This window comes from Phragmites australis, chromosome 16 (genome assembly GCF_958298935.1).
Source record: "Phragmites australis chromosome 16, lpPhrAust1.1, whole genome shotgun sequence".
NCBI classification, from domain to species: domain Eukaryota; kingdom Viridiplantae; phylum Streptophyta; class Magnoliopsida; order Poales; family Poaceae; genus Phragmites; species Phragmites australis.
Window position 1 is genome coordinate 13,583,041 of NC_084936.1, and position 72,089 is coordinate 13,655,129.

At 42.8% G+C, this 72,089-nt stretch overlaps 3 protein-coding genes across 3 annotated transcripts in view; 2 read left to right on the forward strand and 1 right to left on the reverse strand.

Moving 5' to 3' along the window:
- Positions 1-6,558, reverse strand: part of LOC133895261 (protein RER1A-like) — an 11,442-nt gene extending 4,884 nt beyond the window's left edge. The window contains exon 1 of the mRNA XM_062335423.1: positions 6,051-6,558. Within this exon, the coding sequence (XP_062191407.1) occupies positions 6,051-6,463 (413 nt within the window). The 5' untranslated portion in view covers positions 6,464-6,558. The remainder of the gene's footprint in view (positions 1-6,050) is intronic.
- A 16,546-nt stretch (positions 6,559-23,104) lies between these two features.
- LOC133895070 (uncharacterized) lies at positions 23,105-31,413 on the forward strand. Its single transcript, XM_062335270.1, has 15 exons — positions 23,105-23,263; positions 23,683-23,805; positions 23,901-24,008; positions 24,082-24,260; positions 24,791-24,836; positions 25,833-25,890; positions 26,653-26,752; positions 26,853-26,994; positions 28,636-28,909; positions 29,002-29,098; positions 29,823-29,947; positions 30,037-30,108; positions 30,187-30,319; positions 30,425-30,606; positions 30,723-31,413. The coding sequence occupies exons 1-12, from the start codon at positions 23,105-23,107 to the stop codon at positions 30,072-30,074; spliced, it is 1,449 nt and encodes a 482-aa protein (XP_062191254.1). The 3' UTR covers positions 30,075-30,108; positions 30,187-30,319; positions 30,425-30,606; positions 30,723-31,413.
- A 109-nt stretch (positions 31,414-31,522) lies between these two features.
- LOC133894830 (uncharacterized) lies at positions 31,523-34,161 on the forward strand. The gene is made up of 6 exons (XM_062335001.1): positions 31,523-31,660; positions 32,782-33,055; positions 33,149-33,245; positions 33,409-33,533; positions 33,624-33,695; positions 33,774-34,161. The coding sequence occupies exons 2-6, from the start codon at positions 33,010-33,012 to the stop codon at positions 33,815-33,817; spliced, it is 384 nt and encodes a 127-aa protein (XP_062190985.1). The 5' UTR covers positions 31,523-31,660; positions 32,782-33,009; the 3' UTR covers positions 33,818-34,161.
- Positions 34,162-72,089: the final 37,928 nt, after the last annotated feature.

Here is a 72,089-nt window from a genome sequence, read left to right on the forward strand (position 1 = left end):
GCGACAAGCGACATTACAGGCAGAGGAAACCGATCACGAGAGGGTGGGTCTGTGATGAGCCGAGCAGGATCCTCGACGAGCGTAAACGACAGCGCGATTTCCGCGATGGGCAGGCGCGGGAAGGAGAATCCGCGACAAGGCCGGGCCGAATCCATGACAGCAGACGAAAAACAGCATGACGAGTAGACCAACATTGATGGTGACAATGGCGAACTCCATATGGCGGTGTGGGAAAAAAAAGGACAGGATTGTGGCTATATTAGATTAGTTTAACCCTAACCCTAAACCATGCTCAGATTCCATGTTACCTTGACTGGAATCACGAGAAAAGTCACATAACCATCCATTAGACTTGCTCTCAATATATAGAGTCAGAGATGGGTCAGATATATACTTAACAGATGGGAGATGAAAAGACCAAATTTATCACTACAGTATACGTGGTATAGTACCAAACAATAAAATAATAGGTCTGATTAAACAATTAAGAGAACAAGATAAAAGAATAGAACTTTATATTACTCATATTTATATTCCAAAGAAGTATTTCTATGTATTCGGATATGGATATCCATATCCATTTCTGGGAAAACATATTTGGATATATCCATATTCATATTTGGGAAATGAATTCAAATATATCCATATTCGTATTCGTCTGTCAATCGGGTATGGATTTTCCTTACCACATTTATGTTTGGCCGAATACGGATATCAGATAATACAGATATCTGCTATCCATTTTCCTCCCCTACCAAGTGCTAGTAACACCCATTTTTACAACATACCAGTCAACTCATAATATGCATCAAGGGCCCTCCAATCTCTCATCCTGGCTATGTGCTTTAGTGACAGATCATAATAATCATTTTTTAAAAGACACAAAAGTATTGTCCAACATCTAACAGAAAAATTATCCCAGATGATTATACACATCAGTGTAAATGAGAAGAAAGTATCTACATCATAGATGTATTCATCAACAATATACAGGAAGCAGAACACACTTTAGGGACGATGTTGGAGGGCGGGATCACATGGAGTAAGTAACCGTGATTAGTAGGGCGAGGCGGTGGAGGCTTTTGTCGGCGACGCAATAGTTGCCAGCTGTGAGGAGGTAGAGGGCGATGAAGTGTTCTGGGAGGGAGAGAGAGGGCAGCGATAGGGAGAGAGAGACTAGGTGAACCTCATCTTTCTTCCTTGATTATAATTGGGTACAACTCCTCCCTTTATATAAAGAGGCTTGACACTTCTTAACCCTCATAATTACTTGACCCTTAAGGGGGAATGAATCTTATAGAACGATGTCATCCTTCCTAAAATAAGAAACTATCTTATCGCTAATACTTAATAAAAGATGCCAGCGGGACCGGCCTTGCCAAGGATGGAATGGTGCAGCTGCACCTTATGCTGACTGCCCCTCCTTTGGCGGCATAAATAGGGAGGCGGTAGCCTCAACCCTGGCTGCTGTCGCCTCCGAGTCAGGCTAGCCCATCTGGCCCATGGGTATTAGGCCCATGACATTCCCCGCCCCTTCAACACCTTGGAATGTCCGCTCTAAGTGTCGCATGTGCTGCTATTTGTCACCAAATAGAAATATGGAGTTTGTGAAGAACAGTGTCTGTAAGCAGATTAAGATGGGTCCTATCGAGGAAGAGGTGGAAATTGTAGCAGCGGTCGCCGATGAAGCCACGCATGATGAAGTGATGAGACGTAGACCGAGTCGTATTCGGCTGTACAGTCGGTGTACCCAGGGCATCCACAACAAATGAAGTGACCGGAGGCGGTGCGCAAAAGAGGTGTAGCTGAAGATCCTCCCAAGGCAATAATTACACAACAAATGAGAAGAGGAATATGTTTTTAGGCCTAGGGTGCTTGTCGGAGAGGTTGATGCCATGGCCAAAGAGCACCCTTCTATAATTTTCATCCATGGGAGAGTCACCATGCTAAGTTGGCAGCAAACGCCAAAGGACACACGTCCCACAGTGAGGAACGCATAGCTAGAGTACACGGTGAAGATGGCATTGGTAGCCGATACCGATAATTGTGGCAACTCCTGTAGAAGGACAACAGTACCTAGTAAACAACAAGGTGTGCGTATTACCTTTAGTGTATGAACACCCACCACCAAGTGGCGCATGCCTTTCTCCCCACCCGTTGTCAAGATGGCATTGATGATGCGAGGAAGGAGGGGCGAAGATGCTGGTAAGTAGAGGCATCCGTCAAAAAGGAGTACACCATCAAAGAGCGATTCATGCACGTGCACAGTTTCCTTCCAAGACACGAGCCATGAGTGTTGCCAACTTGGGCTCATGCTGGAATGCACGACACATGTCATCGAAGAAGCTGGTGTTAGAGGGGATGTTGTTGACGTTATTGTGGTCGTTGGCCATGGCAATGGAATGAGGGCGCGACAAACGAAGAAGGCACTCACTATGGAGTTGATGGAGCAAGTGATGGGGAAGCCATCTGGAGCTGGCTGACCGTGCAGAAAACCCATGGTTAGAGTTGAAAAATAACACATGATGGGATGAAAGCTAGCAAGCCAACGCGTTCCAAGGATTACGTTGGTGTTCCCGTCTAACAGCACGGTGTATGCATTGATAGGAAAGAATTCCCACACGATGAGAAGGGGTAGCCCACAACAGATGTTGCAGCTGGTGACATTGGTCCCATTGACGATGGTGATCCCTACACATGTGCGCTTCTTGAGCAAGCCGATGCGCTACGCAAAGTGCTCGGACAATGTTATGTATGGCGCCAATGTTGATGAGGATGAGCATGGTGCGATCTCCCGACAAGCCATCCTCATGGTCAACTGATAGCACCATGAGAGAAGCGTCGACCCTGCTGTCGTCGTTGATGGCATCATTGATCACCTCAATGCAGAAGAGGTGCTTGCACTTATAACTTCTCGTAAACGGTTCATCACAGTTAAAACAGAGGTTCACTTGGCGCCTCTCCGCCATCTCCTCGCTGTTAAGCGTTTGAACACCTATGTGAACTAGGTGTTCCTGGCATGTGTGGTACCCTCCGATGGGTGCCTCTTCTAGAAGGTGCAGTAGTGCCCTCGGCTCCCCGGCAGCCGGGAACGATGAAGTGCTTGAAGTTGAATGAGGTTCGGTATTGGTGACGCCTCCCTGATGAGCCATGTCAACCACCAAGTTAGCACGGCGCTTGTAAGTGCGTGCTAAACTCATAGCCGACTATATCCTGAGGATTGAGCAGTTCGATGTCGGTTTTCAATGGCTCCAAAAGGCTTGCAGTATAGATATTAACTTATTGGAGCTCACCAAGGTTCTCTACACAGGGCCTCTATTGTGATAAAGCTTTTCGTATACTTGTCACTTGTCTCGGTGCGCAGAAACGAAGCCAGCTCCCTAACATATTCCCAAGGGCCAAATCATTCGTTGACCAGCCATGCAAAGTACTTACATGTGACGGAGTGTCTCTCTTTTGCGAGCATCATGTACCATTGTTGGGTAGAGCCCGTCAAGTGGTATGAGACTTTTGTGCCCATGGGAATATGTTGTCCAACAAAAAGCTGCTTACGTCTATTAATTCACAGAAGCATATCTTCCTTGCCATCATTAGTAGGGAAAATAAGTTTGTGGTAGCGAGGGATGGCAAAATTACCGCAGTGCTAAACTGCCAAAAGGGTAAGACAACCGAGCGCCTGAGACATAGGGATAGTCATCATTAACAAAGTGCCAAAGTAAGGCAAGATGGTGGTTCAAGCGACGTGGTTGACGATGGCGGGGATGGCGGGTGGAGGAGCCGTCTGCCCCGCTCGTCAGTTCGTCGAGGACAAAGACCGCCACCTAAGTGGCCGCGCGAAGGGCGTAGTTGTGTCGGGCCACACAAGCGGCATCATTGTCGACAATGTGGTCGTTGAGGCCTCCTCCTGCTTAGCCTTCTCGATGACCGTAATGTGTCCATCTTGAAGTGACATCATGTTGTTCATGGTTTGCATTTGTTGGACTAGCTCTCGTCCATCGGCCGGTGAGGCTCTCCGTGAAGGCGACACACAACTACTAGAAGACTGAAAGACCAGGAACTTCGTTGTTGCCTACCATGGAAGTTGATGGGAGACCTGATCCTGATACCAGGCTGTTAGGGGCGTTGATGGAGGGAGGGATCACACAAAGGAATTAACCGTGATTAGTAGTAGGGCGAGGCAGTGGAGGCTTTTGCTAGCAACCCGGTTTCGCCAGTCGTGAGGAGGTAGGGGGCGATGACGTGCACAAGGAGAGAGAGAGATGAGGTGAATCTTGTCTTTCTTCCTCGATTATAATTGGGTACCACTCCTCTCTTTATATAGAGAGGATTGACACTTCTTGACCCTCAAGCAACTTCATTACTTGACCCCTAAGAATTGAGATCTTATAGAACAATCTCATCCTTCCTAAAACATGAAACAATCTTATCTTTAATACTTAATACAAGATACTCGATGGTGGGACTAGCCTTGCCAAGGATGGAAAAGGTGTAGTTGCACCCTATCTGGCCGCCCTCCTCAGGCTTCGTAGACAGGGAGGCAGCAACCTCAATCCTAGTTGTTGCCTCTAGGTTGGGCTGGCCCGTGGGGATTAGGCCCATCAGAACATATGAAAAAATAATCCAATGTCAAGGAACAAGGAATAGATAGCCCTATTGCAAAAAGCCACGAACCAATTTTGCATATAAGATCATCTGCATTTGTATTTTTAAACTATTGCCTTTTCCACATGTTCTTGATTATATCTTTTACCCATCCATAGGACATAGAAAAGTTATATATATCTCTAAAGTAGGAAATACATTAACGCAAAACATCCCATTAATAAAGCACAAGTATTATGCCCCACAAAGAGCATAAAGAGGGAATTAGATGTTGACGGCAGGTCTGTGTACATTTCATATAAGCCAAAATAAAGAAATTCTAATCACAAAGGTCCAACTAGTTCACTTTTAAAAATTACGGTAATGCCTACCATCAAGTGAAACTTCTAAAAAGAAAACTGCAAGTGGTATTTACCGACTGATTAAAAAAAGTCTTGACTCTATCCAAACGAAAATGCACTCTTGCTAATCCTCCCCCTCTCCTAGATCTCACCATCCCGTTACATGCAAGATGCAACCAAAAAAACAAATGAAAAACATATTTGATTGCCAAGTGTTGCATACCGAGCAATCTCCATAACTAGAAACCACAGACCAATAAGCAACGGATCAAAAAAGCAAAACAGGGATTCATTGAATCAACTAACAAAGGAAAGGCGTGAAATAACACTAGATTATCTTATTTGCAGCCATATCCATTGGTATGGATATGGCTACAAATAATTCGTTTAGTCATTCAAGATATTCATATCCCATTACTATCACTATAGACAACCCCACTTGACAGGAGATGGATGATTGACAATAGTTCGTCAAACAAACAGCAAGTCAACGCATGCACCAAATACAACCATTAATATGTGCCTGAAATGTCCACGCTCACCACATAATAAAACAATTTGGTCCTATCTAACCCGCTGTATTCAGATCTCAATCAACCCAATTAGATAAGGTTTCAAAAGTAACATAAAAAGGTTATGTGTTCCACCCCAAGATCATGTATGCCAAATTCCACATAAATGACACATGACAATAATTCATAAACCATGCAACACCATAATTTGATCTCCCCAAGTCCTAACCCACTCCCTGATCCCTGGACAGATTGCGTCTTCTGAGAAAGCCAGCAAGGCCAGAAGAACAGTTGATTGGACGGTAACCAAGCCAAGAAGTTATACCATCAAATGTTCCTCCCCTCAGCTTCCCCCTCCCCTCCTCTCCCCTCTCAAGATCTAAGTTCACAGCACCGACAGGAGAAGCGTAAAATCCCACAGCATTTACTCTATTCCCTCTTTGATCCGGGGGACACGTCAAGTTCCACCACATCGCTCAAAGATCCCCGCGTTTGAAGCAACCAATGAAACAAGACCCGCGCGCATACATGAATTTTCCTACAGAACATCCCTCAGTTCTACCCCAAACACGCAAGCAAGAACAACAGATCGCACCAGAACTTGAACTCGGGGAGGCGGCGGACGAATGGGCGAAACTCGTCGGAGGCGCGGGTGGGGAGCGCCGGCCCATCGCCGAGAACCTCAGCGACCTCGGGGTCGACCTGCGGGGACAGGAAGGCGATGAGGAGGTTGAGGAGGTAGATGCCGAGGGCGTAGGTGACGATGTAGTAGCCGCCGGCGAGCCACACGCGCAGCGCGTACGCGGCCGCCACCCCGGCGAGGCCCATCCACCGCCGCCCGACGTGCGGCGTCGAGCGGTCCAGTAGGTGCTGGAACCGCCGGGACGCCGTGGCGACCGCCGCCGATATGGCGGCGGCGGGGCCCCCACTGTCGCCGCTAGGGACGGCCGGAGAGGCGGCGGGGACGGGGCCAGGGCCCGGCGCGACGGAGGTGGAGAGATCCATCATGGCGCCGGGTTGCGCGGGGGATCTCGTGCGGCAGTGCCCGGGTATGGGAAAGTCCGTCTACAGCCTGTGATGCGTGGTCCACTGGTGGTATAGTTCCACTCTGCTCGAGGGCCCCCATATTTTGTACGGACCACGGAGGAAGACCGTGTCGCGGACTCGCTCGCTAGGGAGAAAACTAGGGCGCCGAGGGCGGGTTTCATGATACACCGTTGCTTTGGGTTGTACTTAGTAACCATACACGTACAGCACGTACGTATAACTTTTATATAGATAGATGTATGTCATATCTAATATATTGTATGAAAGTTATATATTCTTAAAAATAAAATAATGTATATAAATATTTATTTAACTTCGTAACACGCGTATTGTATTCAGAAAAAAGAATTACGTAATACAATATGCTATCTTAACGAAATTTTTTTACTAAAAGTTTCAATAATTATTCATTTATTTTCTATATGCAAACGCTAGAATTAGCAACTATATAAATGCTAGAATATGCATCAGAAATAGAACAGCAACATAAAATTGTTCATCTCAAATTAGCCATTATGTAGTGCTTATAACCATTTAACATGACAAAATTAGCAATCTCAAGGCAAATAAGAATATGTCCGTTCAGCGATCATAAGACAAAAGAACAATAGACTGCTTTGTATTCATATTCAAATAAAAAAATATGTCCGTTCAGTAATCACAAGGCAAATAGGAATTCAAAGCTTGAAATGTGTATAGGAAGTTGTTATTTTCAGAGCAAAAGAGAGAACAGATGAACGAACATAACTAATAGAATAGTAGATCTGAGGGCATTGAAAACTGAAAGGCAACAAATCAGAAAAAAAAAACCTTTCCTACAAAACCAGTACTCTTTGTAAAAAAAAAAAGAAAGTATCAAACATTAGCAGTTGTGCTTCAAACTTGAGTACTTTGAAAATTATCTTAGTTGAAATGGAAACACAAACTAAATAACATTGCATCGGCAGGACCAGCCACATATGCATATGCATTATCAGAAATCCACAATCTATTTCATCGCTCTACTGATAAAAGTATGACAAGTCACATTGACCAAAATAAACATACCTTCTTTAGTTGTTTATAGTTAAATGTCCATGTGTGCCTACAGACGACAACAAAAATTACATTAACCCAATATGATTTTTGAAAGGACAATAATGTCATATAGAGAAGAGTGAATAGGTGTTTTTTAAAAAATTCGTCCCCTTTAACGTTGACCGAAACTTACAGCGGAATATAAACTAACGAATTTTTCATAAGTGAAAAACCTAAATATGCTAGGCTCAACTAGTGCACAATCACCCTAAAGAAGTGTAAAAGTTACAATTCTAAGGTGACAAAAATTATTCAATTCTAGCAAAAGATATGCAAGAAAATATTAATTGAAAAATGCTAAAAACACTATTCATCGGAGTATCCAGATTAATCCGGATACTCCGAGTTGTACAGTTCCGGAATCTTCGGGTTCTGTACAGAAACGAGCTTGAAACTGAAACTAAACAACGGTTAAAGAGTTCTAGCTCAAATCAAATGAAGTCGTGTGTTCCAAGTGATGATTACAGGTAGATCCACGGAGAACCTACAATCAAAAACACACAAACGAGTAGATCGATCAATATGCACAAATATTGAGCAAGAACTCAAACGTAAACAAACCAAAGTGAAGACACAAGGATTTGTTTCCCGAAGTTCGGATTCACCACCATGAATCCTGTCTCCGTTGAGGAAACCCCGAGCCGGGTCTCTTTCAACCACTTTCCTCGATCCACTAGCTTTATCTCTTCCCTTGCGGAGGCAAGATCGACCTTCATAAACTTTCCCGCGGCTCACCACACGTACGGGAGCTCGTTGGGCAACACCTAGCCAGCTAGGAGGCTTCACCTCCAAGAGTAACAAATGCTTCACAAACTTTTTACCGATGAACTCAAGTGCTTAAGATTGGATTTAGCTCACTTGCATTCAATATTCCAATCTCACAACCCAACTCACTTTTTCTTCTCTCTCACTAAAATGGAATGGGAAGGAATTCTTTTGACTCTAAAAATGTTCTCTTCCGTGCCCTTGCAGCAGCCCCAAAGGATAGGGTGAGGGGGTATGAATAGTCTACCTCAAAAAACTAGCCGTTACAAGCTTTTTCTATACTGACCTGGAGTCTCCGAATCAACCTGGAATATCCGGGTAAGCTAAAGAAGGCAAAACTAAGCACCCAGACTCGGAACCTTACCCGGAGTATCTGGGTCAACCCGGAGTATCCGGGTCAACCCAAAAGGCCCAAACCGAGACCTCTCCCTGGAACCTCACTCGGAGACTCCGGACAACCCGGATAATCCAGGACAACCCGGATAATCCAGGTTAACCCGGAATATCCGGATTCAGCACAACTGACCCTTAAAAAACGGCGATAAATTTTGATCCCGAAGTCCGATTTCGATAATTTTGGACTCTATGTAAAGTTTATTCAGAGGGCTATACATCTCAATTGAATTAATGACCTAAAACATATTGGATCAAATTAGGAATATTTCGAAACCTAATTCGGACACTTCCACACTTTTCACACCGGGATTTCTAAAAGGAGCTCTCACTTGGGTTCGATTAGAAACTCTTGAGCACTGAGACACGACAATTAGCTCTATATTGCATCCCTCTTAATAGAGCAGCATACCTATACTCAAATTCAAATGTAAAACTCGTTTGAACCAATTGGAGCATTTGACTACTTTCAAGTACCGTTTCTTTCATTCAAACCTTGAGGGATGCCAACTTCCATATAATCTTCACTCCATCTCTTCTTGATTCTTCATATGATTGATGCCAAACATTCATAGGTTTCTCTGACCTCATATGGTCCATTGGCGCAAAGCCTTCACTCGCTCTTCACCACTGCCTTGGTCCTTCGACGCCAAGCCATTTGCTTGCCCTTCACCACGAATGGTCCATCGCAGCCAAGTCTTGCTTGCCCTGCACCGTCTTGCCATAGGAAATCACTATGTATTCGACATCTTCAAGGAATTAATTTTATCAAATATGGAGTCCACTCTTGTTCTTCACTGTTGGCATATATGATTTCAATTCAACTGATGCCTTCTTATAGATCCTAACTCCATACCACTTTCAAGCACAAAACACATGTTTTAGTCCATAAAACCTAATTGACTACTTTTGTACCTTAAGTTACTTGATCTCCACACGTAATTTATTAGCCTTCATGCATATTGTCAATCTTCATATAGAATCTAAACCCACTCATTTTCAAGCACATAGCACACATGTTAGTCCATAAAACTCTATTGACAATGTCATACATTTAGTTACTTGATCTCCATAAGTAACTTAATATTCAAGTTTATTGTCAATCTTATTAAGCTATTCCTTCTCTTTATGAGCATCACTAGGAGCTCAATGACAACGATGCATTTCTTTTGTTCTTATGGCATTTCTCAGGAAATCTATGATTCATCACTTATGCGTCTCCTATGAAATAACCTAAAGCTCATTTATCTTGATGCATTTTCAATCTCCCTATTCACTTATAGCTCATGCATATCTCAATGCATTATCAATGGAACAACCTACTAACAAACTCAACACCATTATTAGTCCATGGGTATTGTCATTAATTACCAAAACCACACATAAGGGTTAGATGCACTTTCAGTTTCATAAGAATTTTATGAGCATGATGGATTTTCAGTTAAATGCACGTGCATAAATTAGATTGGATTTAACTCTGATATAGTTGATTCATAGCGTACACGTGACGGATCATCCCAAAACAGAACTAAAATATTGACTAAATACAGGTAGCTTATGAACAAACCTAGGAGTCATAATGTTTGTTAGATAGATATATATATACCATATATTGTGATAGATGTATATACTAAATATAGGTAGCTTATGAAAGATAATTGTGATCTTACGGATTGCCATCCATAGTTTATATTTGTAGTAGCAATATATCCTAGATTTGAAATAGTTTATCAATGTATAGACGAATGCATTTTGATTCAAAATCACATACATTGCAAGATAGTGCAAATAATAACAATACTAAAAAATTGTTTCACCAATTTTGGATGTGGGATGATTTAATTATGATTTAATAAAATATCAGTACATTTAATCAATTTCAAGCAATTAAGTAGCTATTTCATGGGTTCCAGTATTTTTAACATGTAGAGAATGTCATAATTTTTTTTAAAAAAAAATGGTTTCACAATTTTTGGAGCTATATTTATATTTCTATCGATTTTACAAGTTTCAAAAGATGAACAATCTAACATTAAATCATTTCTCATTTTTCATGGATTTTTGAATTAACTTAAATCTCTAATATTTTTTATGCCTGGAGTTACCTAGCCTTTCTTTGGATTTGTTGGTCCGGAGTAAGAGGACTGAGCTAAGGGTTGACTTTTGTTCAACCATGGTCGGGAGCTTGCCGACAACTCCACCAACGGCAGTTGGCCTTGGAGCTTCAGCGCAACACGTGGAGTCCATTTAAGGCACATGCACACGACAACAAAGATTGTTGTGAGCACGACGCTAATAATGGCGGGTAGTAGTGTTCGGTCCACGACAATGGTGGATGTAGAGCAAAGAAGAAGGGATCGAGGAGAGGGGCGCACGGGACTCACCGAGCGTAGGTGAGCTCGCGGTGCAGTGGACTGGGTCGGAGGAGCGTCAAGGTGGTCAGAGAGCTCGATGGCGCGGTGGTCGATGACTAGGAAGATGATAGTACGTGTGTGCAAAATGGCTGAAGGAGCTCCTTATGACCTTGTCGAAGTAGATCTCAAAAGCAATGTGGCAAGGAGGAGGGCGAGTTGACGCGGTCGCTCGACTGAGAGAAAGAGAGTGAGAGAACAGATAGGGAGGAAGAACAGGCTTTTGCTCATTTCTTGACGACGAAGATGGACGATTGTGCATGACGAGGAGCAGAGAAGAGCAGCTCACGGTGTGAAGACGGCATCAAAGAGCTTGCAGGCACTGGAGGCCACATGGCGACTTCCTTGTGTGTTAGGTCAGGAGAAGGAAGACGAGGCCTACTGCTTCTTTCTCTTCTTCCTTTTTTCTCCATTTAACCAAGGATCTTCCTTAGCTCCAAAATTTTTAGTACCTTTATAATTGGCAATGAAGCCATTTTAGATTGTTTGACTCAAAAAGCTTGATCCAAATTTGAATTAAAATTCCTCAAATTTGATTGTTTTTTAACTTTGCATGAATTTTAGGACTTTAATTTAATTCCCAAAAATCTAAAAAAATCACTAATATTCATCTTGTCTCATGAACTAATTTCTAAAATTATCTTCATCTCTAAGTTATATAGTGAAATTTTGAGTTCCTTCACAATGTATGGTTGGAATTTTTGGGATGCGACAAACCTCCCCCTTAAAAGAATCTCGTGTCGAAATTTGGACATGTTTAGAGGAGAGCACAAAGAACTTGGGCATCAATGAATTTAGTGATGATGATACATGGTAGACACATCTTAATGTGCTAAATGATCAGACCAGCGAGGTTGTAGGAAAAACTCCTAGGATACTTAGCGCCAGTATTCACCTAGACGCTAGACATAGATAGATGGTTACCTCGTGACTAGCATCTAGGTTGTCTAGACGATGACTAAATGGTCTAGACGATGACTAGATGGTCTAGACTATTTTGTATTATAGCAACAAAAATGCAAATAATTATATTTTTAAGTGACATTTGAAGCATACCTGTCCAAGACAAAAATGTAACTTCAATCATCTATTGTCCTCTAGTTCATCCATCAATAATCATCATAACAATTTGAATTATTTGTATGCCTATAAAAGAATACACAAGTGTTAGTAAGAGCTAAGCACACAAGCAGAGTGGAGCATATAGAAGAAACAGTAGTAGTATATGTAACAGAGCAGAGCAGACAAGTCGTACCATGAAGAATGGAGGAGAAAGCACTTGTCGACGATGGAGGAGCTGGCAAGCAGGGGAGTAGAAGATAGATTCAGCAGACTGGAGACAACAGAGAGGAGTTCCAGAGCAGAGGGGTGCAAGTGATGACTCAAGTGCAGGCATGGGCGATGGTGCAGGCATAGGCATGGGGGTGGCTGCAACCGGCGGCATGACAACGATGATAATTCTATCTGTAGATACTCTTTTTGGTCCTATTTTAATCTTTAGGAGGATGTAACTTGTTAACCATATCTTCATTTTGACTCGTTCTTTTACCAGATTATCCGAAATAGCATGATCATGTGTGTGATATTTCGTTCTTTTTAGATCTTGGTGTTTATTTGTTGTCTTTTCATGTATGTTTGTGAGTAGACGTTAACATTTTGGAGGAGCTAGAATGACTGCATGATCAAGAGTTTAAAAACCCACTGAGTACAGTGAAGACAAGTTATGTTTCTAGACATATTTATCCTAATTTTTAAAATATATTGTTACAAACATACATGCTAATAATTTATCAGGAATCTCAAGATTTAGGCTTTAGCCTAGTTTACCTTATCATCCTTCCCGCCATTGTTATAGTTTTGAGTTATGGAAGGGTAGACGATGCTTAGCCTTACTTTGGGATGGTGATCATGATAATTGCTCTACGAAATATGATTATGTTCATATGCAACAATGATAAAAGATAATGGTATAATTTCTGTAGCAACATATATAGTGATTTGAGCATTGGTTTGATGAGACCGATATAAGATGTACTGTTGGGTTTGTGGTAGCTTACTCAAATCTAAGGACTGGTTAATGGTGTGACTTTTCTAAGTAAATAGTACAACTACAAGCCTTAAATGAGACGAGCCTAGCTAATTAATTTGCATACTCTCAGCATTGTGTAGACCATCCGGTTGTGTGGAACGTAAGGGTATCCTTTCAGGGTGTTCCATTGACATAAGAGAGGGCTTCTATTGTTGAGGTGTATTCACGCTGCGACGAAACCTTAGTTCGTATGCACGTGCTGAGAGGGATATTGTAAAAGCTTTGAAGTAGTCAACTCGATGCACACCTTGGAAGTGTGTAAGGTACTGACGAGTATCGACAACAGAGTATGATCATGTCTTGTGAGTAAAATGTACGACCTTTGCAGATGTAAAACTGGTTAATCAGCCGTACTCATGGTTACAAGTGGCAAGAAAAATCTTACATGATTAAAACTTGGTAGTTTGGTTGGTTTGGTCAATCATAGTGGTGGAAACTATGATTGAAGTGTTGTTCAACCTTAATGGTGGGAACCTTGGTTGAGGTGTTGGAAGGTTGATTAGATCAAAATGGTTGGAATCTTGAAGTGGTTAGTTATTTACAATTATTTAATTAATTATTTACTATTTTTCAAATGTTTTTATTTAATTGTTGTTTACACAAAAGAGTCATATTGCTATATTGCTGTGAAGCCTTCGTATGCATATTATTTCCTCACAACTTGATTAGTATGACATGTGCTCACTCTTGCTATCACTAAACACTCAATTGAAGAAGGAATCGAAGAATTCGTTGAAGATGAATCATTTTAAGATGCATTCTATATCCATTGCGCCTGTGGAGATGTTGTGAAGGATTAGAGAATATATAGCTATTCTATAGAGTTTTATTTGGATCTTGGCCCTTGAAGGTCACTTTTGTAAGATATTTAATGACGATTGAGTGTGATATTGTCATGATATTAATTAATAAAGTTACTATGTGTTGAGATTAATTTCTAGGCTCAACACATAGATGAGATTGATTTTTTCCTTGGACTGGTCTAGACACAACAGTAGGAGCACCCTGCGTTACTGTCCTCAGCCCCTCCTACATCTCCCGCATCGTGACCAACAACTCTGCCTGACTACCATCCCCTGGTTAGGAAGACTCAGCCTCAGCAACCGCCAACTGTGCATCACCACAACCTGGCGCAGCAGCACAGCTGTGGCCTTGTCCATGAGCTTGCATCTTAAGTATCATAGGTATGGCCACCACAACAAACATAAATACACATATTAGGCTCAAACGATCCAAACAGTTACAGAAAGCAACATGTGCAATGAAATGCAAAGTCTTTCCCATCCTACATGTGCAAGATTGCCAAATTAATTTTTATTATTCATAGAATCTAAACTCTAGGCTTTTACCAACTATAAAATCCAAAGAAATCTACAAGCCTGGAATGCTACAAAACTACCTACAGGCATGTCGAGCAAACATCGAACAAATTTTTTTTTGGATCACCTTCCTAGAAACAGAGGCAATGTAGAAGCAATGATAGATATAAATAACCACACACTAAGAAATATAAAACACCTAAACAAAATGATGATAAGACTCTAACTCCATGACAAACCACATCACATTTTATCACATCTGAAACTAAGGTTGATTACTAGTTAATGACATTGGAATTAGGATATGACCCTGAAATCCTTTGTTGTTTCCACTAAGTACAATGAAGACAAGTGTCGAATCTATACTTTTGTTGTTCAGTAAACACAAATATTTGGATGGTTTGTGTTTACACCTGTATTTTTTTTTGATGCGCCTCCTCGTTAGCTTGGAGAACTCACTGTACCTTTCTTGCCCCTAGAAAAGGCTTGAAAGACCCTCGATAGAACATCTGAAGTTTTTGGTCGAAAATTGACCTTCTCCAATTTACTTGAAAATTTTTGGAGACATAGTGCTGCATCTAAAAGTTAGTGCTGAGTAGATGTTTTATCAATCCGAGTTACCAAACTCACGATAAAAATCTTTGAATTTACAATTTTCAACTTTGTGGTCCTGTGTGTGGCTTTTTCAATCATTCCTACTAGTTTTACACTAGATCCAACGATTTAGTTTGTGATCAAGTGTGTAGTTTCCTTTGATAGTATTTAGATGTTTATTTGTGCATCTATATTGTTTCAAATAAAAAAATGATCAACTACAAAGTTGTAAATCTCATCAAGAGCTATAATTTTCATATAAAGTTTGCCTTCATACGACCCCGTATGAAAAAGTTATAAATTTTTGAAATGAGCTATATTTAATTATCATTGATGGGTTATAGCTATCACCCATCACTAATAATTCTATTCAGATTTTGAGTAGCTTTCTGATATTGGTTGGAAGGAACAAGGGCCGGTCAGAAGATCATTAGTGACAGATCATAGCTATAACTCATCACTAATGTGCGTTCTTCCAAACAATTATCCTTATAGAAGTGCTGAGGTCCAACCAATCATTAGTGGTGGGTTATTGCTATAACCCATCACTAATGTAAAAGTTATTAGTGATAGGTCATAACTATAACCTGTAACTAATATGCGTTCTTTCGACCAGTTATCATCATAGAAGTGCTCGAGATCCGACTAATCATTAGTGATGAGTTATAGCTCTCACTCATTACTAATGACTTTCACATTAGTGATGGGTCATAGTTATTACCCGTCATAGCTATCATTAGTGACGAGCTTTCATGTGAGCCATCACTGCGGTCTTTAGTGACAGATGATTTCCTCTCCTGTCACTAATGGCGTGTCATTAGTCAGTCTTGGCCAGGTCCCAGCCTATGGTCACATTAGTAATGGGTTGTTATTGGACTCATCACGGATATAGCATAAGTGACCATTTTTGAGCAGCTATCACTAATGTTGGTTCTTACGTAGTGTCTGAGTCGAGTTGTGTTAGAGTGGGAGTTGTAAAGTGCATGCGTGCACCATAAAACAAAGGGCCATGACCATGTTAGAGAGAGAGTTAAGAGTTGATTATTAAGAAATAGAGCACGTCATGTGTGTTTCAGCTGATCATCATTAGGGTGCATCCCTTTTATTGAGTTTGCAAGTTCTAGTTGAAAACTTGGCATCTTATGTAAGTCTTCTATATCTCGTTCTTAGTACATAGATCAAGAACTTGTTCTTAGGTTATTTATTGATTCTTTACTATTCACACCTATCTCATGTCAAGACTAGTCTGAGAAACAGACCAATCCCTGCTATTTATTGAAGCCAAGAATCAGTCTTAACATATAGTGACTTCATTGATGATACCAAAACAATATCACTAACTTATTCGGGTAAAATTGCCTTACAAAAGAGACATTCGAGGGTCCACGAAGCAAATAAAAATGTAATGGCCTAAGCATAGTCTTCAATCTTCACTGGACATCTTCACTGGCAATCGACAGAGAACATGTCCCTAGAACGATCCTTCTTCTGTGAACTCCACAAAAATCTTCCCCATCTGAGTATAGATTGGGTATAACAAGTGTGAACACATATCATACTCAGTAAGTTATGGGGAAAATAATGAATATGAAGGCTTCATAAGAATAGTCGGTGTGATAGAGAGTCATATTAAGGATAGGGATAATACTTTCCCCTCGAAACCCTTGCAGATATTTTCTCCTGTAAAATAGAGGGAAGTATGGCTCTTTAGCATAAAAGCAACATTTATTTTCAAAATAGTTCAAAAGCGGGTAATTAATTAAGTGAAGACATTATCTCTATTATATAAACATGAGTTGGTTCTCGCATCACCTTTTTCCTCTCCTCCTATCTAATTAAAACCCCTAAAATTTAAATAATTTATCCACTTTTGCCATCCACCCTTAGCCTCCTTGCCTCATTACCGGCTACTTATATGAGACCCATTTTACTAATGAAAATAAATCAAGAAATTAGAAGGGAAATTAGCAGATAATCTGCACTCCTTTTTTGATCGCATCTGCAATCAAACTGTGGCATCTCACCCGAAGTATTCGTTCGGTGGCACTCCCATGACGTATCCACATCTTTATACCTTGAGTTTGTGCTTGATGTTATCGCGTCTAATATTTATGTTTTCATTGCAATACACATACACTTAGCTAGTGAAGCATAAACCTCAAGATTACCATATCTTGACTTAACCAAAGACCAACCACTTCAATCATGGCTCCAACCAAGGTTGACCAAAACCAAACAACCTCAACCGTGACTCCCACGACCATATTGGATCAAACCAAGTGTTTTTCATTTCTTAATCTGCAAACTTTTGGCATGTAAGCCCTTTTAGGTATTCAGTTGAGAGCAACTGTGAAGTTAGCGTTTTCTCCAAGCTTCCATATGCTTGCTGTCCGGTAGCAATTGGAAGGCCAGAGAACTTATAAAGACAGTGTTACATATTTCTTAAAAGTTCAATCTACCTGCTGCTGCTAATTCCTTATTTTCTGACATAATACAAACCAGACAATAGTAAGAGGTTTCAATTTTAGAAAAAAGGGGATATCGAGCATCATACCAGAAAAGGTAATTTTCTGAAATTGTGACTGAGTGACAGTTCAGATTTACTTATATTGTTTGGGCAATTGGTCTGTTTTGCTATCTTCTTTTCTGTTGATTTATTGCTGAAATATAAACTCTTTTGAAATTCGCCAGTCACTTGGATGATTAATTTAGTTTCACGACTTAATCACAACTCTGGAAAAATCTTCATGGTTGCTTGGTTCACACTCATCCTAGATTCTACCTCATCCATCCTGTTTGTGGCTTTACTGAGGCCCTCAAATTGATATAAGCTTGAGCATTAGCATATTTGTATATATCAACAGTCTAAATTCCCGATCCTTCTTTTTTGGCTGCTGCTTAGATCGAGGCCTTCACCATGAGACCAGCCCAGTTATGAGAAATTCAATTGTAAATTCTGACCAGCTTCTCGTATGTGCGCCGGTTTTGCATGTATTTGAAACCATCAAAACAAAGTAAAGTTACATCAAGAATATGCATTTGTAATTGTTGGAATCTGACTAAAAGAACATAGGAATATAATCTGCTAAAGTCTCACCTTCACGAATATAATCTGCAATAGAAAATATAAATTTTTACACCATCTTCTACTAAAGTTGTTATTACTCTTGGGTCAGGACATATGAATTAGACACCAAGAGCAAGATTATTGTTCTGATGACATTTCTTAGTCGGCCGTTTCAGTTTTCACTTTCCTATTATTATGATGTTCTTGATGAATGATGGCAAGTATAGGTAATTAGTAGTGTGATTTACCTGATTGCTGTAAACATAGAATACCTGTAGCTGCTGTCTGATCTGCAGCTTTGACTTTTTTTTTCTATCAGTCTAAACTATCTTATTGAGGGCAAAAATCATACTTTCTAACTCATGCGCCTCTGCTATCGTCTAAATACAGCTTTGATGCTACTAGCTAGAAACAGAGCTACAAGTTTATGAAGAAAATAAGCATACAATTTTTTAGCATGGTTTAGAAATTAGCAGCACACACAAATAAATCACTGGCATCTCCTGTCGATACTCTCTTTTGTTTATTCTAGCATCTTAGGTGTTCAATGGTTTCCCCTTTTGCACTTCGCAGTATATATACCTTGTAATGGAATATTGGTCCTTTGTTGTCTTCATAGCAGATGGCGTCTTCGAAACGAGGCGGTGGTCGTGCGCCATTCAAGGACCTAACCAACACCCAAACACAGGTAATGTTGATCAACTACTTTGAAAAGGTCCCGTCTCATACTCCATAACTAACTACATGTTGTACCTTTTTAGATAGTATCACCAATAGCAATGTTGGTGGATCCATGACATCCGATACACAACCACCACTCGTAGATGCAAGAGAACGTAAGCGGCAAAGAGATAGGGACCGGTATGTGCAGAAAAAAGATGAAATACTAAAGAAGCATCGTGAAGCATATCAGTGAAAGAAAGCTGAAGCCGCATTTGTAGATGTCGATAAGCATCAATCAGTGACTTTTCAGAACGATCAAATGGGATCAGGGCAATCCGCGCTTCCCGAACTAGGATGCACGCCAAATGCAAGAGGTGTTGTGCCCATACAAATTACTTGCAAGCATAATATCTACTGGATTTAACAAAGTAGTGCATCAAATTTTGGTTCATTATGTTTGTAGGAATCCCCAATGTTGTTACGGAGTCATGTACGTCGATAAGTGGTACGACAAAGTCAATGTTTTTTGAGCAACCCACCGCATGCAACAAGGAAAATATGCCTCCTGGCGAGAGTAGTTATTGGGAATCCTTAGCTCATGCAGGTTTGTATTTAAATTTCAATGCAAAGTCATGTAAAGTTGTCTAAAGTTTTGTTGAACATGATGCAGGTGACTTCACACCACCATCTGGTGATATTCATGGCCTAGACAACATAATGGACTTGACTCAGACTCCAAGTGGGTCTCCAGGTACATTGAACGGTTATCTGCTTCTATATTTGCATATTCACATTCAAAAGATAAAAGTGGGGTCTTGTAATGATAGAAATTTGAAACACACGCTCAACACATACCCATACTCTTACATGTTTCGACACATGCCAACATCTAGATTCTTACATCTCCAGTACTTAAAAAGTTCATACATGGTCCCTTTGAGTTATCCTGTATAAACCTTGAATGTCCTGCTATTATTTCTTGTTTGTTCCTTTATTAGCGTGGATTGTTATACTTCTATAGGCTGGACCCTTGTTGGCCTTGCCGGTCTATGTAGACATCTCTTGCCACATATATATATATATTAAAAATATTTCTTTAAATACACTTGACCTAAGTTCTACATCATGCATACTTTGGAATTCAATTAAATTTGTGATTCAAAACATGTTGTGCGACTCATTTGGGTTCCGTTGCAATGCACAGGCGCTCAGCTATTTATTATAATGGCATGTGATTTCATTCCAGGAAATAAGAGTACTTCTAATGTGAGGCAATCACGGAGTACTTGTGAAATTGCTCGTAGACAAGAACTAACAACAGAGCAAATCGAAGCAAGCCGTGCAAGGTATAGGGCACGTTATGCAAATATGACACCAGAGCAGAGACAAGCAAGATGTGATTGTGATAAGGCTCGATACGCATTACGTCGCAACACCCCAGAAAAAATTGAAATAATGTGCATGCATCAGAGGGTGCATTATGCAAATGTGACACCTGAAGACAAGCAGGAAAAGAGAGATCGCAAAAATGCATTGAAAGATTTGCGCCGCAACACTCTAAGCCAAGATTCCATCGCCATGCAAAACCCAATGTATGTCCCTAAGGTTGTGCCACTCACTGTGGATGCATTCGATCCACATGGATCCACAGTCACACGTGATTGGTCGATTCCTGCAGTCAAAGGTACCCCTATTTACATCTAGTCAGCTTGTGAGCAGATGCCGGACGTGGAGATTCATGATATGGCTACCAATCAAAGATCACGTAGACAACGTGTAACACCTGGAGAAAGGCAAGCATTGCTAGCCCGTCGTAACGAGCACTTTGCAACAAGGCATGCCAAGAAACGGTCTGACTTGACAGAAGAAAGTCCAACTGTATGCGCAGAAGACATCAATGGTTTAGAACTTCCAACACAATCAATCGTCATTAACAATGGTAATGTTCGTACCTGCATTCAGCTTTCCCCAAATTCCAATACAAAATATAGATCCTGATGTACTATACTTGTGTTGTATTGACAGAAGATACCCCTCCAACCCCTGATACTGACAATGCCGCCACGCCTCCAACACGGCCACCAGTTAACAACAACGGTAGTTTCCTTGACTGTATTCATTTTATATTTCAAATGAAATTCGGACCCTCATAAACATTTATATTACCGTGACAGATGATGATGATGGCATCATATTCGAGGAGGACTCCGAAGATGAAGAGGGCTATATGTTCGGTGGTCAAGGTACTTTTGACATTTTTCGTCTTCTGTCCATATCTTGTATAGCCTTATCTAACTACTTGATGCTAAAAATATCTTGAGACGGTGATACCGACGATGATGTCGAATTCGATCAAGCTGACGACGACTCTGCCTCTATCTCTAGCGTACCCGATCCATACGACCACGTGTATAGCAATATACCCCCAGCCACGCACATGCTGAAGCCTGTTGAAAACTACCAATATTGCAATGTGAAGAAGTTCGAGCATCAGACAAAGGGGTTCTGCTGCCGTAATGGAAAGATTAAACTATCCACCCCAGGTACACCACCCGAGCTCATGAGGCTCTGGTTGAGTGCAGATGCTGATGCTAGGCACTTCCGTGACAACATTAAATTTTTCAATGGTCATTTCTCATTCACCTCACTTTACTGTCATCTTGACAGTGAGACCACTGACATGAGAAAACATGGTGTCTACACGTTTCGTGCCCACGGCCAAATGTACCATAACATACAGTCGTTAGGTAGAGGTGGTTCGGAACCCAAGCACCCGGAGCTTTACTTCTACGATGATGATCCCAGTCTAGAGCTTCGGTATCGCCGTTGCCACGAAGAGCAGTACCAGCAAGACAAGGTTGTCATCAGAAAGCTAGTTGACATACTGCGTGGCAATCCGTACTCTGAACAACTCCGGAGTATGGGATAGGTTGAGAACCTTGATGACTATCGTGTGACACTGAACCTTGACCATAGGTTGGACCAGAGAACATATAACGTGCTGGCCACTTCAGAGGTGGCCGCTGCTTGGGTCGAGGGGAGCGAACGTCGAAGGCAGTTTGAGAATATCGTTATCCTGCAAGGGAAGAACATGGAAGTATATGGCATTAGGTCGTATCATGGATGCTACGATGCACAATCATACCCTCTCTCTTCTTCCCTAGAGGCGAACTCAGCTGGCATACCGACATCCCAAAGGTTGGTGTGTCCATCGATGAGGTGAACGCGGCTCGAGCGGCTCGTAAAGCTTGTGGTAATAATGATGAAGACCCAGGTTAGTGTTCTCAACACATGGTGTTTGCACTGTCAATTCTTGCATTGTACTCTCTTATGTACAACACTAGCTTCTAACATCATATGCTCTATTCAGATTCTGGTGGCAGGCTATGCGTGTCCGTGCATGATTACTACTGCTACAAATTCCAGATTCGGCCAGGGATATTCAACCCAATGTTGTTTGGCAAGCGTCTTTTTCAGCAATTCACGGTCGACACATACATCAAGATCGAGAGTTCACGACTGGACTACATATGGACTCATAAGAAGGAGTTAAGGGTGGACCTGTACCAAGGCTTGGTCGACAGCGTGCATGCCAGTGAGGGAAGAGCGGACGCTATTGGAAAACGGACTGTGCTGGCTATGTCATTTATTGGAGGACCTCGAGACAAGAGGCATCGATACATGGATGCTATGGCTTTAGTGCGGAAGTACGGGAAGCCGAACGTCTTCCTCACAATGACATGCAACCCAAACTGGGATGAGATCACACGTGAACTCTATCCTGGCTAGATACCCCAGGATCGTCTGGATCTCGTTGTGCGTGTTTTCAGGGTGAAGCTAGAGGAACTAAAAAAATAGTTGCTTGAAAAAAACATTCTTGGCAAGGTGAAGGCATATGTCTATGTGGTGGAGTTCCAGAAGAGGGGCCTACCGCATGCCCACTTCCTGCTTATCATGCTGGGGCGGTACAAGCTCACGTGTCCCGAGCAGTATGATTGTCTCATCTCAGCCGAGCTCCCGGACAAGCATAAGTATCCAGAGCTGTACAAGATGGTCATCAAGCATATGATGCATGGCCCTTGCGGTGTGCTAAATCGTGATTGCCCGTGCACAAAGGACCGTCCGTCATGCAAGAATCATTATCCGCGTCCTTTCAACGCGACTACCTTACAAGGCAAGGACTCCTACCCGGTGTATAGGAGACGTGAAGATGGCCACTGTGCGATGGTTCGAAAACACCTGCTGGACAACAGGTGGGTCCTCCCTTACAACCCTTACCTTCTGCGGCTGTTCAACTGCCACATTAATGTTGAGGCGTGCTCAAGCATAAAGGCCGTTAAATACTTATTCAAGTACATATACAAGGGCCACGATCGGGCCTCTGTGACTGTTCAGCTATTGCAATGAGATCTTCGATGGTTGCGCGTCCAATTAGATCAATCTTGATTAGAGGCTTGACTTTGAGCATGATTTGAGAGATTGCAACAACAATTTGACATTGATAACATCTATGATTTGAGAGATAGCATAAACAAGTTGCATTGAACCCGATCGCGTCGGCCTCATCTTCGGCTGCCGCCGATCCGCCCGCGTCGTTGCGGTAGGCTATCACTTGGAAACTATGATACTCTTTATAATAAACTGCAGCCATCATCTTGCCCTTGCCATTTCTCATGATTTTGTCTTTTCTTTCCTTGAAGGAACTATGCTCATAAAGCAAAAACAAGCTATTGTGCAGTAGTAACCTATGTGATTATGAGCTGTCTTAGGAGAACTTCATCTTCTGTCCTGTGTTATCACAGGATGAAATATGCCGTTCTATATCTGAAAATGGTGGAATCGATGTGCTTCTTCAATGCATTGATGAGGCTGGCGAACAGAAGAACAAAGTTATAGCAAGATCATGCTGCTCTTTGTTGTCTAAGGTTTGGTAGTATAATACAGCACTGCAACATTCTTGTGCTTGAGGACATCCCACTGTTACTAAATTAAACTTACATCACATTATTTCCTCTTTAAGCTAGCTGCGAGTGATGCGAACAAGTCTGTTATCATTCAGCAAGGTGGTTTCGATAGATTCTTAAAGCTGAGATCCAGATTTTCTGAAGATCCTTCTATAATACAAGAGGTACTATATATAAATAGGAAATACTGAAGAATCTCTATTTTGAGATAACGTCCTGAGCTAAATGAATGCGCAGGTGATGTCTATGGTGACAGTCCTTACACTGAGGTCACCAGAAAATGCAGCGCGTGCAATGCAAGTAGGCTATGGTACTCTGGCGATCCAGACAATGCAAAGGTTCCCCTCCTCCAGCCAGACCCAGAAGCAAGCGTGTCTTATGATTCGTAATCTTGTTGTCAGAAACCCTGAAAACAGGTATACTGTAGAACGTGCATCTCTTTTTGCATTTTTCCTTGACAAGATAATCTCTACAGAATTTGTCTGGCAATGGCAATAGAGATCTGTTGACGGAATTATAATTCCAATACCACACACTACTGCTATATTGCCGTCTCCAGCTAGATAGGATTCCACTGGCAGTCTAAAATTAGGAACCGCGATGCTTTAATTACATGTTGTTACTGCAAAGAAAAAAAATATTCCACCTTGTTCTTGGTCAGGGTATTTAATTAATGTAGCTGCAAGGTCTTTGCAAAAGGGCATCCTCCCAAGCATAAGATGAAAAAAAAAGTTAATTCGATCGTAATTTATGTACCCATGATTGTTTGTGCTGTTATGTCGTTTGAAAAATAAGAACCACAATTAGGTAGGCTTCCCATTTTTTTATGGACGCCAAGATCTAGGCCTAGATGCACTTCTCAGGAAGAGGCTCAAGAATGAGAGTGCGCCTCTAGAATAATGTCTGTTGTTGCCTGTGTTCTTGAAATCATGGAATCATCCTGTAGCAGACCTCATTCCTTAAACGAGGCTGAAGCAGCTGAAAATGCGAAGGTAAGCTATCGTCATTTATGATGTGGAACAAGCTTCAAGCTTTGGGAGGACGCTTCGCCATGCATCAGCAATATCTTTGGCTAGCTTAGCATGACCTTTGGCAAATTCATGGAATGTGAGTTCAATATCAAGCTATTTTCTGCTCTGGAAACGAGCAAGCTCTTCATTCATTAGTCTAACTATGTGTTCAAACCTCTTTGTGGCCTCCTTGCTGCCTGCTTTCAACTGTACACACAACAAGACATCATAGCTAAGCTGGATATCAAGACCCTCTGTTTCCATCTGCCTGGCAAGATCATTGTTTACTTTCTCATGGTCCATTAAATGCATCATTCCTAAAGATATCATTCAGTTCAACTTACCAATAGCAACATAATGTAAAGTGTAAACAATAAAAGATGAAACATCAGACGTGTAAATGCAATCTGATCAAATTAAACACTATAGGATTCCGTGTCCACAAACAAGAAAGGAATATCACTTGAGTTTCTCACGCTTCGATGCTGGAGAAAATAGGGGCAATAGTCCCTTTCTGACTTTAGTAAGTTCTAAAGGGTGATGGGTGCAAATATTTAGTATTTTCTTTCATAAGTATTGAAATTAAAATTATTCATGTAGAACCTCCTCTACATTCTTGCTGTGGCATACATACGGTCATCAAATTGTTGAAGAATTCCTTAAAAAGGTCAAAATAGTTAGATGGTTCATTAGTTCAACTACCTTGACCATTTTCCTTTCCTTTTGAAATGAAACCCCACCCACCTAAAACCTAAATAAAAGGCAGGTAAATTTCTACAAAACAATCTTGCTAATTTTCTAAAATAAAAAAAAGTGATAGGCCAAAAGGGCAGAGAGCCAAAGCTCAACCCGCGCCAAATCAGCCTGTCGAGCAAGGAGATTGATGCCTTAGAGGAGTTCAAGGAGGTGGTGTGGGCTATGATATTTAAGTATGCTAACGCCCTTGTTAATTTGCGAGGTGGTATAAAACTTATGCAGGAGCGCTGTGTGTTGCTCGCGGACACTTCCGTGCGGCCCACGAAGCCGAAAGTCTCAGGTCCATTGGATCCAATCGGATGGTCACAGTCACCCAACATGGAACAAAAACAATCCGCCGTGAAACCCTAATCCATTCACCACCGTTCACTCCTGAAAAACACGCGACTAAAGTTGCGTAGTGGCACGGTGGACCTCCTCACCGGTGCGCGCGTGTAGCGAAGATGCTGCGCGCGGCTCCGTCGAGGTGATCCGCCGTGGCGCAAAATGCGCGTGATCAAAAGCATGGCGACTCAAGCAGTGGAGCGGAGTGGATGCGGGAGCTGAGGAGCGTCAGTGCCAACATCAAGGTGAGGGCGCTGCCACAACGACGACGTGCACTGCCGGAACGGTAAGAAGCAAAAGAAAATCCGTTTTTGTGCCCACCGATCCACTTCTAGGTTTGGGGCTTTGGTGTTAATGGGGATTAGGGTTTCGGGAATTGGGAAATTTTCTTAGGGTTTTGCAATTTTCGGAACTCCCCTCCTTCTTAGGAATAATCGATGCTATCTCTGTTGGATAGGAAAATAAAGGTACGGTGTGGTAACAGAATCCGCATAAAAAGGAGGATAACAAATGCGTTCCCAAAGGTAAGGCATCCATATTTATCTTCTTTTTTCCCCTTTTTGATTCATCGGCCAAAATTACCCTAACAGACTACGGACTAATTGCTATAACAACATTTTGGCGCCTGTTAGCCCGCAAAAAATTGTCTTTTGGCGCCACATGTGTCTTTATTTATGGCTGATGCGGCTGGGTCATTTTTTCATCTCCACACGTCCAGCCAAGTGTCCAACCAAGCAGCGAGATGGTGGTGCCCTGTCGTCTACATGCGAGCAAGAGGGTACAGGCCATGCCTCCATTTCCTGGAAGCTATTCCATGAGTAGGCAAGTAGAATCCTCCATACCTATACACATGCATAGCATTTTGTGATTAGTTTGATTCTGTTCTGGAGCTAACAGCTTTTCTGTTTGCACATATAGATCTCTGCAGTTCCATGAGGTGCAGATGGATCACATGTACCAGCGGTGCTGGATCATGCGCGCAAAGGTCAACTGGAAAGCGCCGATACGGGAGGGTTTTGACGGTCGTCCACTGCTAAGGGCCATTCTAATGGATCAATTAGTAAGTTAAATCTTCATATGACATTGTAATCATGTAAAAATGCTTTGCAAATTTTGAAGGAGAACAATTCATGATCAGCATATTTAGGGGTTAAACTTTTGCAGTTCTCTGATTAGTTTAGACTGTTTGGTGCCCTTTGTTACTGATTTGTGTGCTAGGTCGCCGTTATAGGAATTGTAGCTATTTCTTACTTGTGATTATTTGTAGGATTTACAATCTATATTTTTGGACGTGCTGATATTCAGAATAATTTGGCTACTCCTGAACCATATAGACTGACTACTAATGATATATTAATATATTAAACAGGACATTATGCTCATACTGAGGGGCTTTGATGAACTCGATGTTTTTCCAGAAGTAATAGCTAATTTTTCTGTGCTCACAACTTGATACTATAAAATAGAGCATTTTATTATCTAATATGTTGGTCCAGCTTCATCTTGATGTTTGTAATCCTACTTAGTGATGTTCCTTAGAAGTTTTGCACACAGCCATTAATTCCTGGATTCTCTCCAGGGGTTAGATGTGTCTGTTTTTGAATCATGATGAGTAGTCGGGGAATAGCAACATGCAGGATACATATACTTGTCTGGATTGCTGCTGCCACACCAAGTCACCAACAATGTGATTGTAACATGAGTGCCTGTCCTGAAACCATTTATTCTTAGTAGCAGGTAGCTTTAGCTATCAGGATGTATCTATGTGCATGTGGGTTAGTATTAAACTATGGCATCTTGTGGATGAATTGATTTTTGGTTATTCAGATGTGGGGGTGGAAAAAGTATATGTCGAGCAATTCTGGTCTATGTGGCAAAAATAATGGAGCTCCTTTTTTAGTCACAACCCATTCTGCTTCCGTTTGACTCGACTTTATCCATAGTGCTATTTTTTCAGCCCTTAAAGAAATAGTCCGATATTCCTCCAATATATATCAATATATATTAGAATTGTATCATTATCCGATGTGTGCCAAAATGAACGTAGCTCGACAAAGTTGACCTTTCCTTTCTGTCTGCTAATTCTTGTGTTCTGTAAACAACCTATTACATTAGCTGTTGCAATGCCTAACAAAAAAAATGGGCATAATAACAGAAAGATATATGCTAAAATGGGAACATAAGCCAGCTCACTTGTTGCTGTTCAGTTGTTGCTGCTTTCTCAATCAATTGTTGTTGTTCAGTTTAGACTTCACTTAAGTTATTAAATGGTTTTCATTTTTTATAAATGGACTAGAGGGCTGTCTTGGCATTTGTTTTTGTGAATGAGTTAAGTATATAATTCAAACTGTTGGCTTGGTGAAATTGTGATAGATATTCTTTGCAAATGTATTCTGTCTTATTAGTTTTCATGAAGCTTATCAATCTGATTTATATTTGTGGCAAATTGGTGTTTCTGTTATGGATAGGTTTACCTACTATTGTTCTTAATACTATACGTACTGATCAGTATAGTAAATGCTAGGCCACATGACGATTTATCATCAGCTTGTGCAGGTGTCATTTACTATTTATCATGTATGCTATAATTTGAAAGTTCATATGCAGTGGTTTTATATGAAAGATCATCTAACATCTGACCAAATATATCCTTGATTAGGAGCATCATCTTATATAGTGTATCAATTTTTATGCCTTGTAGGGGACTAGGATGGAGGCCATCGCGTGTGGGTCTGATGCTGAAAGGTTCAATCAGGGACTCCGTGATAATCACATATATGACTTTGCCAACGTCGGGTTTGAACCAACTGTGACGCCATACAGATTTTTTTGGTACCTAGACTCTGAGTACTACATGTCTATGATCACTCATACTACTGTTAACACCCAGGCAAGGCGTATAGAGTACCCAATATGTCCAAGTGTTTTCGTGGACTTCAACGACGTCTACTCACACCCCCACAGGACAATAGCAGGTATAAAGTCATAAATACATTGCATTGATTTTTTCTGATATAATACAATATCCATAAATAACTCATTCCTTTTTACATTTTTGTGTGTATAGATGTTGTAGGTTTAGTGCTTCATGTGACCGATATTCAATATCGGTGGTTGTTCCCTAGAAACATTCCTGTTAGAGACATGGCGCTTATGAACACAAGGTTAGTTGTCTTTCAAAATTTCTTGCCTTTCGAATGCTGTAAATGTAGACAAGTTCAAGATCCTGTATTCACCATACGGGAAAGTGTTGTCTCCGATGTTAAATGCATGTTTCTTGCTAGATATATTGATAATTAATGATGTGCATAGTAGTTCTGATGAATTTAGTTTTAAATTCATTACTTGCTTTTTCATTCAATAGTTCTGATTGGCTCTTTAGGATAAATATTGGATACGTTATATTAGTCTAACGTACAGTTGAGTTAAAAGCACTTGTACTATTTTTCCTACCTCATTGTATCCAGAATTGCTTTAACTTGATAAAACTTCCTACTGGTCATCTTTCATACGTGATTACTAGAAATTTGTTTCCTCAAGTTTCATTCACCTTTATATTCACTTCGAGACTATAACAATTCTAATTCATTTCTTTCCTCGATCAAATATTAGTTGAAAACTGCACTTTGGATTCATCTAATGGATTATTCTGTGATTTGGTGCAGTTAGACTTGAGGCCAATCTAATAGTCTTTTATAAAGTCTGTGTTGAAGGGATTCTTGTGTTTGTCCATGTAGTAACATTCTATTTATTGCGTTCTTTTGGTTTCCAACACTTTTGGGCTTTGTCAATTCCTTGTATCAGTTTCTTATCATGGTTCAAACATTTGTAAATGTAGACAAGTTTAGGATCCTGTATTTCTTAGCTAGAGTTAAACATTGGTAACAGGTTTGAGGTTGTTTTTCTACGCATATGGGACATGCACATTGCATGCCATATCACACGTTTCAGAAGGGCCGAGGCCGAGCTCCATTGTTTGGCCACCACATTTCTAAAGATAAACAAGAATATCGGTAAAATAGAAGTCCAGTTCATATTAGATTGGAAAAGTTTCATCTATATCAATATTCATTTCGATTTTATATAATTAATCCATCGTCAGGTGGTGTGGCGACCACCTATGCGAGCCATCTCATTTAACAGCCTACTATTGCCCAAGCGATGGAGCCAGAGGGTGAGGAATCCTGCCATTCACATGACTCGATCTATAATGTGTGATTTTCTAATTTTTCTTGTAAATGTGTCATTACAGATCTATGTGAGATTTTGATTAACAGGCAGCAGGTGTTGAGGCAGATTCGTCATCAAGTTCAAGTGATGTTGGCGAACAGAGAGAATGAAACTATCAACCAGCACATTCAAATCATGAACCAATAGTAAGAATTGTTAGTGTCGGGTCCACTAGCTAGAATAAACGTTTTATTTATTCCCGTAGCTACAACTTGTGAGCCTATGCTTGTGTTAAATGGAACTTGTGATGTTGATAGCAGATGAAAAGGCTTCTTGGTTGGCTGTTGATTATTGGAGCAACAGAGAGAGCTGTGAACCAGGTTGGATGAAGAGTGTAATTTGACTACTGCACGCCCTTGATCGAAGAAGCCTTAAGCTCAGTAGGGGAAAGAGGGGGGATATGCATGCATGTTTAGGGTTGCTTCTTCTACCAGACTGCAAGGTAGTGATGTTAGGGTTGCTTCTTCTACCACACTAGAACTTCATTCCGTAATCAAAATACTATTTACCTGCAAACATGCTACTTTGAGATGAATTACTGACTGGAATATTTTTCAGGTTCAGATGCCAAAATGCAGCTGCTTCTTATCATTGGGAACCAAATAGAAGTGTTGGTTGATTCAGGCACTGTTGGGTGGCAAACAAGAATATGAGACCAGACAAACACCTCTGAACTCCACTGTGCCAAACTACAGGGAATCGGGAATCCTGATCTAGTTCTTTTGTTTGAAAATTTCCTGGTCCAATTCTGGTACCATACTAACATCAGTATCATACTACTGGAATACAATAGAACCCCATCAGAAAACATAGTCCTAAAAGAACAACATCCATACTGTAATACTGAAACATGTTGTAGATTTCTACTGGAACTTGCAAGGTGCTTTCTGTTCTATTCTTTTGACAGTATGCTATTACAGTATAGTTGTAGTTGACCTTCAATGCATGGTATGGATCTTTTAGTTCTTTACCGATGCAAATGTATCTGGAGTACCAGTACACAAAACCAGCAAAGTGCATTCGAGGCAAATAGCAAAACATTGTACAACACTAAGTGTCAGGTACAAGGGGATGGGCAAGCAAGCAAGGGCGCCAGGGGTGTCTTTATATATGGCTGATGCGGCTGGGTCATTTCTTCATCTCCACGCGTCCGGCCAAGCATCCAACCAAGTAGTGAGATGGTGGTGCCCCGTCGTCTACATGTGAGCAGGAGGGTATAGGTCATGCCTTCATTTCCTGGAAGCTATGCCATGAGCAGGCAAGTAGAATCCTCCATACCTATACACATGCATAGCATTTTTTGATTAGTTTGATTCTGTTCCGGAGCTAACAGCTTTTCTGTTTTCACATATAGATCTCTGCAGTTCCATGAGCTGCAGATGGATCAGATGTACCAACAATGCTGGATCGTGCGCGCAAAGGTCATCTAGAAAGTGCCGATACGGGAGGGTTTTGATGGTCGTCCACTGCTAAGGGCCATTCTAATGGATCAAATGGTAAGTTAAATCTCCATATGACATTGTAATCATGTAAAAATGCTTTGCAAATTTTGAAGGAGAACAATTCATTATCAGCATATTTAGGGGTTAAACTTTTGCAGGTCTCTGATTAGTTTAGACTGCTTGGTGCCCTTCATTACTGATTTGTGTCCTAGGTCGCCGTTATAGGAGTTGTAGCTATTTCTTACTTGTGATTCTTTGTAGGATTTACAATCTATATTCTTAGAGGTGCTGATATACAGAATAAATTGGCCAATACAGAATATATTCTTTCCGTCTGAATATGTGCCAAAATGAATGTAGCTCAACAAAGTTGACCTTTCCTTTCTGTCTGCTGTTTGTTGTGTTCTGTAAACAACCTATTACATTAGCTGTTGCAATGCCTAACAAAAAAAAATGGGCACAACATAAAGATATATGCTAAAATGGGAACATAAGCCAGCTCACTTCATTTCTTTCATCCAATAAATTTAAGGGTTGATAAAAGAAGTCAGCATCAGCTCGCATAGGCCAACCTAGCCGAAAGAAGTCAACAAACCTGCAAGTTAACAGATATAAACTCTAGAGAGCAGGCGAATAAAGCTAAAAATAAGAGAAAAAAATGTAGTCTTTCTTACTGCAACGATTGAACTCTTCGAGCATTTAGTGGATACAATACTAAGGTTTCACACAAAAATCTATGTAGGATCCATTATGTCTTTATGGAACAGATCATAGAGTTAAATTGCAAATTGTGCCAATTTTTTAAAATTAGCTCAATATCAAATGACCATATTTACCATCTTACTCACATGATGAAACTTATGTAACTGATGCTGCTCATAAGTAAACTATGCATTTTTAGATACTATTGTTCTTAATACTGTACGTACCGATGAGTATAGCAAATGCTATGCCACATGACAATTTTAATATATTTATTGAGATTAAGAACGGATAGTTGAGTGCTCAATTCATCGATCAGCTTGTGCAGGTGTCGTTTGCTATTTATCATGTATGTTGTAATTTGAAAGTTCATATGCAGTGGTTTCATGTGAAAGAGCATCTAACCTCTGATCAAATATATCCCTGATTAGGAGAATCATCTTACATAGTGTATCGATTTTTATGCCTTTTAGGGGACTAGGATGGAGGCCATCGCGTGTGAGTCTGATGCTGTAAGGTTCAATCAGGGACTTCATGATAATCACATATATGACTTCGCCAACGTCGGGTTTGAACTAACGGTGAAACTGTACAGATATTTTTGGTACCTAGATTCCCAGTACTACATGTCTATGATCACTTAGACTACTGTGAACACCCCGGCAAGGCGTATAGAGTTCCCAATATGTCCAAGTGTTTTCATGGACTTCAACAATGTCTACCCACGTCCCCACATGACGATAGCAGGTATAAAGTCATAAATACATTGCATTGATTTTTTTCTGATATAATACAAGATCCATAGATAACTCATTTCTTTTTACATTTTTGGGTGCATAGATGTTGTAGGTTTAGTGCTTCATGTGACTGATATTCAATATCGGTGGTCCTTCCCTAGATACATTCCTGTTAGAGACATAGCGCTTATGAACACAAGGTTAGTTGTCTTCCAAAATTTCTTGCGTTTGGAATGCTAAGATCTTATGATGTTCATGTTTCTCTTATATGATTATCTATTTTTTCTATCATGATCTTTCATATGACTAGGCATTAAATGTAATGTTGGTCATTTCTTAGCTAGAGTTAAACATTGATAACAGGTTCGAGGTTGTTTTTCTGCGCGTATGGGACATGCACATCGCACACCATATCACATGTTTCAGAAGGGTTGAGGCTAAGCTCCATTGCTTGGCCGCCACATTTCTAAAGATAAACAGGAATATCGGTAAAATAGAATTCCAATTCATATTAGATTGAAAAAGTTTCATCTATATCAATATTCATTTCGATTTTATATAATTTAATCCATCCTCAGGTGGCGTGGTGACTACCTATGCGAGCTATCTCATTTTCCAGCCTACTATTGCCCAAGCGATGGAGCTAGAGGGTGAGGAATCCTGCCATTCACGTGACCTGATCTATAATGTGTGATTTTCTAATTTTTCCTGTAAATGTGTCATTGCAGATCTACGTGAGATTTTGATTAACAGGGAGCAGGTGTTGAGGTAGATTCGTCATCAAGTTCAAGTGATGTTGGTGAACAGAGCAAATGGAACTAGCAACCAACACGTTCAAATCACGAACCAGTAGTCAGAATTGTTAGTGTTGGGTGCACTAGCAAGAATAAACATTTTATTTATTCCTGAAGCTGCAACTTGTGAGCCTCTACATTGACCTCCTGGCAAATCCTACTAAGGGTCTTATGCTTGATGCCCCTACTGAGACAGTAGAAGCTTAGTATGTTTGAGGAGTAAAGGGTTCTACCCGTTGGAAGTTGTCTAATGCACTTTGCTCTATTACAGTTAAGAACTGAGTGTCAAAGTTTGGATTTTGCTTTGTCTGGATACCTCTATTTCCTGTCAAGTTTTGGATTATGGTACTATGTTAGTTCTTTTTCCCATGAATGCTTCATAACTATCTCATGATCAATCTTTTTGCGACAAAGTTTGAAATGGCTGGTCGTTTGAATAATGTTGAATGGATGCTTGATTTGTTGGCAGCTGCCCAGTTAAATGCATTTGTGTGCAGCTTGGATTTGTCGTTCTTAACTGCTGTTTACCAAGAGCCTTTTCTTTTGCAAGATTTACCCGGTTGTGATGTTTGGCTGCCGGTGGCTGTTCCCATTGTTATCTGGTTACCGTGTGTGTGCGCCTAGCCTGTTTCTTGGTATTTCTAATTCGTGACAAATTGTTGACTTACGGATCTATGCTTCTTTGATATGTATGTACTTACAAACCATATTGCATCTGTTTGCAAATTTTTATCATATATAGATAGTAGCACTTGGAGCAAAAGACGGTATTACCATGAACTGGAATTGTTGCTTAGTTGCAGAGTAGCTTTACATTGGCCCTTATCAGAAATTCATAAGCCTTATTGCCCTGCATCGACCACATCTTCCTCCATATTTTGTAGCCCCCACCTTTCGCAGTCCATGACAAGAAACACGCAACGTGTTTGGCCATCCTGTGTTGCTTGGCGCACACACTGGTTCCCTGGGCACTTTGTGTTGCAATTTGCCATTCGTTCCGCTCCGTGTGCTTTCGTATTAGAAGTAGAATAGAAGATAGAGATTGAACTCGAGAATGAGGGAATGAATCTATTGTTCTTCATTGCATTGTGATGTTCTGTACAATATATACATGCTTAACAGGTGTTGTTAGGGAGACATCCCTCTCCAACGAACACGAACAAACAAGTGCCTGCCATAGGCAGTTGAATTGATCAAAAGTGATTCGTAGCAGTTCGTTCCTCCTCCGTTGGAACCTCAGAATCCGTGCTCGTATTCTGTCTCGTACTTGCAGTGGAAAACCAGACTGCAAGAAACAATCTTGACTTGGGAGCTGGGATGCGCATTCCCGCAAGAAAGATGAAACACAGCCGTACGAAAAGAGTCATCGGCTGGCAGGCATGTTTAAGGAGTGAAGGGCCGGCAGCCGTGCGCAAAGATGAAACACAACAGTGGATCTATGTTTGAGGAGTGAAGGGCCGGCAGACATGCATATATAGAAAAGGAAAATACAGGACATTAGAAAATTGCACGTTTACCTAGACACCCATCAATAAAAAGGTACATACTTTCTACCATTCGATTTATGCCGAAATAAAGAGTTTAGATGGTCGTACGCATAACACTTATAAGTGCCATAATTGACAGTTAGAAAAATATTTATAACTAATAATCCTATCTGGCTAAGAACAAGGAAACATCTATATTTAAAGTATTACATCCTAATGAAGATTTAATTATTGTGAAGAAAATGCTACCCTACGTGTAAAATATGGACTTTGTAGTCTTTGTTATTGTGGTTATACCCCATACCGATATGCATGGGAGCAAGGATAAATGGTTTAGTTGATAGGTTCAACATCAGTTGAGGTGGTGATTAGTTCAGTCAGTCAATGCTTTTCTCTCAATTTTGTCAGTTTGAGTAATACATTTGTCTTCCAACTTTTAAAATTTGTTGAGGCATGGATAACTATACTTTTGTATAGAAGTATATGAGTATCAAACATTTGATTAATTGGGTTGCAACTTCTAAGTCAACTCAATATCCATGCCTTATGTGCAACAACCAATGTGCTTAATCTCTTATGAACTCATCTACAAATTTTTAGTGCATGGATGATATCATTCCTGCAACATCTTTGTAGTTACAGTTTCTTTTTCAATTAATATGAGAATATAAAGACAACATTCACTTATTACAAAGATACTAAAATACTTGCTAATTTTTGGAAAAATAAATTAGGGTTTTATTGTGTGAAAAATAAAAATTTGAAAACATCGAGGCGTGCCGTTTGAATTTTTGGAAAAGTTTGGAAATACTTCCATAAAAGAGAATTCTCTTTTTCCTTGGGCCAAATCCCCTTTGCTTTTGCTTTTTTTCTTCCTTTTCCTTACGGCCTGTTTCTTTTCTCCTCTTGGGCCGAGCTCGCTCCCTCCTCCCTTCTCACCCCACCTCCCCGCCTGGGCCGGCCGAAGGCCAGGCCCAGCTCCCGCACGAGCGCCTGCTGCCGCCTCTGCCAGCCCGCTCCGAAGGCGCCTGAGCTCCCTCTGCCTTCGCATCGCATGTCGCTGCCATGTGGGGCCCGTCCTCTTCCTCCGTCTCTGTCCCGAGCACGCCGCGCTGCCTCGAGTCCGAGTCGGCCACGAACACCGCCGCCCTCCCCGAGCCCAAATCCCAACAAAACCTGCCTAATCCCAACTCTCCACGAGATATCCCCGCCTATATAAGTCCGGGCCCCTTCCCCTCGATCTGTTTCGCCCCAGACCGAGCCGCCGCATTGCCGCTCGGCCGAGCTTCGATGCCGTGCCGAAGCCACCGCCTTTTGCCATCGCTGAGCCATCCTTGAGCTTCTCCATCACGCTCCGAGCACGTTGGTGTGCTCGTCTTCGCATCTCGGCCACCGGAGCACTGCCGCTGACGAGGAACCGAAAGCCACCGGAGTACGTTCCGCCGCCAGCATGTTCCGTCGCCTTCCCGAAGTCACCGATGCCGTAGGTGGTCTGCCGCCCCTCCGTGATGCTTTTCCGCCGCTTCCCGTCATTGCCGGTGAGCCGGAGCATCGATCCGCCAAGCCTTCGGCCATGCGCCGCCGTGCCTGAGCACTCCGCTGCCGGTCACCTCCTTCTCTGGCCGCCCTCTCTCTCCCAACTGTTGGATCTAAAACCCACGGCCGAGATTAGATCTAACTTACCCCTTCGCCACCCAATCACGATATGACACATGGCTTCATAATCCAGTCAGCCGCCACCCAGCGTCACGTCATCGTCCACACCATCGCCACATCAGCCGCAATGCTGGCGTGTCACGCCACATCAGCAGAGTTTTTACCCAGTTAATTCTGATTTATTTTAATTTGGGAAAATTGGCTTTTTTGCACTTTAGTCCCTGATCTTTCATGTATTTACCAAAAAAGTCCATGTCTTCTTACAGTTGAACCCCTAGATTTTTATTTATTTACAAATAGATCCCTATGTTTTTGAAAAAAGCCCCTGTCCTTGCTGTTTTAATCAAACTAGGTCATTTTTTTTCTTCAGATTTAACCCTGAACTTGTTTTTAGCATAACTTTCTCGTTCTAGCTCCGATTTAAGCGATTTTCGCGTTCATGGTGGCGTGTACTATCTTTTAGTGTCTTTTTCATAGATGTTAGCTATTGTTTGGTGCACTGTTCTTAGATAGTATTATTGTTTGATGTTAACTATTTTCACCCGCTAATTTTCAAATTGAAGTTATCTCTGAATTTTCTGTTAGCTTACTTCTTGTCGAGGTGTTGAGACTTGAGAGTCACATGCAGACATTCTCCTATATAACTTTCATCTTATGCCCTTTCATGCATTTCATCGTCACGGGCTTGTACAGGAAATGGGAGCTGTAACTAGAGTTATGTCGCTGCATAACAAACCCAAGAAGGCTCTATCGACTGAAATTATCTCGCAGGGTACTTATTTCTACTATATTTTGTGTCCTTTTTCATTTGCTACATTAGTTCCTTATGCATCTGATTTTTTGTAGATTATATTTGCACCCAAAATGATCTTGACATTATTCTACCCATTAAAAACACGCCTTCTTTACCTGGAAAAGAAGTACTTGTGCTCATCGATGATGCTCTCGTAGACAGGAGGCAATGATGCTCTCGTAGACAGGAGGCATTTGGAATGCCTTTTTCAGCCGAGTGCATTCTTGAATGACAAGGTAATAAGTACATTTATTAAAAGCAAATATATGTACAAATATTTACTTCTGGTATCTAATCGTTGTTGTTAACTTGCAAGTACAGGTCATAAATACGTATATTTGCTTTTTAAGGACTCAAGAGCATTTGCAGCGTAGGTCTGGTGGTACGGTCTACCTGGAGACTACTTATGTCTCCACCCTTCTGAAGCGGGATGGTGATGATGACATTAAAATGGAGGATCTATATGCTGTATATGACTCCATTGAAAATAGCACTATCGAACGAAGGGTGAAAAGATACTTGGACTCTGACATGGTAAAAATTAACTTCTAATTTATGATTTTTCTTGTTAACATATATATGTGCCTAATACTATATGTGCAAAAATTATTTAGGTATTTATTCCAATAAACATCGAGGGAATCCAATGGTATCTTGCTGTGATTGATGCTAGAAAGTGTGAGATACAGGTGCTCGGTTCGATGGGTTTTGTATATGACCGCGAAGACCTCAGTACTACTGTGAGTATTTGTTACTAAAGTAAAATTTCTCTATTAATATTTATATGGATGCATCTAAATTCCAAGCGTGCATGTGTTAAGCCCCGCATGCACACCCCATTTATGGTAATCCTAGCTCCCGACATCATTATCCCCTTCTCGTTTTAGTTAATTAGCCGTAACTACATGCACGAGTCGTCCCACCGCCTCTCGCCCACAAGCAAAATCAGCATAATCTGGGAAGCAAATTGTTGCAAAGATGCAAAGCAATTTGTTGTGTACTCGTGGGCAATAATTCTGTATATTTGAAAAAGCAAGTTTCTGTAAAATTGGGACCAAGTGTAGCTGAGGTTCATCTACAAAAAAAGCAAATAAATGTTCATGTGAAAAAGCATTTTGAAGCATCTCCCAGGAAAATTAGTACCAAACTGAAAAGCAAATTCGTTCCAAACAGAAAGCAAATTAGAACTGAAATGGGGATTGAAATGGATTAATCGGTAGCTTCAGATGCTCACAGAAAGTTGAAGCATTATGTAGGAGATCCAGCTGCGCCTTCTCGTCCCCCAGGGGTGGCGTGGAGTGGGGAACCATCCATCCGGACTTGGGATTGACTTCTTCTTTTGTCGTCTTGGTAAGGAACTCCTCCTAGGTTGCTATTCGGATGGATTCTTCGATTGTTCTTTAGGATCTTTTCTCTTCTTTGCTGCGAGGTGACCCCTCAAAGAAAAAAAAATCAAATCTTTCTTGCTCTCCTCAAAACGAGGGGGGAAAGGTCCAATCTTTTTTTCCTTCTCTCCAATCCGTTCAATTTGTTGTGAATTTCTTTGCTCTGCCGGCGTGGTGGACAGTGGACTGCGAACTCCAGTATGTTTATTTTTCCAAGATTTTTGGGGTTGGTTCAACTGAAGTACTGAACCCGCCGGCCCCACATGAGGCACGCCCCTGCGTTGTACAATGTTCTGCGCCGCATACATGCATCCACTAATATTATGTGTTGCATTGCGGATTACACTTGTTTAAATGATTTTGAGCACATGTTTGGAACATGGACGAACTCTCAAGTCTCTAGGACCAGGAAGAACAATCCTAACGGCTTCCAATGATCCAATGGGACGCTAATTGCGAAGTTCAATACGAACCCAAACGGTGGTATTACTAAGACGGTCCAGGCCGTCACGTATTCATTGGGATTAGTACTAACACACCAAAGAAACACGATCAAATGAACCGAGTAAACCTTCATTTCAACCAACGTTCGAACGAAGTTGATGGAAAAACATACAAATCGGTCTCGAACATAAACGTAAGCGTGAGCGTATTTTTGTCTAGGGGTCACACAGAGAAACACGAGAACTCCAATACGGATACTCTAGTTGTCTGCACATGAGAGCTCGTGAGCTCCTATACATATCTCTGCTAATATATTTTTTATTTATTATATATAAATAGCTGAAGGGATTGCAGAGGCAAATAGACATTGTATCATAGCTCAAAGAGCTTAAAAACCACAAGTGGCAGAACCTTCAGGTTGCTTCATGGCCGGTTAGACAGATACAATTCGAAAAGATAATGCAGACGGACGAATACATCTCAAAAATTTTGTTTACCCAAATTTTCCTTCCACTGTTGAAATGAATATGTGCATGACATTCTATTTTGATACTGTAGCTGTTCATGCGGTCTTTTCATGTTAAACTACATGGAATACTAGACAGGGGATGTGCTGTCCAACAATGTAACTCAGGTATATCATACATGGTCATGATAGTCTGTTACCTGTTTAATCATATATTCTGAAAAAATTAACGATATTACTACTGTGCAGGATGATATGATACAATTTAGGACAAAATTAGCTGCTATTTTGTTATCATCAGAACTAAACAAGAGGAAATGACATCCGTTAATTGAAGAGAACGACGAAGAAAGTGGAAGTCCAGATGATGTTGTGATGGTAGAAAGTCCTCCTAATCTATACAAAAGGTCACACCAATCCATTCAGTCTAAAGTCATGAATGCAAATGAGTCTGCCGATGAATCTAGAGACCAGTATTCATTGTGTGCCTTTTCCATGGTGGACATACTGATGGGCAAAGAAGAATTGACAGACGTCATATGCAATTATATCATGTCAATTGATGATGCTAATACATTGGAGTAAGCTTCTTATGTTCTATTTATTAACAATATAATGTACTTTATTTCGATGCTCATATTCTTAGTCGTAATTGATCATTTTACATGATACAATGGGTGCAAAGTTCGAAGCATTACCTGATTTGCTTAAGTGTCCAGCAACTCCAAGCATCATTAAAGATGGATCAACCCATGTCCAATGCTTGTTTCAACATGGGTGTTCGGATTCTCGCATAGACGGAACACAAGATGTTGAAAAGTGCCAAGAAAATAGTTTCAAAGCACTATATGGACATGCAATTCTGCGTGAGTTTTTATATTCTCGTAAGCACTCTTTGCTCGTATTTTAAAAATCTTTGTTTTCTTCCGGACGTTGTCTGATTTTGGACGAGACCCAAAGTATAGAAAGAGCTCGATGTTCGAGAGTTGGCAAAATCGTTAGAAATCTGGCCTTTTATGAACTATGATGTCTCACGTTGCAAATTTGTAAGGCTGCTTCCCTTTGTCCATTGGTGATGTTGTTTTCGCTATCCTAATGCCTACCTTTTTGCAGATTCTTATGCTATTTGCACAACATGATATGTTCTTGCTTTTTGTGTTCGATCAGGAGGACAGAACTCTGACCGTACTTGACTCCAATCCTATTCCAGATTGGTGTAAATATATGCCATACAAGCAGTACACACATAAAATTATTCATATTGCTAAGTACTATATGCTTGTCATGAGAGTAGCACGCCTTGGGTGGAATGATGATATTTATAGATGACGACATATACTCCCATCTGGTACTCCAACAGATATATACGGGTAACTTGCTTTGAACGTCACTAGAAGCAATAAGCAATAAGTATGCTTATCTAACACATAGTTTACAATTTATTCTGCTATAGGTATTTATTATCTGGTTTTTTCGTTTTGCATTTCATGTGCGCATGAAATGGTAAAAAGCTACACACGCCAATCTGCACGGTAAGCATATTACTTTGTCGCATCATCGTATGTACATTTCAAGTTACATTACTATACTTTACACGTGAGATATATTTACATTTACATATATATGATGCATGTGCAGGATGGCCCAAGCACTGAGGAGGCATTTTTTGATCAGCCTATTGACATACGACGGGAATTCACGTCGATATGTAATTCCTACAGGTTTACGAGAATATCTTAGCCGCATCATGGGTAAGATGATTTGAAAGAGATAGTTGTGAAAATAAATATATTTTTATAGACTTATTTATTTAGAATCTAAGTTGCAAGCTCTATCTAAAAGCGGTTTTGTTATTTGTCACGTGGCAATCCCCTGTGCAATGAGATGAGAACTAAAAGCTCTATCTTCCTTTTTTGCGTGAATTTTAAATCTAACTCATTCTATGCTTGATTACTAAAACATATATCACCTTTCGGTTATTTTATTTGTATTATCAAATGTCGCCGTAGCGTTAGCACGGGCATCGTACTGGTCAACTCACAAGAGTACAAGATGGGAACGCCATCTTAGGTTTACTGGAGGAGACGCTGTCAGCAGCAAACACACGATAATCCAGTCTGTCTACAAAGGGCGATGGCCTGGGCATATATGGTGGCACGCAGGCCTGCCTATGTCTACTCCAACACGGACTCATGAGACTCACGAAATGTAACCAGACCATATTACGGAACAGACTCATTGGCTAAAGACTCACATCCATAAATAATAAATTAATGTCGCCATAGTGCAAATGCTGTTAGTTGAACTTCCTAATTAACCAAGCCTGATTCTAGGCTAACTCGTACAAACATAGGACTCGTAACTACAAAATAATTAAATAATTCAATTGCAAGTCGGACGGCCATAGACCCAATCTAAACTGTGTGTTTCTTCCTTGCTTGCGTCTCTTCTCTTCTTTGGGCAAATTAACACCTATAAATATTTTCTTGCATCAAGGACCAACAACTACTTTGTTCTGTCCCTCCTTGTATTGCTTCTCAAAACTAGGAAAGGAACCAAACTGAAGAGCGGAACATTTCAAAGCATCACCGGTGGAACTAAATGAAGACTTGATGGTCACATAATACCGTGAGCACGTCGGATTAATTAGTTTTTATTCTGTAAAGGCTCTATATTTTACCAATAAGTCATGATCTTCTATTTTGCCCATACCCGTCGGCACTTACACACTTTCGGAGTGTGCAGCTAGGAATCACTACAAGACCTTTACAAAGCCCCTCCCAACACATGCATCCCCGCTGAAGTTTCACCGTCGTGTGAATTAGACCTCAACTACAGAAGTCCCCTCTTGTACCAGATAGTTTCATAAAGTACACCTTTCAGTTCCTACACCACCACTAGTCTACATAATACTGAGAGTAAAGCTAATTAATTGACCAAGCCTATTCCATATCAGGCTTATAGTTGCACTGTTAACTCGGAATGGTTGCTCTACAAACCGTTCCTTAGATTTGAGCAACACTACCACCCACCCACTTCGTGCTTAAACCTGCACCTACCTCATCCAACCACTTGCTCAAACACTAATTCCATTCATGTTGCTAACAAAAAAAAAAAATTATCCTTCACTTTTAGCATAGTTGTAGAAGACCATTATCATATTCGATTCACAATTGTGATTACCATCATCCCAAAGCAAGGCTAAGCATGAACTACCCTTCTATAAACCCACTAAAACCATTATTAGCATGATAAGGGAAAACTAGGGTAGAGTCTAACTTAGGATTCCTAACAAAATTATTAGCATTCAATTTTGCAAACAAAATATTTTAAAAACTAGGATCAACATTGTCAAGAATACAGCTTGCCTTTACGATACTCAGTGGGGTCTTTGAGGTCTTGGTCTTGAACTCCTGCTAGCTCTTCCTCTTGGATGTTGGCATCTACTTGCAAAATCAAGTGAAAAGACAGACACAAATAAACACCAAGAATCAAATATCACACAACAATCAACTTGCTATATAGATCAGGATCTTTGAAGAACTCTAGCGAAATAATTGATCGAATTAGAGCTACAATTGATGAGATAAGACTTTCAGAAGATTAAAATAGGATAAAAAGATTAATTATAGGTGAAACTAAGTGACTAGGAATTTGCTAGATTTTTTTGGAGTGATCTAGGATTTTCTGAGATTTTCTAGGATTGTTATAGAATTTATTAGAATTATTTTACTAAAGAAAAACACTATTTAAATTATTATTAGATTAAACCCTGTTGGGGGATGATCTCCCGTACCCCTTCGGATGGCAAGTCGAAGTCTGCCGGTAGCTGAGCACTGATGAATGTTGCAGTTGTGTTTCAGGAAGTGCAGGCTAAGGCTCTGGCGGGTCTTCGGTCGGAGGTCGAAGGTCGATCTGCGACTTCACCTGCCAGCGTGGGCGAAGGCTCTGGTGTGCCTTCGGTCGGAGGCCGAAGGTCGACCCGCGGCGCCGGGAGTCAGGATAGGCGAAGATCATGGCGAACCTTCGGGTGGAGACCAAAGGGTGACCCGTGGTGTAGTGTTGGGACTGGCCGAAGGCGCCTGGTGGACGTCGAAGCCCACATAGTCGCTCAGGGTATAGTTGTAATTAGACAGATGTACTTGATGGTACCATAATACTCTCGAATATACCGGAAATGTGGCAGTTGAGGGGGTGAAACTGTAAATTCTAGTGTGGAGTGGTTGAGTACGGGCTATAAATAGGGTTATACTGTAACTGAGGTGACACAGCGATTAAGATTATTTCACCCTCTAAACACATGTCACACTCTAAAGTCTTCGGCTTCTCCTACAAGCAAGGCCTTCCTTGCCTGGGGACTTAGGTTCCAATAGTTGGCGCCATCCGTGGGGATCGAACGGACCAAAGCTATGCCACCTTAAAAGAAGACGAAGCCACTCGGTGCATCGGAGACATTGCCAAAGCGTCCGGCTCCAACCAGGGCTTCGGCCGAAATGCCCCCTTCGGCGGTGTCGGGCCGTGGTAATTATCGTGGTCGCCGATTGCGTTAGCCTTCAAGATGTCAGGGTACCTTTCCCGTTAGGTCTTTTCAAAACCTTTTCGTTCGGCGGAGTTTTCGAAGAAACATCTCCATCGCGGGCGTTTTCGGAAGTCTCTCCGTTGTGCAGAGGTTTTGTAAGGCTCTCCATTGTGCGGAGGTTTAGTAAAGCTCTCTGTTTTTACCGGAGGTTTGGTAAAGTTCTCCATTTTTACCAGAGGTTTTTGGTAGAGTTCTCCGTTTTTGCCGGAGGTTTGGTAAAGCTCTCCATTTTTACCGGAGGTTTTGGTAAAGTTTTCCGTTTTTACCAGAGGTTTGGTAGGACTCTCCGTTTTTATCGTAGGTTTGGTAAGACTCTCTATTTTTACTGGAGGTTTTGGTAAAGATCTCCGTTTTTACCGAAGGTTTGGTAGGACTCTCCGTTTTTGTCAGAGGTTTGGTAAGACTCTCCATTTTTATCGGAGGTTTTGGTAAAGCTCTCCGTTTTTACTGGAGGGTTTTGTAAGGTTTTCCATTTTTGTCAGAGGTTTGGTAAAGCTCTCCGTTTTTACCGGAGGTTTTGGTAAAGCTCTGTTTTTACCGGAGGTTTGGTAGGACTCTTCGTTTTTCTCAGAGGTCTTTGTAAGACTCTCTATTTTTACCAGAGGTTTTGGTAAAGCTCTCCGTTTTTACCCGAGGGTTTTGTAAGGTTTTTCATTTTTGTCAGAGGTTTTTGTAAAACTCTCCATTTTTGTCGGAGGTTTTTGTAAGACTCTCCGCTTTTTCTGGAGGTTGTTATAAGCCTCTCCACTTTTGTCAGAGGTTTTTGTAAGACCCTTCGTTTTTGTCGGAGGTTTTTGTAAGAGTCCTTGGCATGTATTAATGTTGAAGGTCCTACACACTATCGGAGCTACGCAATACCTTCCAGGAAACCTAGGCAGTCTTGCCTTCCAGGTGACCTAGGCATGCTACGCCCGTGGTGTGTAGGCTTGTCATGCTCCCAAGGAAACGCCCGGGGTGCACCGGAATACTATCCACCAAGGATGTGCCCTGGCGCGTGGCATTTATATGACCGAAGCTATGCAATTCCTTCCAAGGCACCCTGGGCATAATCTACCTTGTAGGTGACCTAGGCATAAGTGGCACCCGCAGTATATAAGCATGTCGTGCAGAGAGGATTCGTTGCAATAGCATTCCTCAGAGCACCGCATCCTCACATCAGGGCAGTCCCCTGATATGCGGCGTCCACACACTATCGAGGCTACACAATACCTTCCAGGAAACCTAGGCAGTCTTGCCCCCAGGTGACCTAGGCATGCTACGCCCGTGGTGTGTGGGCTCCACTTCCAACCAGGGCAAAGCCTACCCTCTGGGAAACCTTTTCATGTGACATTGGGTTTAGGCAAGCGATGCTTACTGGTGCGTGGGCTTGTCACGCCTCTGGAGAAATCCCCCGGGGGTGCCGCAACTACATTACCAAGGAAGTCCCTTGATAACCGGCATCTACACACTATCGAGGCTACACAATACCTTCCAGGAATCCTAGGCAATCTTTCCTTTCAGGTGACCTAGGCATGCTACGTCTGCGGTGTGTAGACATGTCGTGCGACGAGGATTCCTTGCGACAGCATTCCTCGGAGCACCGCAACTCCGCCACTGGGGACATCCCCCGGGGCGTGGCTTCGACACCCAAGGCTATGCAAATGCCTTCCAGGGCACCCTGGGCATAATCCGCCTTGTAGGTGACCTAGGCATAAGTGGTGCCCGCGATGTGTGGGCCTCAAAAGTCTATCGAGACTACGCAATGCCTTCCAAGAATTCTAGGCAGTCTTACCTTCTAATTGACCTAGGCATGCTACATCCACGGTACATGGGCTTGTCACACCACCCGAAGATGTCCTACGGGTGGCGCCGCAACACAGTCTATCAAGGAAATCACTTGATACATGGCAACTATGCTTCCAAGGCTGCACAATGCCTTCCAGAAAACCTGGACAGACTCGCCCCCTAGGCGACCTAGGCACGATGTGTCTACGGGAGTGTAGGGATTTTGCATGGTTATACTAGCTAAGTTTTGCAGTCTACTGTTGGCAATAAGAAGCTATTTATAGCATAAAACATAGCTAAGTAATATAACTGTTCATGCTAAGTGAGAATGTAACTTAAGTTCTACTGCTTTTACCTAGTGGCTAGGCTAGGAGAGGCGGTGCTTGACCCCCTCAGCCTTTAGCTGTTGCCTGGCCCCGGAGGTAATTCGTTCGGAGCCTGGCGGCGGCATGTTGGAGGCGTAGTCGAAGGCTAGTCGGAAGAGGCTATCCTCGACCGCCTCGGCCCTTAGCCATTGCCCGGCTCCGGAGATACCCTGTCTGGAGCTTGGCGACGGCGTGTCCCTGACTCAGTTCTTGTTGCTGGATGTGGTACCGTTGGTAATAGGGTTGGTAGTGACAGTTCAGGGTTGAGGGGCCGGGGATTTTCCTGGGAGTTTACTCCAAGCCTCCGAACCCTGTGTTGTCCTTCGCCCACTCCTTCTGCGGCCAGGTATATTGCTTGTCTTCTGAGGTATTCCTCCAGGAAGGTCATGAGGGTGCAGCAGTCGTTGGTGTTGTGGCCGCACCTTGGTTCGTGCAGGATGCACCCATGTGCCTCCGAGGGCACCGGAGCTTGGAGTTGTCGTTGAGGTCGCTGCTAAAGGCCGTTTGTCCCAGAGCCTGTGGTTTCCCCAGGGTCTCCTTCCCCTTTGGGAGACCATCGAGGCTGCCCGGTGAACCGGCTTTTGGAGCCGTAGTGGTTCTGACTATGCCTCACTGGACGAGGTGGGCTTGGGGTTCCTTGCGCGCGGTTAGCATTGCGAGGGCGGTGTTGGAGGCACTGGCGGGGTCTGCGCACCCCGGAGCCCTCTGTCTCCTTGGAACCATCTTTCGCCTGAGGGGCCCAAGGAGGGCGCTGGGTGGACAGACTTTCCAAAGATGTTGGCTCGCTCGGGGTATCCCAGGTGTGGTCGAAGGGGATACCTGGGGACCAAGTTACTGGGCCTTATTCCGGATAACTATCTTCTATACTATCGAGGAGATAAATATCCATCGTGGTAATTATTGTGGTGCCTACCCCCTGAAGGGGGCAAGCTGGTCGCCGATTGCGGCCCACGCTGCACTGTCAAGGGTGTCACGATAGCCTTCATCACGCCAGGGTGTCAGAGTGGCGTCCCTTAGCCTAGGCCTTTAATGCTGGTCACTTCCTTCCAGGCAAAGCATGACCAGCGCTCCCCTTCTGGTGACTCACCCCGCTACCTTGCCTGCTGACTCACCCAGCTGCCTTTGGGAAGGTGGCCCGATCAGCCCGAGGTGGGGGCCTCGGGAGGCATAGAACTGGGAGGTGAAGGCTTTGGGAAGCGGGACCCCGGAGGGCTGGGGCTTCGGGAGGCCGAAGCTTCGGAGGACCGAGGCTTCGGGAGGACGTGTTTTGGGAGGCTTCGGGAGGTCGAGCCAGTGGAGCCAAGGGAAGGCTTCGTAGGTGCGAAGGGGTACCGTGAAAGGATCTAATGACATCGGAGATCGAGCTTTTAACAGATGGTTCAGAGATCAAGGCTCTGGAGGGACCAGGATGGTGATCTTCAACCATTATCCTCAAGCTGGTTTATTTCCCCCTAGCAGTGAGCTCATAGCCATGTTTACACCAATAATTAGTGGTGAATGACCGTGCAATGGCCTTCGACGCCCTCGACACAGCCGAAGTCGACATATCCGTTGGGTAGCGGAAGGTGTGTTTTTGAAGTGCAATGTGATGGTCACAGCAGGTCATTTCAATTGACAGCACTAAACTCCGGGTTGAGACCATGGCGCAGAAGTTGTTGTACAACTATGCCGCAGGCAGAAGGCTTCCGCTAGTTTTGCTGATCCATCCTATAAGTCCACCCAGCCCGACAATATCAAGCGTTGGAGGAGGGCCGAAGCATCGATCCAGTCAAAGGTATTTCTAATGGCTTCGTAGGCTGCAACAGCTTTCGGCTCCAGCTCTCCAAGCACAGTAAGGGCATCTTCGGATAGCGCATTTGCCTCGCCCAGCTCTTCACGCAATCACTACGTTTTAGCTATTTCGCAATGCAGAGTGCTTGCTGCTCCGAAACTTGAGCTTCAGATGCCATTAGATTTTGCCGGAGGCATGTGACCTCTTCCTCAGTGCTCTGTTTGCCTGAGCGAAGGGAGCTCACTTCCTTTTCAAGCTGCTACAGGCGCAGCTCAGCCTCCCTCTCTCGGCATGCGAATTCACATTTGTAGGCTTTAGCCTTTTCCGCCTGGGCCTGAAACATGTCCCTCTACGCCTTTGCATTCCTTGCGTGGGCTTCGAAATTCTCCGCCTACTTGCGCTGAGCGCGCGAGATAAGCACAGCCTGCGATAGCACGCGGGTATGAGAACGAGTAACAAAGGAAACAATGCAGTGCAGTAATAAATAAATAAACTTAATAAAATATATACAAATACCTTTGCAATGGCCACGTCCGAAGCGTCGATGAGTTCGGCAGCAGGCTTTCGTGCGAGGGAAATCTCAAGCTCGGGTAGAACGAAGGTGCTAAAAATCTTCTTCGCATCACTGACCTCCCTCGAGCTTGGCTCAAACGATGAAATATTGAACGCTTTGGCTTCAATAGCCTTCGCATTGATTAAGCTACCGTGACTCATAAGCCCCTTCGCGCCACGGTGGGTAATGGGTGGTGAAGACTCCTCTTCTGTCTCTGTGGCTCCGTGGCCACTGAACGACTTGTCGTCAGAGGAGGAACTCGAGGATGAAGAGGAGGACGACGAGTCTGCTACTGCTTGAATATTCTCGGCTCCTTCGACCTCAGTTTTCCCTGCCGCGGGCTCAGCGGTTGTATGCAGATCCAAAGGCTCCTCCTCATCGTCGCTAAGGATTAGTGTGGGAAGGTCCACGCGCGTGCAAAAGGACGTCTTCGGCGAAGAGGAGCGAGGGTCCTGTGTGCCCTCTAGGGGCTCCTGTCGAATGGGTATAGCTTGGAGGGCCAGTGAGCCCTCAGGAGTCAATTCCTCGCGAAGGTCATCGAAGGCCACTTCGCGGGGTCTCTTCCTTAGGGCGAGTGCTTTCTTCTTTTTCCCCCCTTGCGGTGAGGGGTTCGCATTTCTTTGCCCCCTCTGGATGTCAGCGGAAGGTTCTCCGTTGATATCGATGGCCGGGGAGCCCTCTCCGCTTTGACCCACTAAGGGTGCGCTCACTTTCGGTCTGTCTTTGTAGGCAAGACCCCGAAACTCAAAAATTTGGTTGAGCTGTCAGCCGAGACCTTGCTCAGCGCATAGTTGGGCTTCGCCCTGGGTGAACTTCCCGAGCAGCATCGTGGCCTTGGCCTCGACTTCGGCTACCGTTAAGTCTGCCATAGAGCAAGAAGTGTAAGAAAATGACAGCCAAGATGCACTTAGGAATGTGATAAAAAGACAATACCTGTGAAACTTTGTAGAGCAGGGTGGGGATGGCAAAGTCTCTCTGGCCCATTGTCTCCAAATTCTGGGATGCTCTAGTCCCGGCCGAGGGGCCATACTCCAGCTGCCACGAACTCTTTTACAAGATCCCGAGTTGACAGATACTTTGAACACCTGGCGAAAGCCTCTAGCACCGGCCGTTGAGAGGCCTTCAACTGCACATTGGGGGCACGGTTCCCATTCAGTTATTCATATTTGGAAACAAGAAAATCTTCCCGGTCCACTTTGTGGTAGAACCACCACTGTGTCCAGTCTTTCGGCCACTTATTTTTGTATACCACGACTGGCGTGGTTAGGCCAGCATGGTAAGTAAAGTTTAAGCATCCATAATGGGTTTCGCTCTGCATGCTCTAGGCGAAGACCGGCTTTAGCTGATGGTGGAGCCGGTGGGCGGCAGCGAAGGCCCTGGCTGACGCCTTCGCTCCTTCAGAACAGGCTGCCCAGGTGAACAGGCCAAGCCGTACGATAGCGTTTGGCATGAGCTGATGCAAGTAGACTTCAAACAATTTCAAAACTTTCGAGACCATCTCATCGCATGGAAAGTGGAGGCCTGCACGGAAGTAGTCGACGAAGACGATAGCTTCATCATCTTCAGGCTCCGACGTCTCATGGCTCCCCGGGAGCCTTACCTTCAAGACATCACTGATCATGCCCTCCCTTACAAGCCCAACCAGTACCTCGTCGGAAGCTAAGAGACTGCAAGAGACTTTGTATGAGAGCTACGGCTTCAGCTCTAGTAGCGGTATGGGCTCGGCATAGATGGCCTACGATGATGCTTACACCATGAGAAGGTGTGGAAACAGTCAGAGGGAGTGGTATGGTGCTTTTGTGGTGATTAGGGCTCCTATTTTTTTTGCTCAGGAAGAATCTGACGCATGCGCCTAGCTTCAACCCATCATTACCCTAGGTGAATTTTTTTTTATATTTTTTCGATTAAAAATTTAAATAAATAGATTCCTCGTGAAAAAATTGCAAAACTAGGCGCCTGTAGCCCCCTGAGAGGGCTGCAACCCTCTGAGAGGGTGGTTAGGCCTGCTAACCACCCCCTGGGAGGGCGGGTGGCCTAACCGCCCCCTCAGAGGGTGGCAAGGGGGCTAACCGCCCTCTCAGGGGGCGGGTAGGGCCTGGGAGGGCAGTTAGCAGCCTAGCCGCCCTCTGAGGGGGCGGTAATGGCATTTTTTTCCCGAAAATTGCAAAATTTTGTGTATTTCATCAAAAATTAAAAGAGGGCATTATGAAAATTTGGAATTAAAAATATGGAAGAGGAGTGAAAATGGTACACTGAGGAAGCGAGAATTTGGAGTAGGTTATGTAATAGTTGAAGAATCAAAAATCAGTAATTAGCACTCATAGCATATTACGTGGGTATGAGGTGCGAACGGCGACAAACATAGTATTAAACATAGGGTGAAAACATTACATAAGACTGTAACCATCACGATACAACGAGTAAACGAATGTGGCATGGACGGTTCGCACTAAGACCTACTTATTAGTGTGCCGCTCCTAATCATAACATACCTTAGGGAGTGGAAGTATGTCGGGTTACATTAGATACTCTCTATTGAGTGCATCTAGGATATTTTCCCTTTCGGAGGGCATCGGGACCTGCCGCCTTAGCACGGCGGGCTCTCTCCCACTTCCTTGCCCTCTCAGCCTCCCGAGCCTGAGCCACGGTATGGTCGTGTGCCGCCTTCCTCATGCGCTCTTCTTCCTCCCGCTTTAGGTGAAGTTCCTCTTGCTATTGCTCGTACTCCCGATATGCGTACGCTTCCCTTCTCCACCTCATGTTCATGTCGACCTACTGCTTCTGTTCCTCATTTTGCTCATTGTTGAGCCATTGAATAAAATCACAGAGCGGTGGAGGGGACTGAACAAATAGAACAAGATGAGCGGTTAGTAAAACAGGGTGCGAAATCGGCAGAGAGGTGGCTGATATCTGTTGTTATACCGGTGGATTTTCATTTGTTCTATTTTGAGGCTTATCATATTCGTAGTTGGCACACAAGAAGAAGCGCAACCCATAGGTGTATGAGATGTCCTGCGACTCGCGGAGCCTGCAAAGGTCACCACAGAAGCACATCGGTGGTTCGATACCTTGAGGGATAAAAATCCCCCAATGTTTCTTTGGTGGGCTTGGTGGAGCTGAGGAAGACATTGCACTAGAGTGATATGAGAAATGAGTGGTGCATCAACGTATGGAGGTTCGTCTATTTATGGTTGGAGAGGCAGGAGCATTGGATTCGCTCTTGAAGAAAGGAGTGAGTGCAAGGGCTCAGATGGTGGCAGGAGCATTGGATTTCATCTTGAAGAATGGGAAAGTTGTGTCATTGATGATGGACAGAGATTCCATGTTTATTGGTATCGGTGTTGTCATTTATTGTGTGGTAAAAGCTGTCCGGTGTTGTCACTTCTTGTTTAAAGCCTGCGCAAGGAGACATGTGTTGTCATGTCATGGTTAAAGTTCAGTAGTGCAGTCACTTCGTGATTAAAGTTACACTCCCGACAGAGTAAGCAAGGTGTCACTTCTGGCATAAGTAGCTTTGTAAGATATACATTGGTGAGAACGATAGAATGTAGTGTGTGGTCATGTCGGATTAAGAAATGCAACTAGGATGCCATCGTATTGGAATAAGAAATGGCAGTTACGACATGCTAAGTGGACCATAAAGAGTACACGTGTCTGAATACGTAGGAGTACATCGCGAATCGAATATGCATATGTAAGTTACAAAAACAAATCTAAAATTCTACTGCTGTCTCCCCCGCTGCCGTCGGCCGTGCCCCCCATCATGGTCCCGATGCTGCTGGTTGACCCTCACGTGGCCCCTAGAGTAGGTGAGGGGGTCGGGTGGACCGACCTGTCTAGTAGGCCTAGTAGGGAGCACTGGTGTCGAGGCCTCGTCCTGCGTGAGCTGTGTCCGAAGGGGAGCACTGGGTACCTAGGATCGCTGGAGGACATCGTAGTCAGTTGTGCCCCCGAAGAAGTCATGAATGAGGTCGTACATGGGGTCCGGGCCAGCCTCATCCTCCTGACTAGGGTACGAGGACTGTGAAGGCTCTCCTGACGTCCATGTGTACTGGCTGGAGGGGCCTATGAACAAATAATTATATTAGATATGAACAATGTGGAAATGAAAGTAGTAGTAAAAAATGCACAATTGTACCTGTGTGGTATGCCGATGCAACAGAAGATGGCCAGGCGGGCGTGCCGTAGTATGGCTCGAACGGTGCTGGTGGGATAGGGCGTGGGGCCGCTGAAGATGGCCCGGCCTCATCACCGAAGTAACCTGTGCACAATATTAGCTTAATTTGCTGAATATATTGAAAACAGGGATGAAGGGGGCACCCAATACCTGAGGGTAGACGCACAGGGCTCGGTCTACGAGGTTGCGTCGAGGCTTGTGTAGGTGCACCTAATATAAGGTTAATAATCAATGTACTAGTAAGAAACGAATATATTTCAACGTCATGCGAATTAAAAATTCATACCTATTTGCTCCGAGCCTGCATGACGTGGTACCTGCAAGTGAACCATGTTAAATGTAAATCATAAGAAGACAATGGTTACAAAATTTTTAATTATGCATATGTACCTGTGGACGTCCTGCAAGGTCGGAGTCATCTCGCCGCACGGGAGATGGAACGTATGTGTCTCCGGCCTCCATCGGTCGACCAGTGCTGTTATCAGCGACCGGTCAAAGTAGAAACGATGCACCACTGCCTCGGGGTTCTCCGTCGATCGGGCCTCAACCAAATGGCAAAGCGGTAGGAGTCCCACCACTGCCAACCTAAAAGTATCGAAGTACATCAATAATATGGAATTACATCAATGATATGGCAATTTCATACGAAAGTATCAAAGTACATGTGCTTCCATCGATCGCCGATCGTAAGCAGCTCTCCAGGGCCCCGTGGTCGAAACACTCCTAATTCCGTCTGGTGCTCGACGGACAAGCTACGGTGCCTTTTGTCCACTGCAGGTTATTATTTTCTGTGCATTGCATGCTGAGTTTTGCTAGGAGCTAGGTAAATGCATTAGAATTCTTTTTCTTTTCTTTCTCTTTGGTGTTTTGAGTGAAAAAGATTTTGAAAAGGTTTTTACAAAACTCAGTAGTGAATAAGTTAAGGATATTAATGGTTGGAATTCAAAATCCTTGAATTCATCATCTATTTAATCCTTGATCATACCTGATCCTTCTCCAGTTCAATTCAAATCTTATCCAAATTCTTTTTTAAAGTCAATCTCTCCTCTTTCTCAAATTCTACCTAAATCCAAATTCAAATTCCTGATTTACTCCTATTCTTGTTCAACCTCATCTTTTTTTCTCTTAAATTCACTTCAACTCAATTCAAATTCAAAACCTATTCAAATTTCTCTGCAAAATTTTATTTTCTAAACCCTAGATATACCTAAAGTGTATTTGGGCTCAATCTTTCTCAAGTCCAAACCCTTAGCCAAGTCTTCTAGATGGCCCAACAAAGGATCCACGAAATTTGCAAATTTTCGCGGAGTCTTGGATAGCCTCATCTTCTTATGACGTTTCGGAGTTCAAAACGGTCTCAAATGCAAATCTTGACAATACAAAAATTGTAGGCCTCAAATGCAAATCTTGACAATACCAAAGTCGAGAGCTTCGATTTGAACCTATGGAAGTCACCTTTTGGATAATGGAGCTAGGAGTTATGGGCCCCGAAATCAGTGCTGCGTAGAGAAGTTCGAGTTCAAATAGTTTATCTTGTGGCGCATTTTTTGGAAATAAATATGACATTTTCAGACGTTTCAATGACTACCAAAGTTGTAGATCTTTTCGAGTACTATAATTTAGAATCAAGAAACGTCCAATTTGGAGTCCGGACGATAGAGATATCATCCTCGGAATAGAGAGCTGCGAAAAAGGAAATCGTAACCGACTCGAACTCGAATCCAATTCGTATTTGGTTTGGACTCCACATCAACCAACCGCCCCTAGCCCTATATATATGAGTTGCACGCCCTCTCATACCCCTATTCCATGCCTCCAAGCCCTAGAAGTCACTTTTGCCCTGTCCGTGCACCGCCGTTCGCCGGAGCCGCCGCCCGTGATGCGCTACGTCGTCTTCTCCGTGAATCCTTCTTCCTCGACCACCAAAGCAATGTGAGGACCTCTTCTTCTCCTCCCTTACTACTGTTTTCGCATCATACTAAGTCACTAGCCAAGCCCTAGCCTCGGCCAAAGCCCGATCTAAGCCGCCACGATCGTCGCCGTCGCGGACAGCCGCGAGACAGCCGCGTTGTAACCGATTGGCATCGATGTTCCCCCCCGACCAGAGGTCAAATCAACAAGCCCTTTCATTGATGCATGTCCCATGATGTTCCCCATGCCCTCACCAACCGGTTTGGCCAGTAGATTAGCTAAACTATGGAAATCAAGATCGACATCCCCGCTGTCTGATTTCTCGACGCGTTCTGCGCGCGCACCGGATTTGCATTCGCGTCCCCCGTCAATCCGAAAGCCGTATGGATGCACCAACCACGTCACGGCGTGTCCCATGGAGTCTTCTACATGACCCTAGGAGCCCATCCCCGTTTGTGCAGCGACACGACCAGGACGCCATTGCCAACCACAGCATGTCGCAGCCATCACCCGTCTCATCTATGCAGATCATTCTTCCTCTCAGTGGATGATCTACCAAAACCCATGCCATATCATTGTGTTCCCGGGTTATATGAACATCCTTGTTCAAACGGTTCCTCAAATTTCATAGCCAATCTCCTGGAACGCGAGCGTCTTTGTTCCGGTATTTGTTCGCGGTCACCACCAAACCTAGAAGCAGTCATCGCTGTTTTGCCGCTACCTCGGATGACCCCTTCCAAAACCAACCATACCGCTAATTTAGTCTTTCCGTATTCTACACCATGCTTCCCTCATTTCACTAAAACACCACTGAAGCTGACATCGATGTCTGTGGCCATATGCCCGATCGCCATCTCCGACGAAACCCGAACCACCACCGCTACATAGAGTCACTAGTAGTATCATTAACCTAGAAGCATAACCTTCGGTCTTTTTGATCCATCATAGGTGATCGATACTAGACCTCAGCGTATCCCTTTTTTAATCCAAGATGGTACTTGCATAGCATGCCAAGTCAGCGCCACATCATTCTCCTTAGCCTAGTCAGTGAAGTCTAGTCTGCCCTACACTTCTTGAATCTTGCATAAGGATGTTGTCAAGCCTGACACAGTGATTGTGCAATAAACTCTTTTCCTATAGGAAGATAGCTCCGGTAAATCAGCATTTTCTTTTCAGCCTAATCCATCTCTCGAAAGCTGTTCTCTTTTCATCTTAACTCCGATTTAGGCGATTCTTGTGTCTAAATGTTCCTAAAATCATCCCTATCCAACCATAGTATTTTTAAAGTGTTTTTAAAGTGTTTTAATGATGTTTGGTATGTTGTTCTTAGTGTTTTCCTTTGTGTTGTTTGTCGGTAGTTCTCGCGATTAGTCGATAACGTTCCGGAGCAATTCGAGGGACTTCAAGACCAAGATTTCGACAACACTGAGCAGCATTGGGAAAAAAAGCAAGTGTCCTTGATCATCTTGAACCTATATTTTTAAATGTTTTATTTTACAAAATTGCATGCAGTGTCAACATGATGGTTAATCACCTATGTTAGGGTTTTCCCTAGATTTTTCCTTATCATCCCTTGGAACCTAGATGGTTTATAGTTAGGTGTCTTTTATGGGTAGATTGCTTAGCCATGCTTTTGGGATGTTGGGAAGTGTCATAATCTTGACTAATGAACATATGCAACAATGGTCGTTAATGTGTTAATGGTCTAGCAACATGGAATCTTAGGCTGTGAGCAAAGTGGTTTTGATGGTTATCATGGTTATGATGTTGGTTTAGTGTTTGCTCAAGTAACCTAAGTAATGACCAGTTCGTGGAGTGACAACCCAAGAAGTAACGTACCAACCACGAGGCTAATATGGGTAAGGCGTGACATACTGATTAGAGTCTATCCAGTGTGTGTTGGGTCAGCACAAAAGGGGGCTTCTAGTTAGGAGCTTAGCTTGCGTAAAGCCTGGCAGTGAAACCTAGTGGACAGACACATACTGGATTAGTCTCTGGTTAGTGGAAAGTATCATACAGTGATTCTTGGCGGCACACCACTGGCGTGTGTTAAGTGTTTCGCGAATACGGCAACATGGAATTCACTGACTTGTGGGGAAAGCTGGACAACCTCTGCAGAGTGTAAAACTGTTATAACAGCCGTGCTCACGGATATGAGAGACTTGGATCCTCACATGATTAGTGGGTTGTGGTTATGGGTTGTGGTTATGAGTTTGGTTGTGGTTATGGTTCTGGTACAGGGAGTACTAGATGGTTGTGGTTATGGTTATGGTACAGGAAGTACTAGACGGTTGTGGTTTTGGTTATAGTACGGGGAGTACTAGACGGTTATGGTGTGCAAGGTGGGGAGCCTTGTATACTGGGTGTTGCACTATATGGGTTACATTCACTTAATAATTTTTTAATGCTTTTGAGTCCAAATATATTTTCATTACACGTATTTACGCAAAAATACCATTTGTTAGCCTATTCTTGGTATAAGCCTCCATATCATTATTTTTCCCCCACTTGCTGAGTACTCTATGTGCTCACACTTGCTATTTTCCCCATACCATGCGACATGTATGCTGCTGCTCAGTGAGTGAAGATATTGAAGACTATCAAGACGAGGTTGTGACGTTCTAGGCGCCTGTCTCCCGGTCGGTTGCCTGCGGTGTTGTTGGGCACCAGTGCTTCTGTTCCGCTGCAGATATCTTCATATAAGACAATATATGTCAATTGCTGTAAGAGTTTAACATTTATTTAATAAAAGTATTGCTTTTGTTACTTCACCTGTGACGTCCTTATGTGTGTTGAACATCCTGGGCACACATAAGCCGCATCTGGTTTTGGCCGTTAAAACCGGGTGTGACATCGTTCTTCCTCTCAGTTGATGATCTACCCAAAACTATATCATATCATTGTGTTCCCGAGATATATGAACATCTCTGTTCAAACGGTTTCTCAAATTTCATAGCCAATCTTTGAGAACGCGAGTGTTTTCATTCCTGCGTCTGTTCGCGGTCACCACCAAACCTAGCAGCAGTCATCGTTGTTTTGCCGCTACGTTGGATGACCCCTTTCAAAACCAACATACCGCTGAGTTAGTCTTTTCGTGTTCTATGCTATGCTTCCCTTGTTTTACTAAAACACCACTGAAGTCCAACACCGATGTCTATGGCCACACGTCCGATCGCGATCTCCGATGAAACCCGAACCACCACCGCTACATAGAGTCACCGGTAGTATCCTTAACCTAGAAGCGCAACCTTAGGCCTTTTTGATCCATAATAGGTGGTCGAAACTAGATCTCCGCGTATCCATTCTTTAATCGAAGATGGTACTTGCATAGCATACCAAGTCAGCGTCACATTATTCTTCTTAGCCTAGTCAGCGAAGTCTGGTCTGCCCTACACTTTTTGAACCATGCATTATGACGTTGTCAAGCCTAGCGCAATGATTGTACAATAAACTATTTTTCCATAGGAAGATAACTCCAGTAAACTAGTCTTTCGTTTTAGTCTAATCCATCTCCCGAAAGCACATTCTCTTTTCATCTTAACTCCGATTTAGGCTCTTCTTGCATATAAATGTTTCTAAAATCATCTCTATCTGACCATAGTGTTTTTAATGTGTTTTAATTATGTTTTGTATCTTGTTCATAGTGTTTTCCTTTGTGTTATTTGTCGATAGTTCTCGCGATTAGTCAATAACGTTCCAGAGCAGTTCGAGGGACTTCAAGACCAAAGATTTTGACAACACTGAGCAGTATTGGGTAAAAGGCAAGTGTCCTTGATCATCTTGAAACTATGTTTTAAATATTTTATTTTACAAAATTGCATGCATTGTCTGTCAACATGATGGGTAGTCACCTATGTTAGGGTTTTTGCCCTAGATTTTCCCTTATCATCCCTTGAAACCTAGACGGTTTATGGTTAGGTATCTTTGATGGGTAGATTGCTTAGCCATGATTTTGGGATATTGGAAAGTGTCATAATCTTAACTAATAAACATATGCAACATTGGTGGTTAATTTGTTAATGGTCTAGAAACATGGAACCTTAGGTCTTGAGCATAGGGATGTTGGTGATAGTGGTGATGGTTATGTTGTTGGCTTAGTGTTTGCTCAAGTGACCTAAGTAAGGACCGGTTCGTGGAGCGACAACCCAAGAAATATCGTACCAACCACGAGACCTGGTATGTGACAGGCCTAACCTATTAATTAGTGAATTCCAGTTTTGTGCATGCCAAACGGAAGGGTGGTTGTGTGGGGACGGCAAAGGCTAGAACCATTTGGTTAGTGGTATGAGATGTGTAGTGGAAGGGAAGGGTGAAAACTTTTCAGAGCTACAAGGCGCAAATGGGGGCTTCTGGGTAGTGTGAATGCCACTTTCACGGTGGTGAAACCTAGCAAGCATGCACATACTGGATGAAACTTTGTAACGGCTTTGAAGTGACTTTCCGGGCTACACTTCACTAGTGTGTGTTAAGTGTCTAGCTAACACAGCAACATAGAAATCATGATTCGTGGGGAAAGCTGGACAACCTCTACAGATTGTAAAAACTGTAATAACAGCTGTGCTCACGGTTATGAGAGACTTGGATCCTCACATAATTTGTGGGTTGTGATTATGGGTTGTGGTTATGGATTTGGTTGTGGTTTTGGTTATAGTACAGGGAGTACTAGATGGTTATGGTATGCAAGGTGGGGAGCCTTGTATGCTAGGTGTTGCACTGTATGGGTTACATTCACTTAATAATTGTTTAATGCTTTTTGAGTCCAAATATCTTTTCATTACTCGCATTTATGCAAATATACCATGTGTTAGCCTATTCTTGATATAAGCCTGCATAGCATTATCTTTCCCACACTTGCTGAGCGCGTCATATGCTCACACTTGCTATTTTCCCTATGCCATGCGACATATGTGCTGCTGCTCAGTGAGTGAAGATGTTGAAGACTATCAAGATGAGGTTGTGATGTTCTAGATGCGTGTCTCGCGGTGGGTTGCCTGCGGTGTTGTTGGGCACCAGTGTTTCTGTTCTGCTGCAGATATCTTCATAGGAGACAATATATGTCAATTGTTGTAAGAGTTTAACATTTATTTAATAAAAGTATTGCTTTTGTTACTTCACCTGTGACGTCCTTATGTGTGTTGAACATCCTGGGCACACATAAGCCGTATCTGGTTTTGTCTGTTAAAACTGGGTGTGACAGAGGTGGCATCAGAGCCATACAGATCGTAGGACGCAAGCCAAGATAGAATAGTCATGCCATAAGGTCATATTTTAAAAGCCTATTTTGAAAAACCTATCACCATACTTTTATGACCTCTCAGTTTCTCTCTCTACTTACCCATTTCAATCTATTGAGAAAAATGAATTTCCAACACTCCTCCTTTCAAACTATTAGTTGTTGAAACATCCCAGTTACTCTGTTCGAGGAGGATGATGAGGACATCACTCTTTCGGATACACACACACACCGAGTATTCCTCCAACAATAGGTCCGTTGACACGAGCTCGTGCACGTCAACTAAATCATGAGGTGAGCTCGTTCCTTAGTGTTCCTTTATATTTTGATGAGGATGGGATGCTACTGAATAATTGTGATGTATTGTTACTTAGGAACACGGGAGAAGAACAGCAAGGGCGCCCAAGCCAAGGTGGAGGTCCAATCAAGTTCGAGTCCGTTTCGGAGTCCAGGACCAGCCTGCACTAAAATCGTCGCCCAGGACGCATACGGACTCCTTTTTCGACGTTCTATACATGGTTGGAAAGCTAAGGAGATAAGCTTTCCAATGTCACTGGTCCTATGTCCAAATTCTTTGTGAGTCAACGGGAATCGTCGAAACAAGTGGACGTCCAGAATCTATCAAGGTGCTGCGCCACCATCTTTTGGGCCGTTGGGCCGTGTAACATGTTGGAGTCCATTAGGGACACGTCCAGGGGTCCTTGGCCGACCCTAGTCTTTTATATACAGTAGCCACCGCCCTAATTAGGGTTGAGTTTTGCTTAGATATTGATCTACACACAGTTGTGAGATTTTCGCTCTTGTTCCGGACCGACTAGGCTGCCACAAGTGTTTGTGGAACCCCGACTTCGAGTGCTTGAATTCAATTCGCAATATTTCAGATTGCATCTTCTACATTCTTGCTTGTGTTCTCGGTACGCTTGCAGGGATTGAGCCTTCTTGGCGAGGTCAACCGCGCGACACGGTTGATAACCAACGGAGCTGTGGTGTAGTGATTGCAAGGGAGACGATCTGTTCGGGTCGAAGCCTTTGGATCATCAACGTCGAGTTCTCCACCCACCGACTTATCGCTACCTATCGGAAGATCAGGCCAACATTGCTCATCAGAGGATGCACTTGAAGATCTCTCTTGGCACTCCTACCTTGCATGAAGATTTATATGATAAAGATGAAGATCCATCACGACAAGGAAGAATCATCTACCACAACACTGAAGATATGAAAATCTACTTTTGTGCTGCTACCAGTTTTAGTTCTTCGAGTTATAGGAGGATTTTCCCCTGTTCTTCAGAAATGTTAGAGCGATGTTGGTTGTGTGTGTTTGTGTTGAGTGTCTTGTGTGATTTGGATTTTCTGTTTGAATGTTGGAATGCGTTGTGTGATGCTTTAGCATCTGCTAACAGTGACGTTCCTTATATATCTTTATAGTTAATAATATAGCTGGGTTTTCTCCTTCTAGTCCCTTCTTTTCTTGCCAAACCTTCTGCCTCAATCCCGATCAGATTGTGAGCACAAAGAATGATCACTTGGTAAAGGTACCAACAACAATAACAACAACATCCAGTAGATGCCACCTCAATTCAACAAGGAACAATTTATAGAGACGCGGACTCAGATCCTTCAAAGCATGACTCAGAATATAGAAAGTCTGCTACAGATCGTTGAATCTCTGGGTGTAGAAGACGAGCGTAGAAAGCAAGGCAACAAGAAGAAGAGGAAGAAAGCCTTTGAAGACCATCAAGCAAACAACAATTCTTGGTTACGTTCCATTCCTGAACAAGCACTTTGTTCTGTCAACCAGGAAGTTTCATAGGTCGAGAGAAAATTTGCAGAGTACCCCTACAAGGAAGGCGTGTTTTTGCTATGAAGAAGAAAGACACTATGCCAATTGATATCCCCTGAGGATCCTTGTACCTAACGATAAGAAGGTGTGTGTCCACTCTGGAGAACCTACGAGCTAGGTCAAAAGATGTCCCATGAAGCACCCCGCACGGAACTGGATCAACCCCAAATCCCATATGAAGATCTCAGTCCAACATTCAGACTGTCACGACTTTCAAGTTGTAACTCAAGATAGTCAAGATCGGCGAGATCCCATCAAGCTCACAGAAGCTCAGTAGGCACCAAAAAAAAAGAGTGATATATTCCATGTCAAATCCTACATGTCTATCTACTTCTGAAGAACTGGAAATGTAAGTCAAAGAAGTACGCTCCTTTTTAAGGGCGGTAGTCTTTCTACCCAATCTCTTGATTATGGAACCCGAAGACCATTGGAAACAGTTGGCTAGCAAAAGCGATCAGAGCATGTCAGCGCAATGAGGACACCCAGAAGAAAAAGCAATTTGGAAAGCAAGAACAAATTTTTGAAGACCAAGTTCCCTTGTCTCTTTTCCAATCTTCCCGAACAAATTTTCAGAATTTACAACTTTTTAAAATTTTCCAAGATTATTGAATAGCTTCAACAGTAGTATAGGTTTAAAACTTATTTTCTTAAACCATAAATCAATATAGTTTATTATTTTGTGTGCATTGCATGCTGAGTTTTGCTAGGAGCCAGGTAAATGCATTAGAGTTCTTTTCTTTTTCTTTCTCTTTGGTGTTTTGAGTGAAAAATATTTTGAAAAGGTTTTTACAAAACTCAGTAGTGAATAAGTTAAGGATCTTAATGGTTGGAATTCAAAATCCTTGAATTCATCATCTATTTAATCCTTGATCATACTTGATCCTTCTCTAGTTTAATTCAAATCTTATCCAAATCCTTGTTTAAAGTCAATCTCTCCTCTTTCTCAAATTCTACCCAAATCCAAATTCAAATTCCTTATCTACTCTTATTCTTATTCAACCTCATTTTTTGTTTCTCTTAAATTCACTCCAAACTCAATTCAAATTCAAACCCTATTCAATTTTCTCTGCAAAAGTTTATTTTCTTAACCTTAGATATACCTAAAGTGTATTTAGGCTCCATCTTGCTCAAGTCCAAACCCTTAGCCAAGTCTTCTAGATGGCCCAACAAAGAATCCACGAAATCTGTAAATTTTCGCGGAGTTCTAGATAGCCTCATCTTCCCATAAAGTATCGGAGTTCAAAACGGCCTCAAATGCAAATCTTGAAAATACCAAAGTTGTAGTTCTGGTTGAGAGCTTTGATTTGAACCTATGGAAGTCTACTTTTGGATAATGGAGTTAGGAGTTATGGCATCCGAAATCAGTGCTGCACAGATAAGTCTGAGTTCAAACAGTTTATTTTGTGGTGCATTTTTGGAAATCAAAATTGCATTTTCAAAAGTTCTAATGAATACCAAAGTTGTAGATCTTTTCTAGTTCTACATTTTAGAATCAAGAAACGTCGAATTTGGAGTCCGGACAATGGAGATATCATCCTGATTTGTGTTAAACATCCTGGGCACACATAAGCCGCATCTGGTTTTGTCCGTTAAAACCGGGTGTGACACTGCAATATCTTACACAAATCATGTTTAAAAGAGGGTGAAACAAATCTGTTATGCATTGCAACCTTTAAAGCATTTTATGTGGTAGGCGCTAATCCATCAATGCATACCCTATTCCTCCAGATGATTGCAAAATTTTTAAATTCACTAGTGGCTTGCCTAACTCTATGCACTTCAGGAGCTAAATGAGCATTAAACTTTTGTTCTAATGTCATCGCCCAATCTAAATACCTTTCAGCATCATAAGCACCCTCAAAAGATGGTATAGTAAACTTGACCTTAGCAAATGGATCATCATTAATACGTGGGTTATGTTGCTGAAAATTATTACCTCTCATAACTTGACGGTTGAAGTTCAATCGGTTCCTTTGTTGTTCATCAAAGGCGTCATGTTCTTGTCTCAAAATTTCATCATCCATGATGGACTCCTCTTGTTCACAGGCTGCACCATGAGGATCCACTCGACCATTGTTCGGACGGATTAACCAATCGATCAAAGCGTGTATTGAGCATTACAATGCTTTCATTGAGTCGTTGCAATGCGGTATTGGTTCGCGCAAGCTTGTCATTGTCATCATTAATAATTTATCGATGATCATCCAACAACATTGTGAGTTATTTCCTCAAAACATACTCTTTCACATCCGATGCTTCTCCTGCCATGGTTAGTCGAAAATAGAAAACAACGAAAGATAAATTATCCCTATGGACTACTAGGTGGTTGAGGTAGAGTCACACACTCTCAAGCGTCTGACCAAGCTTTTGCAAGTGTTCTTACTAATCACCGCAGTTGGCACAACCGATAGCTGGTTCATTATACCTTATCGAGTGCAAGTGAGGTAGTTGCAAGGGGAGAAACCGTTCTAATCGAGAGAAGGTGTAGCTTGGACAGCCAATATTTAGTAGCATGGAATGGCAATAATTGAAATTAGATTAGCAAAGCTGAATAAAAGTCTACAGTACTCTTCACAGTTGCTGGCCCGAACACGTTCCTAGATCTAGCTCAAGCAAATCGAAAACTATAATAGATACAAGCACAAAGGAACAAAATTCACAATGCAAACTGATCCTCTCTTCTTTTTTTTGAATTATCTCTCTTTGTTGCACTCTTGGCTTTCTTTCTTTTTTTTTGCACTCTTTGCTTCTTCTTTTTTGGCACTCTTTGCTTCTTGCTTGCTTTTCTTTTCTTTCTTTTTTTGCGAATGTGGCACAAACTCAAAACTCTTCTACTACCTTTTCTAAGACCAATGAGGTACGTGGGTTACAAATTTTTATCGGAGAAGATAGACCTCGACAAAGCAAACTAGGGTGAGAAAGAGTACAAGGTGACTAAGCAAGGCCATGGTCGACCGTGAGACATGAATGCCTCATGACTTCACCAAGTACTCCCTCCAGAAGACCGCCTTCACCTCCTACGGGTCCCGGTAGGGGTCATGCATGGGGCGGCTTATGCGCCTCATCTGCGGCCTACCGTTGCGGAGGTTGATATAGTAGCCGAATCCTGAGCTATCAGAGGATGAAGAAGAGTCCGAGGAGGTAACTGATGGGTCCTTCTCTCTCGCCTTCCCAGCCTCCTCCTTCGTCGTCAAAGTCATCGTCGTCTCCGCAGATGCCTGCTTCTCCTCATCGCTCTCCCCCTGCAGGAGATCCCAGTCGATCTCCTCATCGTCGTTGGAGATATCGATGATTCCGATGGGCATGGCTTCCCAAGTCAAGGGTTGGGCCGGAGCGGCAGGCAGCTGCCTCACCCATGGAGATGGAAGCGACATGGCTACCGGCGCCTCTGCCGACGACCGAAATGGTTCAGCTCCCGAAGAAACCGTCGAGATGATCGACATCTCTAAAGAGGATAAGGAGGAAGACGATGTCATACTCAAGTCAAGGTTAACTGCTCACTCGTAGGGCAGTGGAGAATCCAGCCTGGTGACCCCAACTTTATACCCGAGCCAAGCAGCCACGTAAGCTTGGCAGATGAAGCGGAACCAATGCAGTGGTGTCCCCCATTGAATGCCTGAGGGGACCGTGGCCATACCCCGGTCGTTGCACCAGCACGTGGCAGCGCTCCATGACGAATGCCTCGTTTTCTCGCACGGACATCCCATCACATTAATAACCCAGACTCCTTTCGGCGCGTGATAGGGGCGTGGGCACAAGACCCTAAACGACCCCCCGCATTGTCCAGTCAGAACACGGTAGTGTCACGTCTCATCCTTCTAGGCAAACGAGTAGGGTCCCCCGATCCTACACGTAATCTCTACTCTGGCGACCTCAAAAGGCAAGAAGAACCATTGTCGAAGGAATCCGGATAGCCTGTATCAGCCTCCACGGACCCCGGAGTACACCACCTCCATTGACACCCCTCTGGCCTGGGGTCCCGACACTGCGCATATCAGCTCCAACAAGCTCCGGAGCTGATCGCCTCCGCCAGTACGCCATCAGCCTTGGGCCTCACCATCGACACCCACGGTTCCTGATGAAAAACTTCTTAAGGATAGGGAATTGCCATCGGGCATCCTTGATACTATACTAGGCTAGGGTTGATTTTCCTCTACATCCTCTCCCCCTTCTGAAACATCAGGGCTCGAGAATGAGGGGGTACTGTTAGGGGAAAATAAACTAGCCTGAGGATAATGGTTGAAGATTACTATCCAGGTCCCTCTAAAACATTGATCTTCTGACCCTCAGCTATCCGAAGCCATCGGGCTCCTTCGCGCCACCTCTTTGTTCCTACAGAGCCTTCCCTTGGCTTAACCAGCCCGGCCTGAAGACTGGCCCCATGAAACCTCGGTCTCCCGATGATGAGAACATCACTCTTTCGGATACACACACACACCGAGTATTCCTCCAACAATAGGTCCGTTGACACGAGCTCGTGCACGTCAACTAAATCATGAGGTGAGCTCGTTCCTTAGTGTTCTTTTATATTTTGATAAGGATGGGATGCTACTGAATAATTGTAATATATTATTACTTAGGAACACGGGAGAAGAACAGCAAGGGCGCCCAAGCCAAGGTGGAGGTCCAATCAAGTTCGAGTCCGTTTCGGAGTCCAGGACCAGCCTGCACTAAAATCGTCGCCCAAGACGCATACGGACTCCGTTTTCGACGTTCTACACATGGTTGTAAAGCTAAGGAGATAAGCTTTCCAACGGGACTGGTCCTATGTCCAAATTCTTTCTGAGTCAATAGGAATCATCAAAACAAGTGGATGTCCAGAATCTGTATCGGTGCTGCGCCACCATCTTTTGGGCCGTTGGGCCGTGTATCGTGTTGGAGTCCATTAGGGACGTGTCCAGGGGTCCTTGGCCGACCCTAGTCTTTTATATACAGTAGCCGTCGCCCTAATTAGGGTTGGGTTTTGCTTAAGTATTGATCTACACACAGTTGTGAGATTTTCGCTCTTGTTCCGGACCGACTAGGCCGCCGCAAGTGTTTGTGGAACCCCGACTTCGAGTGTTTGAATTCAATTCGCAATATTTCAGATTGCATCTTCTACGTTCTTGCTTGTGTTCTCGGTACGCTTGCAGGGATTGAGCCTTCTTGGCGAGGTCAACCGCGCGACACGGTTGATAACCAACGGAGCTGTGGTGTAGTGATTGCAAGGGAGACGATCTGTTCGGGTCGAAGCCTTTGGATCATCAACGTCGAGTTCGCCACCCACCGACTTATCGCTACCTATCGGAAGATCAGGCCAACATTGCTCATCAACTGGTATCAGATTTTCAGGTTGCCCGTTAGGTAATTTCGTTTTCCCCTTTAGATTAGTCTGTTTTTCATTACCTAGAGTCCAGAAAAAGCCAAAAAAATTCCGTCAATTTCCGCTGCCCTAGAACCCTTTGTGCCTTTGCAATTTTTGTTTTCAGTTGCGCGTTGTTGAGTTTGTGTCCGTGGTCGAGTCTTGTTGCTGGTTTTAGAGTCGTGTTCTTGGTCTTTAGTCAACGCTCCGTGCTATTTTTGATCACGCCGCTATCCCATCGCTACCATCCCCACAAACAAGTCGAGCCACCACATTACTCGATTTGCCACCGCGAGCCACCTTGTGTTATTTTCCGCCACGCCAACCCTAGATAGGTCGCAAGCCGCCTTGTATCAATTGCCCTGCCACCGCTGCCCTCCTTGTTCATATCGCGATCCTATTGCTTGCAATACCTTAAAGAGGTCAATTTCTGCAAGAGGTGCTTTGAAAAAAACCCTAACTCGACAGGGGTTCAGTAAAACGGCCATAACTTTCTCATACGGACTCGGAATCAGGTAAAAAAAAATTTTCACGGACATCAAGCCGCGAAGTTTCCGTACGCTTTTCAGAGAATGTGCTTGATTTTCTACAGGCCACATCTTGCATCCGTTTGAGCTGAAAATTTTTGTGGTTGTTTCTTGTGTGCTCCTAGTTCAGAAAAAAATATCAGAAAAATACGAAAAAAAATTTGTGATTCCTACTAGTGCTAAAAGATAAAAAAGAGGAGCACATAGAGAACACCCAGATCATTGTGCTATTTGCTGTGTCTTTCTCTGATCATCCTTTTTAGCTTTGTTTCAGCTGTTGTGCTAGGACTAGGGACACGTGATAGACCAGCAACTGTGATTCCTACTTTGGACACTTATTTAGCTTTGCTCTTCTGATTACAGTTATTGCTAATCCTTGCTACCATATTGTGCCTTCCAAGCTCCACCTCCTTTGATCCGAACAGGTTCACTCTTGCAATCATCCCACGCTTCCAGACTCGTCAACGGTTGTTCCTCCTTGCTGCGTTGGTAAGAACATTTATAAGAGAGTGGTAAGACGCTTGAGTGTGTGTGATTCCACCTTCCACAACCTTGTAGTTGATAGGGATAATATTGTGTTGTCCTTTGTTTTCTACTAACCATGTCAGGTGATGGCTCTCCGTCGGATTTTAAGGATTGTGTGTCCAAGGAAGAACTCAACAAAGCCTTGCAGGATCATACTAGACTATTGACAGACATTAGAACAAGCATTGCTAACCTCGTCACGCGAGTCAACGACCTTGAGTTGCGACAGCCACCACAGGATGATGACCATTCACATGATGATGATGATACTAATAATGGCGACCAAGAAGATGGTGAGGTTTTTGTTGGGCAAGATGCGCGTGCTGAGCAACGTCCTCGTGCTGAACAATTACGTCGTGACCAACAACAACGTCATCAAGGTAATGGAGGTAATAATGTTAATCGCAACGGTCACGATGATCCTTATTCTAAGGTTAAGTTTTCAATGCCTCCTTTTGATGGTGCATATGATGCTGATGCTTATTTGAATTAGGAAATGACGGTTGATCAAAAGTATAGTTCTCATATGGTTCCTGAAATGCATAGAGTTAGACTAGCCACTTGTGAGTTCACGAATTATGCTATTATTTGGTGGAATGGTTTAGTTTCTAGTGGCTTAGAACCTGAATCATGGCCTAGACTAAAGCGTGCCATGCGCAATAGATTTATTCCTCCTGATTATACACGTGAATTGAAAAAGAAATTGCAGCGCTTAAATCAAGGTTCTAAATCTGTGCACGATTACTATCAAGAGCTTCAAATTGCTATGCTTCGTTGTAGTATACAAGAGGATGATGAGGATACCATGATTCGTTTTTACTCCGGGTTGAGACGTGAAATTCAGGACCTTGTTGATTATAAAGATTACAATACTACCAATAGGTTGTTCCATTTTGCTATCTTGGCAGAAAAAGAACTGCAGGGTCGACAACAGGTGCAGAAATTGCGGAACAATTTTGGGAGTACATCTACTTCACGAGTACCACCGGGACAAGCAACAACATTCCCTTCTACATCTACACGATCTGCTACCCCCTCCTCCAACACTCGGGCGCGTACAACAGGAGCACCACAACCATCACGTGAGGTGAGCAAATCTACTGTTTTGCAGGATCCAATGCCAGGCTCTTCTTCAGGTGCAACTACCACGGGTCATACAACGGGTATTGTGTGCTATCGCTGCCAAGGTATTGGCCACGTCATGAAGGATTGCCCAAGCCAGAGAGCATACTCCGCAACAGCAGATGGTGGATATGTTAGTCATAGTGATGTCGAGGAAGAATATGCATTTGAAGCTAATCTTGCAGCCGATCATGACATGGATAGTGAGGGGGAGGAGATTAGTGGTACCGCTGCCACAGAGAGTTATGCAGCACGCACCTTCATTGTGAATTGAGTTCTCAAATGGGGCAAGCGGAGCAGCTACAATGCCATAATCTGTTCCAGACATTCTTCATTGTCAAAGATGCACGTGTTCGTACCATAATTGATGGCGGGAGTTGCAACAACCTCTTGAGCTCCGATCTTGTGAAGAATCTTTCCTTGCCAACACGTGCACATCCTCATCCATACTACATTCAGTGGTTCAATAACAGTAGTAAGGTTAAGGTAATACAATCTGTGAGAGTACATTTTTCTATTGGTTCCTACCATGATTATGCTGATTTTGATGTAGTGCCTATGCAAGCATGTTCACTTTTGTTAGGCCGTCCTTGGGAATTTGATACCGATGCTACACACCATGGTAGAAGTAATAAATACTCTCTCATGCACAAGGGAAAGAAAATCTCTTTGCTTCCTTTGACACCTGCTGAAATTGTGCAATGTGATAAAGCTTTAGCTGAAAAAGAAAAGAAAGAACGTGTTTTGGAATCTGAAAATCAGCAAGTAGCTCAATCTGTTTTTCCACCTAAGAAAGAGAAGAACACACCTAGGTCCGAAGGCATTAAGTTAAAGGGTGGTGTTATGCTTGCTACTAAATCTGATCTTGCTGAAATTCAAGATAATGATACTTTGTGCTATGCTTTCGTATGCAAAGAGGTTTTATTTTCAATTGATGATATACCTAGCTCTTTGCCTGCTGCTGTCACTAACCTTTTGCAGGAGTATAAGGATGTCTTTCCAGCTGAGATACCCCCGGGGCTGCCACCATTGAGAGGGATAGAGCACCAAATAGATTTGATTCCGGGAGCGACTTTGCCAAACCGTGCTGCATATAGGACCAATCCGAAGGAGACTAAGGAAATTCAACGACAAGTCCAAGACCTTTTGGACCGTGGGTACGTACGAGAGAGCCTTAGTCCTTGTGCTGTTCCTGTTCTTTTGGTTCCTAAGAAAGATGGTACATGGCGCATATGTGTTGATTGTAGAGCCATTAATAATATCACAATAAGGTATCGTCACCCTATTCCTAAGATAGACGACATGCTTGATGAGTTGAGTAGTTCTATTATTTTCATGAAGATTGACTTGCGTAGTGGTTACCACAAAATAAGAATGAAATTGGGAGATGAATGGAAAACTGCTTTCAAAACTAAGTTTGGTCTCTATGAGTGGTTAGTGATGCCTTTTGGTTTAACTAATGTACCTAGCACTTTCATGAGATTGATGAATGAGGTTTTACGTGCTTTCATAGGAAGATTTGTGGTGGTGTACTTTGATGATATTTTGATCTATAGCAAGTCACATGAAGAACACATTGATCATCTACGTGCTGTTTTTACTGCTTTGAGAGAGGCACGTTTGTTTGCTGACCTTGACAAGTGCACCTTTTGCACGAATAGAGTTGCTTTTCTTGGCTATGTTGTTACTCCACAGGGAATTGAAGTGGATGAAGCTAAAATTGAAGCCATCAAGAGCTGGCCGACCCCTGGGACTATCACACAGGTGAGAAGCTTTCATGGCCTTGCAGGGTTTTATCGGCGTTTTGTGAGAGATTTCAGCACCATTGCTGCCCCACCCACTCAATGAGTTGACAAAGAAGGGCGTTCCGTTCCAATGGGGGCTAGCACAAGAACAAGCTTTTAATACGCTGAAAGATAAGCTTACGCATGCACCTCTACTCCAACTTCCGGACTTTGGTAAGACTTTTGAGTTAGAATGTGATGCTAGCGGCATTGGAATTGGAGGAGTGCTACTACAAGGAGGTAAACTCGTTGCTTATTTTAGTAGGAAATTGAATGGGCCATCTCTTAATTATTCGACTTATGATAAGGAGTTGTATGCTTTAGTGCGAGTTTTAGAAACATGGCAACATTATCTTTGGCCCAAGGAGTTTATTATTCATTCTGATCATGAAGCTTTGAAACATATTAGAAGCCAAGCCAAACTGAACAAACGTCATGCTAAATGGGTTGAATTTATAGAGTCTTTTCCTTATATCATTAAACACAAGAAAGGTAAAGACAGTGTTATTGCAGATGCGTTATCT

Coding starts and splice junctions, on each gene's coding strand:
- LOC133895070 (XM_062335270.1), top strand. CDS start 23,105: ATGGTTCGAAAACACCTGCTGGACAACAGGTGGGTCCTCCCTTACAAC. Junction 26,995..28,635: donor CCATTCTAATGGATCAATTA/GTAAGTTAAATC, acceptor TATGCCTTGTAG/GGGACTAGGATGGAGGCCAT. Junction 28,910..29,001: donor CCCCCACAGGACAATAGCAG/GTATAAAGTCAT, acceptor TTGTGTGTATAG/ATGTTGTAGGTTTAGTGCTT.
- LOC133894830 (XM_062335001.1), top strand. CDS start 33,010: ATGGACTTCAACAATGTCTACCCACGTCCCCACATGACGATAGCAG. Junction 33,246..33,408: donor ATAGCGCTTATGAACACAAG/GTTAGTTGTCTT, acceptor CATTGATAACAG/GTTCGAGGTTGTTTTTCTGC. Junction 33,534..33,623: donor AAAGATAAACAGGAATATCG/GTAAAATAGAAT, acceptor ATCCATCCTCAG/GTGGCGTGGTGACTACCTAT.